The sequence below is a fragment of the Quercus robur genome, chromosome 3 (genome assembly GCF_932294415.1).
Source record: "Quercus robur chromosome 3, dhQueRobu3.1, whole genome shotgun sequence".
NCBI lineage: Eukaryota > Viridiplantae > Streptophyta > Magnoliopsida > Fagales > Fagaceae > Quercus > Quercus robur.
In genome coordinates, this window is record NC_065536.1 from 3,372,552 (window position 1) to 3,437,185 (window position 64,634).

A 64,634-nucleotide genomic window follows, 5' to 3' on the forward strand; every position below is an offset into this window, starting at 1 on the left:
GACATTGGGGAGTTGAACATACGCTACCTCATTTGCAGATCTTCTTGGAAATCTGTAAGGATTAAATGCCACTGAATTTACCTTCCATATAAGAAGCCAGACGAGAGGGTATTCCCTTCGTGTGAAGAATTTTTGACCTTCCTAAAGCCTCAAACCTCAAGTTGTGCTCAAAGTCTTCCTTATCAGCATAGCCAAAGCTTATAGTGTGACATGTTTGAAGTAAAAGCGGGGATAAAAAGATCACATCCTTCTCAGAAGCGTTATGTCTCTCCGAAACTTAAGATGGCTCGGTCGGGGCAGGGTTGGTTGAGACTCAAGATGCTTCCCATCCTCCTTCAGCCAAAATTCGAAGCAGGTGCTTGTCGCATCAAGCTTTTGGTGCGATTGAGCTGGGGTTATCCATTATCAGTACCAACCGCTCTCTTATGAGCATAGCTAATATGGCACCAGCATGTTAGGAGTCAGGGCTGACGCAAGGACTAAATATCCCTGCTTCTTCCTCTGTTCCTTCACTGATGCCCCCTTTTGCCTCCCCTTCTTCTTCTTTCCCATCACCAGATCCATCCTGGTGCTTTTCCTTCTTCCTCTTCTTCTCCTCATCCATCAAAAGAGGTCCTCCTCTCAATATGGTAGCTACTAGAGCAGAATTTAGCAAGTCTTCTTATTTTTGTTGCTTTTTTTTTTTTTTTTTTAATTCTAGTTCTTGTAATATGTTTCCTATATAGGCTTGTTTAAGCCCTTCATTGTACGCTGTACTACTTCTTTACATTAATAAAAGTTGCCATTGTTTTATTCTATGTATTCTTTCTTTCCTACAATGGTTATGCCGTGAATGGACGTACTACTGTATGACTTCTTTTCATTTTTATACTCTGAACGATGCTTAGGGCCAAAATCCCTGTTAATAAAAAGACTTTACTCTGCGCTTATTGAAACTATCCAGCATAATAATGCCGATTTGAACCAATGATACTTAGGGCAGAAACCCTTACTAAGAAAAAAAGAACAAGATGTTATTATGAGCTTATTAGAGCTGTCTGGCATAAAAATGCCGACCTGAGAAAACGATACTTAGGGCCGAAACCCTTACTAAGAAAAAAGATGTTATTATGAACTTATTGAAGCTATCTTGCACAATAAGACCGACCTGAGAAAGGGTTGTATACCCCAAACTGAACGAGATGATGGCTGAATGCTCGGTACTGTGTAGGAAGTAATCATCCGAGAATATGTAACCCAAAATGAATAGCCCCTGCGGGTCGCTGAGTAATAAGGTATTTCGCCATCTTCCTAATGACCTTCATAGCCTTAGTCTTTTCTGGTATTTGGTCCGAGGACTGAGCGACTTAGAATTCTCCTTAAGTAGCTGATTTTTCCATGGGTTTGAGTCTGAGGACCATGCAATACCTTAATTCTATCCAAAACTTGATTTTTAAGTAGTTAGTTTCCCCATAGGTTTGAGTCCGAGGACCATGCAATACCTTGGTTCTGTCCAAAACTTGATTTTTAAGTAGTTGGTTTCTCCATAGGTTTGAGTCCGAGGACCATGCAATACCTTGGTTATGTCCAAAACTTGATTTTTAAGTAGTTGGTTTCCCCATAGGTTTGAGTCCGATGACCATGCAATACCTTGGTTCTGTCAAAAACTTAATTTTTAAGTAGTTGGTTTCCCCATAGGTTTGAGTCCGAGGACCATGCAATACGTTGGTTCTGTCCAAAACTCAATTTTTAAGTAGTTGGTTTCCCCATAGGTTTGAGTCCGAGGACCATGCAATATCTTGGTTCTGTCCAAAACTCAATTTTTAAGTAGTTGGTTTCCCCATAGGTTTGAGTCCGAGGACCATGCAATACCTTGGTTCTGTCCAAAACTCAATTTTTAAGTAGTTGGTTTCCCCATAGGTTTGAATCCGAGGACCATGCAATACCTTAGTTCTGTCCAAAACTTGATTTTTAAGTAGTTGGTTTCCTCATAGGTTTGAGTCCGAGGACCATGCAATACCTTGGTTCTGTCCAAAACTTGATTTTTAAGTAGTTGGTTTCCCCATAGGTTTGAGTCCGAGGACCATGCAATACCTTGGTTCTGTCCAAAACTCAATTTTTAAGTAGTTGGTTTCCCCATAGGTTTGAATCTGAGGACCATGCAATATCTTAGTTCTGTCCAAAACTTGATTTTTAAGTAGTTGGTTTCCCCATAGGTTTGAGTCTGAGGACCATGCAATACCTTGGTTCTATCCAAAACTCAATTTTTAAGTAGTTGGTTTCCTCATAGGTTTGAGTCCGAGGACCATGCAATACCTTGGTTCTGTCCAAAACTTGATTTTTAAGTAGTTGGTTTCCTAATAGGTTTGAGTCCGAGGACCATGCAATACCTTGATTCTGTCCAAAACTTGATTTTTAAGTAGTTGGTTTCCCCATAGGTTTGAATCCGAGAACCATGCAATACCTTAGTTCTGTCCAAAACTTGATTTTTAAGTATTTGGTTTCCCCATAGGTTTGAGTCTGAGGACCATGCAATATCTTGGTTCTGTCCAAAACTCAATTTTTAAATAGTTGGTTTCCCCATAGGTTTGAGTCTGAGGACCATGCAATACCTTGATTCTGTCCAAAACTCGATTTTTAAATAGTTGGTTTCCCCATAGGTTTGAGTCCGAGGACCATGCAATACCTTGGTTCTGTCCAAAACTTGATTTTTAAGTATTTGGGGGAATTAACCCCTCGGCTATGGCGTGGGACCTTGGTTTAGGGGGATTAGCTCCTCGGCCAAGCTCCTAGAACCATCCGCGCTGCTGTCACTACGAAACGCAGCCCCTAGTGAAGAAACGTAGCCCCTAGTGGAACTTTACGCTAGAATACTACAACCGGCTGTTGGAAATGACGGGGGGATTGTCTCAACCCACCGCTTGTGCCAACACACAAGCCTTTCCCACAGACGGCGCCAATTGTAAGGACTCAATTTGTAACGACCCAAAATGATACTGGGTTCGCACGTAAAAAAGGCCCAAACAATATCATTTGTAGAGCGTGGGTTTGAAAGGCTAGGCCTTGATCACCGAACGGTGGTTAGTCGTGGTGTTCATACAGAATTAAGCCGTGTTCGCTTGAGGAGTCTTTCTCCTTGAGGCGGTCTGGGAGGCTCTGGTTCTTGGCCTTTTTTCCCAACCCCCTTTCCCGGATTGCTTGCTTCCCCTTTTATATTAGCCTGTATCTCTTATCTTATGTCCACGTGTAGGTTCGACTTTCCAGGACTGATACTTGTCCCATCAGCCCATACCCAAAGTGGTTGGGGGTGGTTGTAAAAGTTGAAGAGCATGGCTTTGTCAGGTGCAGAGCATTCAATGGCAGTAATGACAGTTTTCCCTTTGTCCTTGGTCGTTATACTATCCAGCGCCCCTTTCTTCATCAACATAGATATTTTAGGTTTTTCCCAAAACTGTTCCTATACCGCTCTTGTCTTTTCTTTCAGGGGGACCTCGGATATGCCGAGGATAAAATTATCTTCAGCTATGTCTCAAGACTACTTGGATTTTTATTACACGTCCTCGGCTATACCCCTCCTCGGCTCGGGCCTTGGGCCCCAATGTAAAAATGGGCCGGGCCACAAATTCTCGGGCCCCACAATAGTTATTTTTATATTTTATTAACTCTTTTAAAAAAATTTGTAAGGATATTATTAGGTATAAAATATAAATTGTCAATATTTTTTTTTATTATTGTGAAGCACTTTTTTTTTAAAAAAAAAAATCATTTATTCTAGACTCTTTGGTTTTTGTACTTAATAACTCACTTGGATGAATATTTATGATATGATTCCACATTTGATTTTAAAATTAAGAAATAAAACTCTTTAAGAATAAATAATTTAGGACACATGGCACAAAATTGAAACTCTAGTTTGGAATTATAATTTGAGTTTCTCTCAACTTCACCTATTATTATATATATAGATGTGAGACACGACTTAATTAAAATCATATTAATAATAACTAGTCGCTAACCCGTGCGATGTACGGGAAAGAAATTTAGTATAATATATGATTTAATCTTAGCTTATTTTACTTAAATCACATAAATTGAATTTGTAAAAAAAAAAAAAATATATATATATATATATATCATTGTAAATTAACAAAATTTGTTAATGCACCTGGAATTGAATCTATCCCCCAATATACGCTACTCTTGAGCTACAAAATAAGAATTCAATACATTAAAAAAAAAAACTTATATCCCTAAACTTATTGGTTAACGGATGTCTACTATAGCAACCTACTCGTTGATTAAACCATAAACTCCTTAATCTCACACTATCATTTGATCCTAGAGATTTGGTTAAAGTCTATAATTCATATCCCATAAATTATAGATTCTCATTTAAATAAAATAAAAATTAAAAAAACAAGGCATCAAACATATCAAATTCTATGCCCATTCACCAAAATCTGCTAATTATTTAACAAATAGACAATCCTCTTCTATAATATCCAACAACAAAACCTTAAAATAACCCAACTTAAAATTTGGAATGGTGAATACTATTAGTGGATAGCAAATATTATAAAGAGTATCCCTTTTGATTGCCTACAGTAGCAGGCTAAATGGCTATAGTAGATTTTTGTATATAGAACAATCTTATTGTTTAAACTAAACTAAATGGTAGGATTGATAAAAAAAAATTCTCCAAGAAGAGAAATAGAGTACAAAATAAATAAATAATTATGTAAATCAAGCACTCTTGTCTATCATGTGTCCAACATCAAGTTTTTGGTCTTTAGCCTTTACTTTATTTAAACACTCTTTTTTCAACATAAACCAATAACTTACCTATATCATCAATTACTTTTGCTTTGGGAAAATTGTTAAACATTCTCTAATTTTAGGTATCACAGAAAAACAATTATCAAAATAACAACCAAGAAAGCTAAGGCAAGAAGTAGCCAAAATAGATATTTTGTTAAACATTCTCTATTTTTTTTTTTTTTCTGTAAACAAAGGATGAATTTGCGGAGTACCCTTTAAAATAAATAATAATTGTGGAGTACTTACCTAGGGGTGGCAAAGTAAACCCAAACCCATTTGCCTACCCAAACCCGCCTACTCAAATTGAACCCAAACCCACCTAATTATTAGTTAGGTTCAATGGACATCAACCCAATTAGACCTAGTGATTATTGGGTTTTAACTAAAAACCCATTGAAACCCATTTAACCCAAAAACATTATAACCAAATTCAACCCAGCCCTTCCCATAAAAAAAATAAAAAAAGAGAGAAACCCAACCCTCCGACGTTTTAGGGTTTCACAAGGGTTTTCTCATTTTCCCTCATTTTCTCGACCTCCAATCAAGTTTTAGTCGGAAACCCAGCAGTTTCATTGAGAGATTTTCAGATTTGAGAAAAAAAATTGCACCAAAAAAAAAAAAATCTAACACCAAAAAACCCATTCAAAGAAGAACCAAAAACACCATAAAAAAAAAATAAAATAAAATAAAAACACACACACACACACACACACAACAACAACAACAACAACAACAACATATCGAAAACCCACAAACCCAGCAATCCAAAACTCATGAACCCAGAATTCTCGCCATCACCGATCATGGTGCCGTATTGCTGTCCACCTTGACCGAGCATAGATCATTGAAGAACGCGGTCCTCTCGATCGCTCAGCTGAAGCAATAGATCTCCGTCCCCTTCGTCCATGAGAATATTTGTCAAATGCTCCATCAGCCCAATCTCACTCCTCAACTTGCTGTTCTCTCGCAAACCACTCAAACTCGCTCCGGATCCAACACCGCATAACAAAATCGAGTCCTCCATCGACATCGACGACTACGAGGAGTCTTCGTATTCCTTGTCGTCGTATTGGTTCACGCAATCTTGACCGTTGATCTTCTCATTAGCCATAGCAAATCTCTGAGAAAAAAAAAATTCCCTGAAATTTCAGATAAAATCTCAATCGAAAATCAAACAGAGAAAGAGAAAGAGAGAGCAAAAGTGAGAGTTTTTTGGTCAGAATTGAAGTAGGGAGGCAATGGAGGAGAAAGAAAAAGAAATTTTAGATCCAAGAAATTTTTTTTCTTTATTTTTTCTTTTTTCCGGGAAAGTAAAGTGGAGCCAAGAAAGTAGGGGAGTTTTCACTTTAATGGCATTTTGGTAATTTAGATAATTAGGTAACTGGGTGAGTTGGGGTTTACCTATAATAATTGGGTTGGGTTGGGTTGGGTTGTATTTGGGTTAAAATCAATTAGTTAAATGGGTTAAATGGGTAAATGAATTTTACATACCCAACCCAATTATGCCCAGCCCAAATCCACCCAAACCCACCCATTTGACACCCCTATACCTACCATGTGTGTGTGTGTGGTGTGCTAAAAATCCTGAAGCCAAAAATTGGGTGATGATCATTTATATATTAACAATCAGCATGCATAATAGATCTTTGCTCTCACACGGATCTTTTTCTTCTCACTGTGTTTCTCTTTCTTTTCTTTTCCCTTATTCCAGCAGCACTCTCTCCTTCTAATTGCCTCACACTTATGTCTCTATTTATATAACAAAAACAACCACCTTTATTCTTAGAGACTCATGTCTTTTAATTCACTTGGGACTATAATTCATGGTGAAGGGTTTGGCTTTTCTTCACAAAGGATACTGGTGTGAATGAAGATAGAAGTAAGAGACGCGAAAGGTGGAGGCAAGGGAATGCATAATGAGAGAGAGAAGAAGGATTCGATAAACTAAAAAGGGAAAAATACTTATACACCCCCTAAACTTTAAACTAGTGGTCAAAACACCCCTAAACTTTTATTTCGGTCAATTTACTCCATAAACTTTATACAACTGTCAAATCAACACTTCTGTTAATCTTCTGTTAAAATTACAAACGGAATGCTCACATGCATCTCATGTGAAACTTTTAAATACCTTGGTAAACTGAACCTGCTGAGAGAGACGATCAAACCAAAAGAAACACCATTGTCAGCTAGCTTACCTTTGACTGCCACCATTGTTACCACTGTTATGCTTTTTTTTTTTTAATAATTTTTTTTTTCTGTTTTGCTCTTTGTCTTCCCAATCCTCCACGACCCACAAAAAAAATAATGGATAATAATATTGATGCTAAAAATAAAGAAACAAAAGGGGAAAACCCACTTCATTTCAAATCAAACCAAACCCGTAAGAAACAATGTGAAAATAAAGCATAAATCAAGATGAAATCAAAAATCAAAATGACAGTTTAGTGGACACTATTTTGCAGAGCAATATTGATGAACATATAGTAAGCACAAGATCTTTAACAAAAACCCAGTATATAGCTAGCAAGAAAAGTTAACCACCACGTCCAAAATCAACCAATCCAGACAAAAAATTTGAACAAACCAACCATCAAGGAAAAATTATAGTAAATCGCCACCAAAACCAGAATAAATGCACTTGCGTTGTCTCCTTTTCTCACAAGTCATGGAGGATTGGAAAATAGAGTGCGAAAAATAAAAAGGCTTTTTAACGGCAAGGTGGTCGGCGATGATGATTCTTCTTGTTAGATCATCTTTCTTAAGTCTTAACTGAACCCTTGTGTAAGGACTGAAATTTGGTTGGACCCAAAATAGGATTGGGTTCTAGTCCAAGCGACCCAAACAATAAATTTGTAAAGCGTGGATGAAAGAACTAGATCTATTCCAGAAGAAAAAAACGATTAAATTTGGTAATTTAAAACTGTTAGACAGAAATAGGATGAGAAAATCTGTCCTCGGAGTAACTCCAAGAATTTATATTAAATTGTCTTGTTGAACCATAAAATTACACAAGAGTTCGCAGTCTCATTCTCCAATTGCTTGATTTTTTTTTTTTTTAATACATCTTCCCATGTTATATACTACAATCTTGGTGTCATCCTTACCACACACGTGTAGGTTAGATTCGGGGGACTCCTTCCTGTCCCATCCAACACTTCCCAGAACCATCAACCAGTAGCTGTAAGGCTACTTGATCATTGTTCAGGCATTACTTCCACATTAATGCGGCCAGAGAGTTGGTTGAGAGGCATTTAATGCGGAGTTAGCAGCTTTTGAAGATATTTGTTTACCTTTCTTTTCTTACCCCTGGTCCAATGTCCAACCCTTAGTTGTGATGTAACTTCGAAGTAAGTCTGTGATGGTATGACACTCAGATCTACCTCGAACACATGTTGCCGAGAAGGCTTTTGTCCTCGGACGCTTATTGGATCTATCTCATATTGTCTCTACTCCTCTCTTCATTCTGTTCTCCTCATAATCTTATTTGGACCTCCTCGGATGGTCTAACGTCCTCGGATAGGGCCATAGGCCCAGTTAATATTGCCTTAACAATACTTCCTAATTAACTGGCCCCCACACCTTGGTTTCTCTCTCCTCTCAACTAGTTCAGCCCTTGCTAATTTGGTATTTTTGAAGTTCACGTGAGATGCATGTGAGCATTTTGTTTGTGATTTTAACAGATATTAACAGAGGTGTTAATTTAACATTCATGTAAAGTTTATGGAGTAAATTGGCCAAAATAAAAGTTTAGGGGGTGTTATGTCCACTAGCTTAAAGTTTAAGGGGTGTATGAGCATTTTTCCCAACTAAAAATAGCGAGGAAAAGTAATATTGGGTTAAAAAATTCAAATTAACAAAAAAATAATGTTGGCGTGGAAAATTGTAAAGCTTCAAAAGCTTATGTGGCAAGCCGTCATGAGATCAACAAAAAGTCAAAGATTTCGCATTTATAGTATACTAGTATTATGCCCGTACGATACACGGCTTAATCAAGAATCATGTGTAAATTAATGAAAAAAAATCATTTTAATTAAAATCAAATAGATAATAAAAATAAAATAATCTTTTACTCTATATTTTTTTAAAGGAAATAACCTTTTACTTTAAATTATATAATGAGTGCATGAATAATTTGTAAACTAAAGATAAAATAAATGATAAAATTAATTAAAATGGTAACCTTAATTCAATGGTCAAGAACAATCTTTTATGTTGGGTTATATAATGAATGCATATTATGTAAGATTAAGGTTTATATATATATATATATATATATATATAAAATAATAACTGAAAGCATATTTTAAGTGGTAAACTTAATTCAATGATCAAGAACAATTCAAATGATTAAACTTTAAAAAATGAAAGTGGAGAAATTCACATGAGAATTTAATTGTTGTCTTTGAAAGATGGGGAGGAGACACCAAAACTTGGGCGAGTTTCACCCTATAAAAGGAAAAAAAGTATATATATATATACACACACAAAAACTCCAAGATTTTTTGAATAAAAATAACTAAAAGTTAAAACTTTGGAAATAAGTTTGCATTGATAATTGAAAATAACTTTTAACACGTAATAGAAGAATAGAAGAGTCAACCAAAAAACCATACAATAGGTAAAAAAAAATCCTAATAACCGTGTATATATACACTCCACCTAAAAGGAATCCAAGTAAATATCAAATACCTAAACTTCTTGAAGTCTATGTTAATATAGAGTTTTGAAGAAACTAAATTGCAAAAAAATTTAGATAACAACAAAAAATTAAATATTACACTCGATATATATCACCATATGTTACATGCCATTATGCGTGCTATTCAAACTCATCTGTGCGCGCCTAAAATGAGGCTTTTGGGCCTGACCTCATTTGGGCTCACAACTTATTTGTAAAGTGGGTTTAGGATTTCCTACTTCGGGTTGTTCTCGGCACAGAGACTCAGTGAAACTGCCTCTCTCTCTCTCTCTCTCTCTCTGAATCATTCTTTTTCTCTACTTCTCTGTTTCTTTGAGAACCTTTCAACAACCATTTTCTTTCCCCAACTTTTTATATTTATAGCTCTAAATTAGTGGAGAGATCATGATTACTGCCATAGTTAGTGCAATTGGAGGTCCAATATCATCAGTCGTAAGTGGATGGTTAGGTGGGAGTGGAATGTGGTGAAAGTGGCCTTGGAACTTGGTTCCCACTCCAGCAGACATGCCCGGCAGTGGTGCTTCCCAAGCTGCTGCCGGGTATGCGAAGGATGGTGTGTTTGGACATTATTATTTCTTTATTGTTCGGGAATGATTTGCCGGGCAAGGACCAGGTGACAAAACTTGGGCCTGCAATTTATGTGGGTTCAGACTGGGGTTTTGGGTAGAAAGAGGCTGGGGCCATGGGCCATGCTGCTAGGTCAGAATTCAAGGCCCAAATGGATTTGGGTACCATGGTGTTGTACATCATCAATTTATGTGGAACTCTAATTCTATCATTTAAACTTTTTTTTTTTTTTATTTTAATTATGGGATGTCTAAACTTTTTTTTTTTTTTTTAAAATCCTAATTTCTATCATATGTATCAAACTTTTCCTTTACATGACAAATTTTTTTCTTCACCAAGGATGTTTATTTTTTTTTTCGATATATTAGTTCTCTCTTAAGTATAGTGGTTGTATGACACCAACCAACTAAATTAATTTTTACAAAAAAGAAATTTAATGAATTTTCTGAAATTTGGTGCAACCACTTGACACAATTACGGCTTCTAAGCCCAACTTTTATTATATAGAATATGATTTAAACTTTTTTTTTTTTTTTTTAATTATGGGACGTCTAAACTTTTTAAAAGAAAAAAAAAAATCCTAATTTTCTATCATATGTATCAAACTTTCCTTTACATGACAAATTTTTATCTTCACCAAGGATGTTTATTTTTTTTGGATATATTAGTTCTCTCTTAAGTATAGTGGTTGTATGATGCCAACCAACTAAATTAATTTTTACAAAAAAGAAATTTAATGAATTTTCTAAAATTTGGTACAGCCATTTGGCGCAACTACGGCTTCTAAGCCCACATTTTATTATATAGTATATGATATAATATAGATGAGTGAGATATGATATTTTAATAAAGTTTTACCTAAAGTAAATTAACTATTTTTTTTTTTTTTGAGAACTAAAAAAAAAAAAAAAAAAAAAAAAAATCACTTGAGAGCTATTTTAATGATTATAATAAATCACTTGAGAGGCGACATTAATTTTAGACATATAAATTCATGGCTTCATGCATATAGTGACATTTAACCAAATATGATGTGTAGTAGATAAAGTTGATTATATTAAAAAGATGTAGCTTCTGTCAAGTGCATAAGTACACTGGATACGATATGATGCATACACGTGTCTCTATTGTACTAATGCATTGGATACAATACTATACAAACATGTATCCACATCGTATTGTATTTAGTGCACCGATGCATTGGATAGAAACTTAACCTAGTTAAAATACATTGGGTGAATGAATTTTATTATATAAAAATATAAAATTGTGATATACTGTATAATCAAAATAATTCAAATAAATATAAAAATTTATTTTAAATTACTTCAAACTTTTACTAGTAAAAATGTACATTTATTTAACATTTCAAGAGACTTAATGGAGCCAAACTTCGGTTTCACTTTCTGTTTTCACTGGAATCACCCCGAATTTGTGGTAAGGAAGATTTGATATCAGCTTTTTAGGCCCACCCAAAAAAATCTGAATATTTCAAATTTTGATATCTGATTTATGGTTTTGTTATTTCTTTTCTTGATTTCATTTTCTTTCAATTATAGCACTAAAGATTATCCCTATCTTTGATTGATTTTTTTTTTTTTTCCTTTCCTTGCTATAGATCTGTAGTAACTATAGTAGGTGTATGAGTCTCTCATCTCTTTTTACCCTTGGGTCTCATTTTGTTTCAGTTTTGAGGGCTGTAAACGAGCCAAGCTTTGCCGAGTAGTGTGTGTTTGAGTTTGGCTCGTCAATAAAAATCAAATGCTCAAACTTGGCTTGAGCTTGAGATAAGCCTAAAAACAATGTTTGAACTCAAGCTTGTGAGAATGCCTAAAAGCTTGAGCTCGGCTTGATTATTTAGTCAAGCCAAGCTCGAGCTTCATATCAAGTTCAAACTCAAGCTCAAGTCAGACTTTTTAGCTTGGGATCCAAAAAAATTGCATTATCAAATGCTTATATCACCAAAAATCAAGTAAACAAATATACATACATACATATATATATATATATATATATATAAAATATAATATAATATACTCATTTTATCATGCTTCTAACAACTATGATTAGAATTTGTTCAAATTACAATTTTACATAATTAAATCCATCCATCATCATTTATTGTCTATAGCTTGAGTAATTGTTTAAAATACAATCTTTACATCCACATTTGTCATTTATACAACTATAATCTTCACAAATCAAAATAAATTAACATTCCAAAACATATATGAATAAACAAGCTATAAATTAACATTTCAAAACATGTGTAATGTCATAATAATAAGTTTATTTAATAAACATATATCAAGCTATAAACGAGGTTAAGCTCGACATATTTTGTATCAAGCCCTATTGTTCACGAGCTTGTTCACAAACAATTTTTTTTGCTTGAGTTCAGCTTGTTTATCAAACAAGTCTAAAACTAAGGCTCAAGCTTGGTTTATTTGTAAACAAACAAATATGAACAAGTTTTTTATCGAGTCGAGCTCGAGTTGTTCATGAACGGCTTGGTTCGTTTACGACCTTAGTTTTGATCAGTTTGACTGTGTTTTCTTGTTTAGTGTAAAGCTTGATGATTTTGCTTGGTTTGAAATTTGGGGTTTATGGGTTTGGCCCGAATGTGCTGTGCCTGTGATAGACACAGACACCAAAAGACAGAGTAGAGAAACGTTGGAACTAACGTTAGTTTTGATTCGTGCTCTGTTAAGTGTGTTGTTTGACGTTGGATATTTGAGGCAATGGATTTATTTTAAATCAATCTCAGCACTTAACAGGACACTCTCCATTTCACCACGAAATTTGTGGAATATACTTACACGACATCGTTTTAGAGACAGTCTTCCTTAAACCCTTCAATCTGTCTTAAACCCTAACATTCCAAATCCAATCCAATCCAAAAAAAAAATTCGCCCTTTGTTTTTCCCAATTCATTTTACAAAATCCCCTTTACAAAAATGTTAAATTCCAAACTCAGAAAATCATGTAGAAGCTCCACAATTTCTCTCCAAAACCCTAAAATTTCTTATTTTTTCTCTTCATTTTCTCACAAATCCACAGAAACCCCATCTGGGTCTTGCCAATTCTCTCATTCAGCACCAGAAAACCCTATTTCAACATCTGGGTCTTGCTCCAATTCACTTCCAAGTATCAAAAACCCTAATGGGTTCCACCAAAATCCACTCTTTTCATCACTCTCAGAATCCAAAAACCCTATTTCAGCTTCTGGGTCTCCCGGTTCTAGGCCTAACTTTTCTGGGTTTTGCCCCAATTCACTTCCAAACACCAAAAATCCTAATGGGTTTCACCAAATTCCACTCTTTTCAACACTGTCAGCTTCTGGGTCTTGCTTCAGTTCACTCCCAAGCAGCAAAAAGCGTTGTCAGTTTCACCAAAGTCCAGTCATTTGGACACAGTCTCACTATTTTAGTACTGAAGCTGTTGTGGAGCCCTCAACCACGGACGGGCTCACCGTCGAGGGGATTATGGCTAGTAATTGGACAATTCTTGATGAGAGTGAGAGTGATTGGAGGAGTCATGCTGCTGCAGTTGCTCAATCCATTCATCTAATCAAGAAGCGCTTGAAGGTATAACATGTAATGTTGTGTCTGATTTTGGTTTTAATGCATTAAAGTCTGTTCCTTTAGCTGAAAGTTAAATCATTCTTGGTCATATGCAGTAGTATGAAGTCTGATACGGTCGTGTGTTGGTATAAAGTTTGTTTTAGTTTTGTCTGATCATAAGAGGTTAATCAAGCATTAATTTGGTTTATATGTCTGTTGTGTAGCAAATTTTAGGTTTGGATAGTTATTCATTAAATTTGTTTAAGCATAGTTTTGTGTATATATTGAGATTTAAGCTATCAAATATGTGTATTTGTATTTGCTGGTTTTCAGTTGAGTCTGAATTCTGAAGTATAATTTTGCTTTACATTTCTGATTATAAGGGTTGAAACAAGTTTTGATTTTTGTTTTTATATAATATATGGCAATGTGATGTGTACTTTTTGTCGTGTATGGTGGCAGTGGAAGAAATTGGTGGTTAGGTTGGATATGTTATCGATGCAGCTGAATAAGCCAGATATTTGGGATGATCCTGTGCATGCTGGTAAGATAAGCCGTGAACATGGTTCGCTTATGGGTAAAATGAAAGAAGTGAGGGCATTTGAGCGAGAATTGTTAGAGCATATTGACATGATTAAGCTTGCTCATGAAGAGAATGATGTGGAGTTGGAATCGGTGGGCACTCACTTCTTTATCTAGGCATGTATCCATTCTAATTTTTTAATTTATAGCTTGTATACTATATTGAACAATGTGGCAAAATTTTTGAAATTTTTTTCTTCATTTAATATATGGTGTATAGTGTTGCCAAAACTTTGGTGAACATGCAATTCAGTGTGCAATGTCAATAATAACTGGAATCAGCCATTTTTATATATATATATATTGACTGTGATTGTCTTGTGTAGATGATGGAGCAAGATCCTGAGAAATTTTCTTTCTTTCCTAACATTTTATGGATGAGATAGCTTGCTTATCTTTTCAATAGATTTTCTTCCTAATTTAATGTTATGAAAGCAAGCTACATAAATATTCATTAGTTCTACAGATGTTGAATACTTATCCTAATATTCAGCCTTTTTCTTTTAAGTTATAAGGTAATACTTGGTTTTTTCTTTTCTTATTGCCTAGATACCAACTTGTATACATGTTTGCTTGCCTTCTCTTTGCAGGAATCATTGAAAGCTTTGCATAGGATGAGAAAAAATTCAAAAGAGAAAGAGCTTCAAGCTATGTTAGCTGGAGAGCAGGATCCTTGCTCTTGTTACATAGAGGTTATTTTTATATATTGTTGTAAAAGACTAACAGCCTTTAAGTTCATTGCATCTTTTCCACATTAAATGCCTTCATGTGTTTTCTGAATCTTGATAACATGAAAGTTTCCCATGTTTCATTTATATATTTCTTCCTTCTCCTTGTTCACTAGTAGCGGTGGATGTACTTATATGTATATGATATAGGTTCAAGCTGGAGCTGGGGGTACTGAGAGCATGGATTGGGCAGCAATGGTTATGCAGATGTATAAACTGTGGGCTCAGCAACGTAGATATAAAGTAACTGTGGTGGATGAAATGCCTGGTGAGATTGCCGGAATCAAGGTTCATCTTCTCACTAGTTTCTGCTTATCCTTATCTTTGATCAAACTTATTGTTTGTAATGGATTACTTGCTTATTAAAGGAAATTGGCAACACTCACTCCTAGCAACCTACCTATGCTGCTATTGAACAGTGGATAGGCATTATTATTTATACTAATAGTTTTTGGTTTTAAATGATTATGTTCTTTCAGCGGGCAACAATCAAAGTGGATGGTGAATATGCTTTTGGATATGCCAAAGCAGAGGTAGGAGTGCACAGGTTGGTACGTATCTCCCCTTTTGACAGTAACAAGCGCCGCCATACTTCATTTGCTGCTGTTGCTGTAATTCCAATCATGGGTGATGGATCTACCCGTGTACAAATCAATGAATCTGATCTCCGTATTGAGCGATTTCGTGCTGGGGGTGCTGGCGGCCAGCATGTTAATACGACTGAGAGTGCTGTGAGGATAGTTCACATCCCTACAGGAGTTACTGCCACTTGTCAAAATGAAAGGTATGAAATGTGGTGTGTAAAAGTTAAGGAAAAAAACCATTCCTTTTTGCTTTGTTGTTTGGTTAGTTTTCTCAATTCCAAAGATACATTTATGTTGAAAACGCAGATCACAACATCAAAATAAGGCTTCAGCTATGGCTGTGCTTCAGTCTCGATTGGACCAACTTGAGATGGCTCGCCAGGCTCAGATGAATGCGCTACATACACAATCTCTCACTGACATAACTTGGGGCAGCCAGATCCGTAGTTATGTGCTCCATGTATGATCTGGGACCTTTCTTGTTTGTTAGTATTACCATGGACAATCTAAGCATCATTAACTTCCTCTACTATTTTCATTGCAGCCTTACCGCATGGTGAAAGATCTCCGAACTAGCTATGAGGTCTCAGATCCTGATTCTGTCCTTGAAGGAGATCTGGATGGCTTCATCATGAGCTATTTGTCAGCCTCCTTGGATAAAGATGTAGATGACCAATAAATTCAGTTACAAGATTGTCATGGCATGATGCATATAGCAGAGCTGAATCCATGCATGCGTGAACATCTGACTAATGATACAGGCCAATGAGCTGCAACAGCATGGAATTTTGATAGTCATCAAGAGATAAGATAGTTGAGTTTAGACATGGGTTTGCAATATTGGGTAAAGGATGGAAAGAAAAATCCTTCGCATAATTATTTATTTTTGTCTCGTGATGGAATTCATTGATGCCGAGTATTTTGGTCAATAATTTCTTATGCAATGAAATAATATCCTCAAGTAAATAAACTCTATATATATATATATATATATATTTTTTTTTTTTTGCATTGTTTAGTGCTGGTTTTTGCACCCATTTAGATGATTTGCAATCAAGTATGTTCTTGTTTTCCTGCAATAACTGTAGGATTTGCTGCAGTTGGTATGCTTTGTCCTCACAAAACATTACATGATGTACAGTTCTAATATTATAGTTGTAAAACAGGCACTAATGTGGAAAGCAGGATGAGATCCCTTCTCATTTAAATCCTCTAATTCTCTCCATGCAACACGAGGTATTACTTTTGCGATGTACCCACTATCTAGAAAGTCGTAATATTACTTTTGCGATTATTTTTTTTAGCATATAACTTACCAAGGGCATTTCTTCTTCTCATTCTTTCTATTTACTACCAAAAATCAATTCTTAAAAAAAAAAAAAAATCCTTAATGAATTACAAGATTCTTAGCAAGTAAAATTAGTATTAATTAAAAACCCTTTTTAATGACCAAAAAGATATATATATATATATGTAGGGACACGATTCGCGTTGGACCACAGTAGGGTAGGGTTCGCACGTAAATGGACCCGTACAATATCATTTGTAGAGAGTGGGGTCGAAAGGCTAAGTCATGTTTACTCAGCCGTGGTTTTGTTAAGTTGTTCATGCATGATCTAGAGGTGTTCACCCCTTTAGGTCATTTTCTTTCCGGAAGCCTCCCTCTCCTTTAGGTTGCAAATTTTCCTTTTATATTAGCATGCATTCAATTTCCTTCGTCCACGTGTAGGGTCGAACTTTCCTAGCCTGACACTTGTCCCATCAGTTTAAAACCTGAGTTGTTGGGAGTGGTTGAGTAGGCTAAAGAGACACGACTCTGTGAGAGACAAAGCTCCGTCTAGGGCAGGTAGTTTGGGCAGCCTGTCCTAGATATTTTATATTTCTTACAAGATTATCCCTTTGCCGCTTTTACCCCTTTCCTTAGTGTAGCTCTGGGCTAACCGAGGGCTGTACCTTCCTCGGCGGCTTCTATGGCCCATTAGTGCTTTGTGTTTATTGGGCTGGGATTACTATCCTCCTCGGCCTGGGCCTTAAGTATCCCTGTGAATAGGTGGATCTGGCCCATCTGTTGTCGGGCCCCACAATAGCCCCTCAAAACCCTGCTATCCAACTCCTCGGTTGGAAAGGTGGGTTTTGATAGTACCGAGACTTTATTGCGGCTCATTAAGTTCGGCCCTTGATCAACGTCAGCGACTCTTCACCTCCCCAAGCAATGCGCCGGTCTACGTGATATTTCCCTTGACTTACGCGTGAGGCGTTTATTCCGTTTGGTTAGCCGTAGTGCGCTTTTAATGTCTTCTTTTTACGAGGCCTCTTAACTCTAGCGGTTAAGGATAGCTTGGAGAAACGAAACGGTTTGGCATTTGCTAGCAGATTTCTTAGAGGATCGGAACGTGTCACGTACCCTCGTCTTTTTCCCCTATATAAAGAGAGAAGACAAGAAGGTGATTCTCTCATATGCGAATCCCTTAGACTTTTCTCAGAATCCGCCTCTTCCCTCTGGTTATTCCTCATTCGATAACACGTCCCCCATAGTGATCAGCCATGAATGAATCTTTCCTTTCCCAGAAATACCCTACCTTAATGAAACTTGAGATGGCTCGGTCGGGGCAAGGGTGGTGGAGACTCAAGGTTTGTCTCCCCATTCTTTTAGCCAAAATCCGAAGCAGGGGCTCGTCACATCCTATTTCCGGTGTGACTGAGTCAAAAACCTCCCTTGTCATCTCCATCTGCTCTCTCATGAGCATACCTAATAAGGCTCCCCTTCTCCCTCTTTTGCTCCTTTTATTTTCTTTTCATTGCTTCTCTCTTCTTCTCCTCCTTCCCGCTCATGTCCTCCATCTTCTTTTTCCCTTGCTTTCTTCAGCAACAAGAGCTTGTTGAAGTGCTTCCATGTCTTCTAATTCTTCTTCCTTCTCCTTCATTATTTTTGTATAAGGATCTTCTCCTGACATGAACAGTACTGAGGCATAGATTTCAGAGATACTTTGAAGGCGAGTTCAGAAGACACCTAATGGTTTATCTATTTGTATTACGAATGTTGTTACTGTTTTAGCAGTTCATTTTTTGTATAGGCTTGCGTAAGCCCTTCCTTGTACGTTGTAATAATAATTTTTCATATCAATAAAAGTTACTGTTACTCTATTTCGTATGTCTTATTTATATATTCTAGCAAATGCGAAAGCGCTGCTCGGCATAATAGTATAGCATTTGAATCAATAATAACTAAGGACGAAGTAATCGTTGATAAAAAGATGCCACGATAATTTTAACAAAATTATTATTCAATATAACAGTCCGACCAGTAAGGAATGAGACTTATCTTAAAATTAGCAGTGATGGGTGTCAAATGTCCGATTAGGTGTGAGAAGTATTTATCCGAGGACATGTTACCCCTCGGATGAATGGCCTCCTTAGGTTGACGATCATTAGGTTGCTCTGCCATCTCCACGAGGCGTGAGCATTAACCTTTTCCATTATTTAAGCCGAAAAAAATCCCTTCATTAGGGCAGCTGATTTCCAAAGAAGCTTGAGTCCGAGGACTTTGCAAAACCTGGGCTTTGTTCAGGACTTATACGTTTTATCTTATGCACTTGATTTTTCCCCGGAGGCTTGAGTCCGAGACTTGGGTTTTATCGGTATTGGGTTTTACCTTTTAGCATGGGTCCGAGGACCATGCGAGCCTTAGGTTCTGTCCGAGACCAATGTCTGCACTAGTACTTGGTTTCCCTTTTAGCCTGAGTCCGAGGACCATGCAAGCCTTAGGTTCTGTCCAAGTCCAATGTCTGCATCAGCACTTGGTTTCCCCTATCTTTGAGCATTTCCCGAGGTGCCCAAAAGTGACTGTCCTCGGCCATGGCCGCTGCTCAGCGTCGGCCAAGGTACCTGGGCCCTTACACAAAGCGGCCCCGGGTCCACGAATCCACCTAGCCTATGAATTAAGAGATATTTCTGCAACTTCTGGTCACGTGGTACTCTCTGATGTCACGATGACCGAAGTGCGCCTTTACGAGGCTCTTTAATCTTGTGGTTGCAGTTGATGTTGGAAGTTGAGCCAAGACCACTTTGTCTGTAGTGCTCCTTGGGACGCCGCATGAGTTGACTACCATCATCTTGTCTTTTCAAATAAATAGGAGGGAGAGATGGTTGCTTTATATATAACACCCCTTCTTTCAGTTTTCTCTCACATCACGCTTCCCACATCCGGAGCTCTCCTTTCTTGGCATAACATGTTGAAAACGAGGGTTGGGAATAAAGAACTTCCTCCGCCGCAGAAGCGCCGTGTCTTCATGAAGCTTATAACAATAAGGCATGGGCACAGGAAGCACAAATTCAGGAGAGTACTCCCCCTCCGCCGAGAGGGAAAGGAATCTTCCCCTCTTTTAGTCAAAATCCGAAGCAGGTTCTGTTCATGCCAGAGTTTTGGTACGGCAGAAGAAGGGTTTTCCTCCATCAGCGCCTCCGCTTTGCGGTAGGCGTATATTTAGAGAAAGCCCCATCACCTTCAACTCCCTACACCTTTTCTTCAATGGTGTCAGGTTCAAGTTGAATCTCTTTCGCTGTTTGAGTTGTGGGCAAGTGAGAGCTTTGAAGAAGAGCAAGGTCTTGGAGCTGTAGCCAACTTCTCCTCTGACCTACTTCCTCGGCTTTTACTTATTCTCTTGTATCTTCCTTTCTTTTGGTCATGTAGTGAGCTTTGACACAGACCGGTTCTAGCTTTTCATTGTACATTGTACTGTCTTTTTGCTTTAGTAAGAAATGACGATTTCTTTATTTATTCTGAATGTTGTTCCTTTGATAAAACCACTTTGTGAGTTGGTGTACTCCATGTGTGTGTTTCTCCTCGGCAGTATTCAGAGCAAGGACTCTTGAAACCCGATTCAACTAATTCTAATCTATGGACACTAACAGACATGATAATAACTCGTAGTAAGTTAAACTTAGGAAACTAACCGAGATGTCGATTGAACGCTCTGTAATAAGCGTGGGAATATCGTCTGAGGGTGACGAACTTTGAATAATTCATCCGAGGGCACGACCAAGCGTTGCGTGACTTTGGTGGTGCTTTTGGAAACTCGTTAATCCATTCCATACTGGTCCCTTTAGTGTTAAGGGTTCAAAAGCAGACTAGAGAGTCCATGTAACACAGCTTTTCCATTTAAGTAGTTGGTTTCCCCAGAGGCTTGGGTCCGAGAACCATGCAAGGCCTTGGTTCTGTCCAAAACTTGTGTGATGCTTTTTAAGTAGTTGGTTTCCCCAGAGGCTTGGGTCCGAGGACCATGCAAGGCCTTGGTTCTGTCCAAAACTTGTCTTTGGTTTCCCCAGAGGCTTGGGTCCGAGGACCATGCAAGGCCTTGGTTCTGTCCAAAACTTGTCTTTGGTTTCCCCAGAGGCTTGGGTCCGAGGACCATGCAAGGCCTTGGTTCTGTCCAAAACTTGTGTGATACTTTTTAAGTAGTTGGTTTCCCCAGAGGCTTGGGTCCGAGGACCATGCAAGGCCTTGGTTCTGTCCAAAACTTGTCTTTGGTTTCCCCAGAGGCTTGGGTCCGAGGACCATGCAAGGCCTTGGTTCTGTCCAAAACTTGTCTTTGGTTTCCCCAGAGGCTTGGGTCCGAGGACCATGCAAGGCCTTGGTTCTGTCCAAAACTTGTGTGATGCTTTTTAAGTAGTTGGTTTCCCCAGAGGCTTGGGTCCGAGGACCATGCAAGGCCTTGGTTCTGTCCAAAACTTGTCTTTGGTTTCCCCAGAGGCTTGGGTCCGAGGACCATGCAAGGCCTTGGTTCTGTCCAAAACTTGTCTTTGGTTTCCCCAGAGGCTTGGGTCCGAGGACCATGCAAGGCCTTGGTTCTGTCCAAAACTTGTCTTTGGTGCTTTTTAAGTAGTTGGTTTCCCCAGAGGCTTGGGTCCGAGGACCATGCAAGGCCTTGGTTCTGTCCAAAACTTGTCTTTGGTTTCCCCAGAGGCTTGGGTCCGAGGACCATGCAAGGCCTTGGTTCTGTCCAAAACTTGTCTTTGGTTTCCCCAGAGGCTTGGGTCCGAGGACCATGCAAGGCCTTGGTTCTGTCCAAAACTTGTGTGATGCTTTTTAAGTAGTTGGTTTCCCCAGAGGCTTGGGTCCGAGGACCATGCAAGGCCTTGGTTCTGTCCAAAACTTGTCTTTGGTTTCCCCAGAGGCTTGGGTCCGAGGACCATGCAAGGCCTTGGTTCTGTCCAAAACTTGTCTTTGGTTTCCCCAGAGGCTTGGGTCCGAGGACCATGCAAGGCCTTGGTTCTGTCCAAAACTTGTCTTTGGTGCTTTTTAAGTAGTTGGTTTCCCCAGAGGCTTGGGTCCGAGAACCATGCAAGGCCTTGGTTCTGTCCAAAACTTGTGTGATGCTTTTTAAGTAGTTGGTTTCCCCAGAGGCTTGGGTCCGAGGACCATGCAAGGCCTTGGTTCTGTCCAAAACTTGTCTTTGGTGCTTTTTAAGTAGTTGGTTTCCCCAGAGGCTTGGGTCCGAGGACCATGCAAGGCCTTGGTTCTGTCCAAAACTTGTGTGATGCTTTTTAAGTAGTTGGTTTCCCCAGAGGCTTGGGTCCGAGGACCATGCAAGGCCTTGGTTCTGTCCAAAACTTGTGTGATTCCTTTTATTTGCTTGTTTTCTGAAGGCTTGGCTCCTCGAACAAGGTGGGGGGAGCTGGCCTGGTGTTTGAAGCCCCTAGGCTTGTCTATGTCGTCAACAACGTGGAACGTAGCCCCTAGTAAGAGCTTATGTTGGAACATCAGCAATATGTCGCCGGTGATATAGGCACCTTCATAGCCCCTTGTTCGACAGAAGCTCAACTTCACCATCACTCGAGCTAACATGCAAGCCTCCCCACAGACGGCGCCAATTGTAGGGACACGATTCGCGTTGGACCACAGTAGGGTAGGGTTCGCACGTAAATGGACCCGTACAATATCATTTGTAGAGAGTGGGGTCGAAAGGCTAAGTCATGTTTACTCAGCCGTGGTTTTGTTAAGTTGTTCATGCATGATCTAGAGGTGTTCACCCCTTTAGGTCCTTTTCTTTCCGGAAGCCTCCCTCTCCTTTAGGTTGCAAATTTTCCTTTTATATTAGCATGCATTCAATTTCCTTCGTCCACGTGTAGGGTCGAACTTTCCTAGCCTGACACTTGTCCCATCAGTTTAAAACCTGAGCTGTTGGGAGTGGTTGAGTAGGCTAAAGAGACACGACTCTGTGAGAGACAAAGCTCCGTCTAGGGCAGGTAGTTTGGGCAGCCTGTCCTAGATATTTTATATTTCTTACAAGATTATCCCTTTGCCGCTTTTACCCCTTTCCTTAGTGTAGCTCTGGGCTAACCGAGGGCTGTACCTTCCTCGGCGGCTTCTATGGCCCATTAGTGCTTTGTGTTTATTGGGCTGGGATTACTATCCTCCTCGGCCTGGGCCTTAAGTATCCCTGTGAATAGGTGGATCTGGCCCATCTGTTGTCGGGCCCCACAATATATATATATATATATATTTTTTTTTTTAAACTTGTAAGAAATACTATAAATAAATACTCCACCCCTCCTCTAGGAGAAATTCTTGTCTAGGCATATAAGATACTTTCCCCTCTTCCCTCTGGGACCATTCACCCGACCAATAACAGAAACCTAAGTGAATATACACACACATATATATATATATATATATATATATATATATATATATATAAGAGAAAAGTGTCACCCTCAGCCCACCTCAACAAAACAGTATGAGAAATTCTCAGTTTTCGTTTGCTTCTCTACAAATTTATTTTATTTTGTTCTATTAGTTTTTTCATTGAAAATAAAGCTTTAAAAACAAAAAGAATATTTTTCTTCTTTTTGCAGGCAAGTAGGAAACAGTTTGAAAAGAGAGCGAGATATGGAGTGGTGCTCATCAGTAGTAACACAAGAGGATGGGTTGGAATCTCTAATGAATGATGTTGAATCCACACACAAAACCATCAAATTTCCACTGATTTTTGCCAATCACAAATTCCAGAACTCCATCGTACTGACTTTGAACGAGCGTTTCCTCCAAACTCATTCCAACCTTGATGATCTTGAGTTTCACCTCCCAACACTGCCTCCTAGCTTTGCCACCACTGATAATCACCACTTGTCTCCTGCCACCGCACAAACGATCCCATCTACTAGTACTACCAGCATCATTCTTGCGTGAAAGAACGGTTTAATGTGATTATCAATTTGGCAAATGTTTTATCGAATTTTTTTTATAAAACATTTTACAAGTTTAACAGAAAGTTTTATGATTAACGGAAAAAATTGTCAAGATTGACCAAGGTCTTATAACCAAACAAATAATAGAAAATAATGAAAATATTTTTCAAAAAATATTTTACTTCAAAACAAATGAAGCCCTAATTGAGAATATTTTGCAATATTTAAAAAGAAAACTTTTAGTGAATTACTGAAACATGTATCCTTCCACGTCTAAAAAATAATAATTTGGAGTGAGAGACATGTACAAAGTAGCAACTATCAGTAGGGGTTACAATTCATGTTAGCGGGTCTTGTTCACGTCTTGTTGAGGTATGGGTATTCAAATACATAGCCCAACCCCAACTTAGCTCATTTAATAACCATGTCAAAAGACTCAAAACTTGTGACCTAACATAATCTATTTATTAATCGGGTTGACACAGCACTACCTATTTAACTTGTTTAATACACAATCTAAGAAAAATAAAGCAAAAAGAGAGTTTATTTATTTGTTTTGGGTAAAAGGGTTAGGAACTTTAGAGTTTCAATGCTAAATTTATCAATACAACCATTAAAATTCTTTTGATTACTCAATTATATTTATACTTCAAATGTATGTTAGAAATGAAATCTATTTATATAAATTAAATAATTTAAGGTTGATTGCAAGTTAAGCAAGTCAATATGGATTCGACTCATTTATTAATCGTGTTAAAATATGTCAACCTGCTTTGACAAGAACCCAATTATACTAAGCATTAACCTGCAAAAAATGGTATTGTATTAATGTCGTGTTAAACAATACCACCCCTAAGTGTTGGTAAGTGAAAAAATGGGGAGGTTTGAACTTGTTCAATGAAGAGTGGCTTGAATTTCTCGAATTTAAAAAAGAAAAAGAAAAAGAAATTATGTATATTACCTTCCATGAATCCTCAATAAAATAGGTAAGGCTATGTGAGAAGGCTATTTTTGAGAGTTAAGGAAAATGAACACCAAACAATTCAATACATACGAATTGATTAATTTACACGGATATCCTCACTCCCTCTCCTTTTTTTTTTCTTTGATAGAGAAATAGAAGTAGGGGAGGAAGATGAGATTTGAACTCCAAACCATAAATGTGACACTATAAAGGATAGTAAAAAAAATGTTAGAGATATTATAAGGATATTTTAGACTGTATACAAAGATTTTTATACTCTTAATATATAGAGAGGAAATGTAAGGCATACATGTTATAAGATGTAAATAATTCAAGTTTGTTGTAACAATAATGCTAGAGCATAGACAGATAACAAAATTTATACTTCTTTTTCACATCACATTTGTAGACTTTAGTCGGTTTCACATTAAACCAATCACCGCTTTTATTATATATTAATCATAACTTATCATCTCATAAAGTGAAAATAAGTTTTAAAATTTGTTACGTATCTAGAATTTTTATTATGTAATATATTATAAACTCAATTTAAAACACTAATATTACTATTTTCATATGTGAGTATTACTGTTTACTAAAAAAATTATTACAAAAAAAGTTTGACTTCAAATACATACGAAGATGTTTTTTTTTTTAATACGCTATATAACTATAGAAGGACTGTAAATATATAATTTTTGCCGTATAATTTTATTTAGAAAATATCTAAGAGGAGCTGATCTTTATCAACTTTTCTCTTATAAACACAAAAACTACCTCTGTTTCGCTAGACACAAAATCACGAAAGAGAAACACTAACAACCCCAAAACATACACACCCGGGCCGAAACATAAACACAGAAACAGGTACGAGAATTTCTCAGTTCTCTTTTTACTTTCTCTACAAATTTTAACACCCTTTTAGATTTTTCATTGAATGTCAGGTTTTAAAAACAAAAAGATCGATATTTTTTTTCCCAGGAAAGAGAGGAAATGGACTCATGTTCATCAGTGATAACTCCAGAGGATGTGTTGGAATCGCTAATGAATGATGGTACAATAGACTCGCTCAGATTGAAGATCATCAACCAGCTCAAAGCCAATGTAAATTGAAAAAAAAAAAAAAAAAAAAAAAAATCTCTTCCTTCACATTTCTCTTCTGGGTATTCTTTATTTTTTATTTTTTCAAGTTTTTCGGGTGATTTAAATTTTGGGTTTTTTTTTTTTTTTTATATATTTTTTTAAATTATTTTTTATAATTTGTAATTTGAGAGCTACTGGGGCAATGAAGGCGTTGAGTTTGATGGGTTTTGTGTTTGATTTGAGTACTAATTTGATATACATAACACTTAATGATATCAAAGGTCCATGTATATAAGCACACATACACATGATGGAGCTGTCTGTTACATATGAGTTTTGATAATAGAACCCTCCCAATATTTAGTGCAGAGACTTTGTTGTTTGTAACAAAAAGTTCCCTTGTTTATAAGTGTGTGTGCGTCTTTTTTATTAGTGAGGTTTTATATATACAGCTTATATATGTATTTATGTAAATTTTGTTGATACCAGTTAGTTCTTAGTATAAGTCCTAGCGTTGGTATCACCAATTCTAATTCTTGAACCACATTGCAATTTGTGTGGTCTGCACTCTGCAGTAAGAATTTGTGGGGATGTACTAAATTTTTGTGAATTGTCAACAGTACTGGTAGACTAAAGTGGGTTGCTTATCCAGATGTTTAGAAGAATCAAGTTTAGAAATTTATTGGTGAATTTTTTAAAATTTTAGGTTCATGGTGCTAGCTCCCGTTGAATTTCATTAGGCCAACTAGTTGTCCATGTTTATACAATTCTTTTAGTCTTAGGGACGTGTTGTGACTTGATGAGTTTGATGCCGCCTATGTGAGTGAAATTCTTGGATTTCATAAGCAAGTTCTAGCACCAAGTATTCTCTCCTTTGCTTAATTCTGTAATTAGAAAGGGAGGAATGGAAGTAGTGGAAAAAGTTAAAATCAATAGTTGTCAAAGATATCAATGCTTAAGGAAGTACTGGTTTATTTTGATTTTAATGTGAAATTTTTGTATGTCCATGCTCTTTGTTTTTGCAGGAAGAGCTTAAGAATACTACTATTAAAATGGCTGAACAGAGTAAAGTTCTTAACACCCCTGGGGCAGAGAAACAAACCAAAAGAGAGTTGTTTGATGCACTAAGGCAGGAACTTGAGTAAGTTTTAGTGTTTTTTGTCCTTTTTTCATTTGTCTTTTGAGGTAGAAATAGCCTCCCAGGTGCGCACTAAAGGCATTCACTTACTTTTTGGAAAACTCATAGCTTTTACGTGGTTGTAAAAAGGCTTTAGTCGTCTGTTGGACAGTTGTCATTATCTTAAAGTTATCTTAGTAGTATCAAATGTTAAATAGGGACTGAGTTTACAGTACCATGAAATTTCCTTAACTTTGTCAAAAATTAATAATATGACCAATCCAGTGTAACCAATTTTGATGATTGATGTGGATGGATATATGAAAATAATGAATGAAACTTGAAAGTGGGTTTAGCAATTTTGGGCAGATACCCTGTATGTGGGCTGAATCCATGTGGGTAGATACCCTATATGTACATACCTTAGGTGGTTCAAAGCTTAAATCAACTCTCTGTCAAAATTTTAGTAATGCACATGAGGATAGAGCTTTCTTTGTCCATTGCCACTTTTTTTACTCTGAACCTGGGATCTCTAAGTGGATATGTAAGAACATCTCACATTGCCAGCATTTGTGGTTTGTTACAATGTCATGGTTTAGAAGGGGTTTCCAATGTGTGACAATACTAATTTTTATGGCACTTGTGACTACTGAAGCTTCTGTAACTTATAATTTTGTATCGATTTCATACAGAGCTCCAGTGCTGGAGAAAGCTTCTAAATCAGTTTGGGAGCTAATTTTGGACAGTAATGGTCTGGGGAAGGAAATTAGTGAGATGGTTGAAAAGGTATTTTCTCGATTGAGTGGTCGGGAACCTCCATTGTTTCCCTTGCCAGACGGTGTGACTCATATTAATAAAGAAATTGAGAATGAAAAAGAAAAAGGAAAAGGAAAAGAATGGGCTAATGAAAACAAAGAAAAGGAGAATTCTCCCTCTTCATTAAAGAAAAGGAGTTTTAGTGAATTGAATGCAGGAGGTGCATGTGAAGCTGCAAGCATATCTGGTGATTCTCCAGCCATACTAGAAGATTCTAGTAAATCACCCAACCAAGTTTGAAGACACGAGTCACTATGTCATGCCAAGAGACTTGTGGCTCAATGCCGTTACTGTTTTTTTCAAGTGGAGAACCTGGGTTCAAACATCACCTCCCCCACTTGAAAGTTACAAAAAATGCCACTATGCCAGTTCCCATATCATTACTTATCAACAAGAGTAACTTTGTCAAACGAGCTATTTATAACAAATGTGGGGTGGTGCAAATCTGGTTATTTAGTCTAGATTTTGATTTGTCATCAGTTTCTTAATTCATTTTAAATGGAATAAAATTAACATTATTAGGCTATCTAATTCTTTGGTTGCAATTCTTTAGGCTATCTAGTGTTTCATATTATTAATGAGGTACTTATTTGGAATAAAATCATTTACTTATAAAAAAAAAAGAAGTGAACTTGGCAACTGATGTCTGAAACTATGTTTGCACAACCATTGTGCTGTATGATGTTAACTTGATTCATGCAGTTTATACCATAGCAAAGTATCGTGAATATTTCTATGAGGGATGGTGGTATCTGTTGCTTGAATTAGTTAGTGCAGAATTTAGATGGACTTATTTTGTAAACAGCATACTTGCACTTGGGTATATCAGATCTCATTTAGTGATTCATTTTCACTATCACAATGAAATCTCATTTATGATTTCCACTGCTGTCCTCTGGGGTGCAAAGTTGCTGCATGAAATAATATGTAATGATATGTTTTTTCTTGGTAGATTGAAACAGATTATATCTATCTATCTATCTATCTATATATATATATATATATATATATTTGAGCCTAAACTTATTGTACAGAAAGCTGCAGCAGTGTATGGCCATTGTATGGAGGTTTCTGATTCAAAGTAGACCAGGTTTCACATTATCCAATTTCAATCATGCAAGAATCTCCGTTGTGTGGTTGGAAAGTATTTCAGAATAAAATCAAGTCTGGATACAGGTTCTTATATGAGGCAGAGGTATGTTCTTTCCCATATTCATGGAACCTGTTCCCAATTCGTTTGTTTGACAGTAATCTGGTAAGTTGGAACATTCTTTGTAACAGGGCATGCTTTACAGTTAAGGGTGGTAGGTCTGTCATTGTTTGGAACAGAGGGTATCACGTTTTTTTCTTCAAGGACTTTGTTTTTTGGACACAACTATTTTTGGATACAAAAAAAAGAAAAGTTTATGTGAAGATAATAACATAAGGTTCTAACCAGCAACATAGTCATTTCAGACCCAAATATGTTCGTGAAACTATTTGAGGCAAGATTGGCAAATTGTTGGGATTTTTGCCGCGCAGCTTACTTGGAATGTCTTCAACTAAGGACTCTGTTTTCCATTTGATTTGTTGCCTTTGATCATTCTTTCTATCTCCTTGCAACCATCATGTGAGTTGATGTTTAGGTGAATCGCTTTCAATAGAGCTTCCCTGATCGCCAGACACCCTACCATCAATCTTCACTGCACCAATACACTAAAACATCCGGCACAAAATTGCATTGTTAATTTCCTGATAGGTTTTTGATGGTACTCTGAAGTCACATGATCTTATTTTGTTTTATATTATATTATATTATATTATATATATATATATATTGAAAAAAAAACTTGAAAAAAAGTACACCCCAAAAGAAAATCGACTTAGACCAACTTATATACAACTCTCAAAAGGACAACTAGCCAGAATACAAAAAAAAAGAACTCAAAAGAGTGGTCAAGACCAGGCAACTGGCATGAATGATTTTGATGCATGCTAAGCATGGGCATGTGCCTCTGTTAGGACGTGGCTGCCAATTCTCTTGATGCAAAAGACCTCAAACATACTGCCAAGAGTCCTAAAATCACTCTGCAGAGCTGCTATAGTCCAATTATCCTTCCAATAAATAGCTTAGAAGCAATATTATTTCTTGTGATCACACCAAGACTATGCTTATGCTTCTTTAGCAGTATGGCTAGAGCTTTACTCAAAGTCAAGTTCCAAAAGGGGATACATAACCAAATAACTTCAGGCAGGCTTTTCAATAACATTTTCTTTTTGGTTGCAAAAACTGAATATTTGGCACAAAAAAAGGCTTGGCAAAAGAGATTGAAAGAGTCTGCTAATATACTTGGTTCTTATGTCCTTCAACCAACTCAAAATCTATTCCCTAATACAATGACATTGTATACAATCAGATCTAGTTGTCAATTGCAAACCAAACTAGACAGCCCTAGTGAAAGTACAAGAGATGAATGAATGATCAACTGACTTTCTTTTGAGAGGCACGGACACAGCATTTTGGGCAGCATGTCCGTATTGGACACGTCACGGAGACACAAAACGGGACACAACAACACAACATTTCTTGAAACACTAGAATACAACATGTTAGGGTCACGGCAATTAATTAATTAATATTTTTTGTGTGGATATATTTTACACGTTTTTGGGTATAATTTATGTTGGATACGGCAACTACTTTATCCGTGCTTCCCAGCTGCTCATTTATATTAGATGGTGGTTGTATATTTAGTATCCACTAAACTCTGCTCCTGTCTTAGAAACGGATATGAAAAACACTAGTACACTAGGAAGCCCTTGCAAAGGGAAGCAAAATCATAGAGATGTTGTAGGTTTTATTTATAATGCGTGCTAAAAGTAATACATTCGTAACTCAAAAAAGTGAAATGAAAGTATAGTGAGTTTACATGATAAGAAGGATTTGCAAAGCACATACTTCGAAGCTAGAACTGCTTCACACAACAATATGGAAATCCAAAGTTCAAGACTACCTATTTTTCTATTGAAAAACAAAAAATCTAGTAACAAAAAAAATGTAAAACTTTTGCCACAATTCTCTGTGTGACTGACTATGATTGGTAGAGCAAAAATAGTTGGTCTATGTGAAAGTTGAAAATAATATGTATTTTGGGAGAGGGAGGGAACCTAGGGAAGAAGAATTTGCTTGTAATACTACAAGAACTCACTAAAAAAAAAATCGTACCTAGTACACAAATTACGATCACTTTTAATTGAATCCTCCAATTGCCTATTTACAAAAATCTAAAAAAAAAATAAAAGTTGGGTACAATTGCCTACTGACAAAAACCTAAAAAATAAAAGTCATACCCAATGCACACATTCTAAACAAGATGACTTCAAAATGAATCCTCCAATTGCCTTGCATTGTTAAACAAGATGTGAGACACATGGTGTTTACCTTCAATTTTCTCTTTGAACAGGTTAATTCTTAAGCTTGAATCTGTGACTTGTATTTTTTCCACTTGCCATCGCATTGGGCTCGACCATGATGTGCTTTTATTATCATCCTTCCCTAATATTATTACTCACTTTTGAATCATGCGCTTTATTATCATCCTTCCCTCATATCAATACTCGCTTTTGAATCATGTCCAGTGATTGTCCCCATCAAAATTATTAGTAGTTGTGAAATCTACCATTGTTGGATCATCTGTATCAACTTTAGGATCTGGATCAAAAACTGTATCCATTGAAGTGTTGTTCCCAGGTCGATGCATCATAAAATTCACATTAGGATCTTGAGATTGAGGTAGCCAGTTAACAGACTGTGGATAGAGAGTGCTACTTGCAGGTTGCTCTTCTGTTGGCAACGCCATCAATGAACCCAAGGAGTTCACCCTTGTGACATTCCGCACATTTTTCATACCTGTGTGTTCAGCTTCACCCAACAAACAGTTTTCGAAGTTGCTTGTTGGGTTCATTTCTTTTTGCAAGTCAGGTACTAAGTTGTTCAATGACTCCACCTCTAAGTAAGGGTCATAACCAAATTGAAATTTTTTGTCACTCAGCAATCGGCTTTGAATATCATCTAGGATTTGAGTGTCTGAATTAGGCCAAGCTGCTGACACATTATAGTTTTGACCAGATATGGCTGGATTTACTTGGGTTGGTATAGCCATAGAAAATGGCCCTTGCATTTGATCTCTCCCTAGAACGTTTGCAGGATTAATCATCCTTTGATACCACATTGCCATCCTTGGATCATCAACTCCTTGGTTGCTAATGGCTCCATCTGAATGTGGAGAGAAATCCATAACTATATCATCACAAAAGAATTGAAAAACCAAGTTAGAGTAAAATTGAAGCCTTAGAATAGTATGGAATTGGAATATGCACAACGCAATACCTGATATTGGTGAAGTTGAATTCGTTGTAAGAAGGTATTGTTGGTGGGCTTGTTCATATGCCTGAATTTGTTGAATAGATTTAAATGGCGAATGCATACTCGAGAATGGTAAAGGTAACTGCCCGTGTCTATAAAAATCCAAAGAAAATTCTTTACGCCCATTGTAGCAATCTGTATGGAAGTAAGGAGAACTAAGACTTGGGAAAGGTCTTTGGCTCAACTTTAACAAATTGGGGTCACATTGCAGGAGCTTCTCATAGTGTTTGTCAAGGGTTCCTGGAGGAAATTCAAGATAGTGCAACCTGAGGATAGCATGCCAACAGCAAAATTCATTATAACTTGAAGTCTTGAACAGAATAAGACATTTACAACTAGAAAAATAATTCATTAATTGGCAAAAAAATCATTATAACTCCTAAAACAGAATAACACATTTACAACTAGAAAAATATGTGTTCAAAGATGTGACAAAATAACAAATGAACTAAACAAATATTGTAATGTAGAAACCAAAAGCAATGTCAACTATAAAATTTCAAAAGTAGAAAACAATACAAACCTGTAAGTTTGAGCTTGATTATCAGTAAAGTCTGAACTAATCTTCCACATGGTGTGTTTGCGCGGCATTGGATTACTTTCGTCAAAGAAAGCAGGACGATTGTTAAGCTGAAAACAGTTCTAACCACATCAAATTGAGACTCAGAGGAAAATGAAACATAAAACAAAATAATGAAACTAATATTAAGAAAAAATTTAATAAAAAAAAATGAAACTAATATTAAGAAAATAACCTCAATCTCTAGAATTCCAGGCTTATCTTCCAAAATTCTAGCTCGAATTCCTATAATATCAGACCATTGTATTTCAATCTTTTTCTTCAAAGCATTCTCTAGAATTTCCCACACTAGTTTTCGCTTGGCATAATAAATCTTTACTACTAAAGCACCTTCACGTGGAGGCTGTACCTGCACATTTTTTTTTTCATTTTTTTTAGTTATGTTATTGTAAGAATAGAGTTTAAAATTTTAAATTGTGGTAAACAATTGAGATGTTACCATCCATGAGCCTATTCTTAAGAGTGATGCACCGAAATTTGAAGCCTTCAATTTCTCAGAATCGCTAATAAACTTTGCTTCTGCTGCAGCACTTGCTTTAAACTTTGCTTCTTTTGCTGCACTTGCTTGTGCAGCAGTATCATTAACTATGTTGTATATAAAGTCCAAGCTTGACTCCGAAAGTTTCAAACCCAACCATGGTAAACTCATAAGAGTTTGATTGAGATAAAGCTGATAAAAAAAATTAAAAATATAAAATAATTGATTCTACTTAAAAAAACCAATCGAAAAAACTCATTAACACGAACTCAATGATTAAAACACATCGAGAAAAATAGAAAAACACATCTGAGATAAAAACAAAACAAAACAAACCTTTTCGATGTTCTCAACTGTTGTTTTTGCTTCCTTCAGTCTCTTCTTTGCTATTTCTGAAATCTGAATCCAATAAGATGTCTCTTTCCTACTATTCACAGAAAGAACCAGTGGCCTTTCAGATCCTCCACGTCTCTCTATTAACGTAGGAATATGACCATCGTGGCCATGCACCATGACTTTTATACTTGCTTCTGCTGGGTTTTTTTGCCGCTGTTGTTCTGGTTGCACAGAGAACTACCATTCATATATATGTAGATGTTGACTCGCTGCTATGGCTGCGGGGGACTTGAGTAAAACGAAATTTGTGGGAGTGAAGTAAACCCAATACTGAAACAGAAAATTACACCTCTTTTATACGAAGATGAAACACCACTTTTATAGGAAGATGACTCATTTTTCACGGTTCCCTTTCTTTAAGAGCTGGGATAAAGGCCTAAAAGAACTTGAGACATATATGTCACTATTAAAAAAGAATTTACTATACGGTAAACAACCTTAATAATTATAGCAAAACTACTTTAATAATTTGTTATAATTATAATTATATTAATGAATGAGAGTACTTAGTTAGTGTAACCAACACTTTTCGGATCAATAAAAAATTATTTTGAGAGCAATTTTTCAAAAAGATTGGTAAATTTAGAGGTGAAAATATTAGTTTAAATAATTGTGAAGAGATATTTCATCGGCAAAATATTGTTTTAAACATTTGGATTTTTTTTTTTTTTTTTTTTTTTTATCTGTTAGCTTTTGAGAAAAGAAATTACAGTTTTTTTTTTATATAATAATTTAGAGAAAATAAATTCACATTTGACACGCTCAAACAGCAAGCTCTGAAATCCCTACGTTTTTTTTTTAATTTTTTTTAATTTTTTTTTATTTTTAATTTTTTTTTTTAAAAAAAATGAACCATAGTTTGTTTATCTAACTAAATAACTATAACCTAATTTAACGTCTGGATAAAAACTATGTTGAATTTTACCCTTCATCTAGGTATCCTATATATGTGGCCCGAAAATAGAGAAGAAAAGAGAGAGAAATTGAATCCAAAAACAAAAATGACTCTTTTAACTAATGAGTAATGACTGAATAACTAATAAGGTTATATTTAGGCAAAAGTTGTTTTATGTGTTATCACTATTATTTCTTAAAAAAAAAAAAAAAAAAGTGATGTTACAATTACTGTAAATTTTACTTATAAAAAGTGATGCTAAGGATATATATATGCCCATTAATCTCCTCTTCTCCTCATTAATCTTTTATGTTCTAAGCTAACTTAGGCATCAAAAACACCTTTGGCGACTCTTTATGGCCACTTTTCTTCGAGTTCGTGGATGAGGTCACATTATCAATCAACTGCTACATCACTCTTAATTATCGTTTTAGTTTGTATTGTGTTTACATTTTAAATATAATCTAAAATTTCAATGTTTGAAATTTATTATTTTTATTTTTATTTAACCCTAATATTGAAAATTTCTTTAAATTATTGTGATTAATATGTGAGTGTATTTTAAACCATTTAAAAGTGAACATTATTTTGTTTCTCAAAAAAAGAAAAAAGTGAACATTATTTTGTGGCTTTATTGACATTCATCATTATTTTTAACCAGCAATAAATTCATGATTCTTTGATAGATAAAGTCCCATGAAACTACTATGAATCTAAAAATCACATAAATGTCGCTTTCACTTTAATTTACACATGAGTCTAAATTATAATTATATAAGAATTTCTTGTTAGTTTCTTTAGGTTTAGGGTCCAATACTTTTGCACTTGAACTATTTTACTTTTTTTTTTCTAACTTAAAATTACATTTCCTTTCCTTGAGATCCCAAAATTGCGTTTATTTTTTCATATCTATGTGATTACCATTGTACTTAAACATGCTTACCAAACTAAAAAAAAAATGTTTTTTTAATTTTTAATTTTTATTTTTATATTGACTATATATTTAAGAAAAATATTTTTTTTAGAATTTTTACTTATAATATATATATATATATATATATATATTCATTTGAAATATTGGAGGTAACTAAAAGTAAATTTTGTCTAATTATTGAGATTTTTGATATAATCTTTTTTTATTTTTTAATATTTCATTAGTTACATTATAACAAAACCATTATTTAAAAAACCCTTGAACCATATTTTGTTTTGTTTGAATTTCCATATAAAAACCCATTTTGAATCTTTTAAAATTTTGTTTTTTGAGATTAAGGAATAATAAAGTATTTAGTTGTTACAATGGCTGGTTGAGGAGATAAGCTGGAAACCCTATAGATTTCCTTTCCAATTATCTTTGTACGCTTTGGGATTTTTATTAATAGAAAATTTTTAATTGAGATTTGAGAGTGAAAATTTGTTAACTTTTTTGTTTGAAATAATTTGAGTTTGTTAGATTTTTGAATAACTTTTTTACTATCAAGAAAGTACTTGGGGCAGTTCCATTAATTAGTGCATAAACATGTGAAATTTTCTCCCATGTTAAAATAAAGCAATTGAATAGAAAATCTTTAAACTAGCATGAGTTGTAATCTACTCATTTCAACTCTTTAACTTTTTTTTTTTTTTAGAAAAAAAAATCTCTCAAGTCGTTAGGGAAAAAGCTATCCATCACTGAGCTCATCAAATACTTTACATATATGGATGTCAATTGTCAATTATAAATTCAATGGTTAAGTTGAAATCTTTGATAATCTAAAGCTAACAGTTGCTAGCTCGTGCTTTGCACATGAATATTAACTCTTAACTCACAATTATTAATCATAAATACATATATCAACCAAGTATATAGTAACTAGAGTTATTTTTCTATTTAAACCAATAACAACTAACCACCTATAATTTATTGCGAAAATGTTGTGAACATAACATTTCTCAAAATCAGTTGATTAACAAAAGTACTTCATTATTATTATAATATATAAAAAATATTTATTATTAGGATTTTTATTTTTTTAGAATATTATCAAGATTCTAATTCTAAACAACTACTTATTTAAATAAAAAAATATATTTAGCTGTATCTTTCTTTTTTGATTTTAATTCCGGAGAAATACGTGTAATGTTAATCCAATATGGGTTCATCTTATCCAAAAAAAAAAAAAAAATATGGTTATCTTCCATTCTCAAAAAGAATAGTTTGTGTCAATGCTTTATTTTGAAGTATCAAATTAACTATTCAAGAAAATTAGTAGAACTAACATATCAAATTTGAGTTTTTTTTTTTTAATTAAAAATATTCTTCAAAATCTGTTTTAATAATGAGTGGAAGAATAGCTTATAAGGCCACCCTCTAAAGCAAGCAGCTCTACATAAAATAAAATAAAATATTTATTTCATTAGCCGCCGCAACAGCTTCACGCATGCTTGTGGGTCCATAGTCCTCGGTCACCTCAAATTGTTTAATCAGGTCCCACTGACCAAATCCATCACAAATTCCCATTTCCCAATTAGTAAAAGTTTGCATCATCAATGCTTTGGTTATAAAGAATCAAACCATTAAAGATCTTTTCTTCTTATCCACTCTTTTAAACCCAAATTTCCATACCAAATTTTGATCTACTTAGAGCAATTTCTCAAATAGTAAAAGTTTCTGCAAAAATCCATTATATTATGAGTTTAAAATAATACTACTTTTATTCTCTAAGTTTAAAGTCATATCTAAATTTGTCCCTAACCATTCACTTACAATTTACACAATTGAATATTATAATAGTATCAAGAGCTCATTCCACAAATATTAGTTAGAATCCTGCCCTTAACCCACACAAAAACAACCGAACAAAAAAAAAAAACGATATTTTTAGCCTAGTAAAGGGTGAGACCATAATAGAATGGCCGTATTGACATTGTTGTTAGTAGTCAAGAGTTTAGATTACAAATCTTAAAAGTAAATGTACCAATTTAGAAAGATCCCAAATTTAGAAGATGTAAATTATGTTTTAGCTAAAATATCAACCATTATATAGTATTTTTTTTTCTCATATTCACATCTTACATTCACCACAACTGTAAACCCATCCTGCCCCTCCAAAATGATCTACTTAGTGCAATATCCAAATTCATCATTCTCAATTAGTAACAGTTTGTGCATTATTAATCCATTATTTTAAAGTATTAACCATGAAAAAAGTTTCTCATATTCACATCTAACATTCACCAAGATGATCCATTCATGCAGTACTCTTAATATAAAAAGGTAGTTTTATCTCTTTAAACAGAAGAAATAAAAAATTGAATTGGGCACGCGCTTAGGTAAACTTTGTAAAATTATATTTGTGGGTAAAATAGTAGTATATTTTTATTATATAATTAGCCTAATGCTCCAATATGTGTTAGCACTAAATGTGGAAGAGAGGTTTCATATCAGTGGACAATTAATCAACATGAGGTTGTATAGTATGTTGGGAGCAGAACACGCATCCTGTGGTTTTTGCTACATTATGGAAATCTAAGATATGTTTATATAAGTAATGTGTTTTGTGAACTTTTTATTCTAATATAAAATATTATAAGTGCTTTCATTATGCTAGTCAATAATACCTATTATTGTCTAAATTAAATTATAAACTGATATCAATGGCACCAAAGAATTTTGAGGTAGGAAATAATATTTCCTTGGTGCAATTCACTCCTAATGATTGTTTGATAAAAATAAAATGATCATTTCTAGACTTATTTATTAGACCATAAAAGTATGGAAGACTTGGTGAAACTGCAACTTGGGTTGTGAATGAAAGAGAAAATTGACTTTTTTCTTTTTCTTTTTTCTCTTCTTTTGTTCATTTTGGAGAGGTGGGGTATGAATATTTGGATCCAATTAGTGGTTCATGATGTGATATAACACTGGACTTCAGTGATTTTGATGTCATCAAAGTTTCATTGTTTAATGCTTTTGAGTCATGAGGCTAAAAAAAATCTAGGAGACTAGCTGATCTAAGATTATGCTTTAACACATTGGGAGAGAAAAAAATAAATAAAAGCAAAAGGTCATACCGTCATTGCCAAGTGGGTATGATTAGTGGGTGAATGTTACCAACGTGGAAGTGAAAAGTGACCATTGTTATAATTGAAGCTAAGTTGACTCCAATTAGAGGTTGCTAATTCTCAAGACATTATTGTAGCATGGTGCTTTCCTATCCACATTCTTATGGGGTTTATAGAATATAGATGAGAATCACATTTGGATAAGTAGGAAACATAATCTGCTTGACAAGAGGGAAAAAAAAATAAGGGATAATTTGCAATGTGAGTGTTTTATAAATAAAAAAAAAAATTCCTTAGACAAACTAAGGATGTGCAGTTACCCCCACTGAGATTGATTTTTCTTGAGTTAATAGGTTGGGCTAGTTATATATATATATATATATATATATATATATATATACTAAAGTTTGGATTGAATTGAATTTGGGTTGACAATTTTTTACTCCAAATAACCTGACTTGGCTTACACTATTAATAATTTTAAAGAAATTTTTCTTTGAATTTTGCATTGATAGGACTTATTTTATTTATATTAGTTTGATTTATTTTGGTTTTTTTTTTTTTTTTCACAACAATGATATGGTATTTTAAAACTTAGTTTTGATGATATTGAGATATTAGGCTAACTATAGAATATAATATTAATTCATTATTGAATTATGGAATGAAATAGTTAAATACAAAATAATAGTTTCTTAGGCTTAACAAAATTAATGACCACAACCTATCAACCCTCTAGGTTGGGTTGAGCTAGGTTGAGGATTTCTCGCTTGAAGAAGTTAAGTTGGGTTGAAAAATATTCCAATCCAATCCAACATACCTCATGCACACTCCTAAAACAAATTGATTGTGTGCATAGATGTATTAGGGTAATGGAAAACAAACTTAAAGTACCAATTTTAACAAAGTTTTCATCCAAATCAATTTAAAGAGAATTTTCTCTAACATATTATGTGACAATTAAAACAATCTTCTACATGAAGTTTTAATCACGTAACATTTTTAATGGTGTCAAGATCAATTTAGATGACTTTCACATGATCAAAAGCACATCATATCATATATAAGTATATATATATATATATATATATATGTGTGTGTGTGTGTGTGTATTAAAAGTTGGGTCTTAAAAGTTGTGGTTCAAGTCTTTAAAAATGAATTTCACATACATATACACTTAGATTAGACTAGAGTAGATTTCTAATTGTGAAATTTTAGGAAGGTTGGGGTTGGTAGTTGAACAATTAGGTAAGAGAAGAATTGAAAAATGGTTTTCATATCTTAAGTTGCAACTTAGTACTATATAATAAAAGTTGGGTCCCAATAGTTGTAGTTGCACTAGGTGGTTATGTTCTCTTTGTAACAAGTGGCTCTATTCTTATTAATTATTAATAGATTTGGCACAACTCATGAACACAACACGAATATTGTAGAATTTTTTGAGATTTAGTATTTAGTGTAAATGGGTTTGTGTCAAAGCGGTCGACATGCTTTAACACGATCAATAAATTGGTTAGTTCCTTGACTTGCTTAACTCGCAATCTTCCCAAAATGATCCGATTCATATAAATTAAATTTATTTTATCTAAAATAAATTTGACTTCTAAATTTAATTAATTAATAAAGAATTCTAATGTCCTAACACTTTTTACCCAAAACAAAGAACAAAAGAAATTTTCTCTTTTAGATTTAGTTTTCTTAAATTGTGCATTAAACATGTTGAAATAGGTTTTGTCGTGTCAACCTACTTAATAAATGGGCTATATTAGGGTTGAGGGGGTTTGACACAATTATTAAATGGGTTTGACTAGGGTTGTACTATGCATTCAAATACTTTTTTTGTTTTTTTTTTTGTTTTTTTTTGAGAATCTGCATTCAAATACTTATACCTTGACACAACACAAATATGACCCGTTAATACGAATTGCCACTTGCTTACCACAAATTAAAATTTAATAATCAAAATATTTAGTGACTTATTAATATTAATGGTTAAGATGGTTTACTATAGGTAGAAATTTATTTCCTACATTTCAAGAAACTTAAAATTTTACTTCAATTAAAATTATAGTATTAAAAAAAGTTTACAGTAATTAATTTTTTTTTTAAAATATTTATTATAGTTATTTTGATTAAACATTATAAGTTTGTGTTCTCACTAGTTAAAACTTACACATTACATACTTGTGCCAAGTGGTTCAATATATGTTATATACTTTTTTTTTTTTGAGAAACAATATATGTATATATTAAATATTGTAAAATTAATACATTTTTGTCATGTGGATCATTAATTAGTAAGATAATTTTTTTAGGTGAAACTTTCGGGTAACTCATTGATGAAGAAGATAGTTAATGAAATTTTTTATTAATTTGTGCATTGCACATGCATTCTACTAGTATGGATAATTATATGAACGTGATTTGAAGAAAATTATTCTAAACTGTTTTACAACTCGTTTCATCGTTTGAGACGAGGGAAAAGAATTGAATTGAAAGAAAATGAATAAAAATAATAATTTTAGAATAATCAATTTGTTCCCTTGTTTGGGAGTTTTAATGGAGGGAATAGAAATTGCATTCCTCTTTTCATTCATTTGTTTGAGAGTTTAGATAAGAGAGAATTTAATGGGTAGCACCATAAAAGGGAACACTCGTTCCTATTTATTCTCTCAAAATTTCAAATTTTCATTCTCACAAAATTGGCAGAAATTGGAGTGAATGAAATTAGAGTTAAATGGTTTTTTTTTACTAAAACTCCAAAAATACTCATATATATTTAACCCTTAATTTTAAAATATTGGTCTAACAGTAATATTATCATAAAATGATTACATTTCTTTCCATCTATATTACTCCTAAACAAGGTTACTTACCTTCTATTCCTTTATTTTAAAACATCTAAATAAGATTACTTAAATACATTCTAATGAAGCAGAATTTCACCTCGTCAGTATGTTCCTCGTCAGTACGATGGACAACCTGGAGCTTGTCAATATGTACCTCGTCATTACGATGGACAACCTGGAGTTCATCAGTATGTTCCTCGTCAGTACTATGGACGATCTGGAGATCCTGTACCAAAGTAAGCACTAAGCAGATAATGACATCGGTTTGGGGCCTACCAAGGACCCTCCGATACTTAAATTAGCTTAAATTCTTTAGAAATCTGTAATTTGTAGAGTAATTTGTGTGTGTATTCAACCTACCTCACTTACTTGTCTCTCCTAGCTTTATATAGCATTTATGTGAGTAAATGCTCAGTCTATTGGCCTCTCTAACGTTGTACCACAGCTAGAGGATTTATGGCCTAATAACGACCATTTATCCTCAGTCCTTTAACATCTATAACGGCCATTAAATGCGCATAATTGGATGATTGTTACAGCTCCATGCTCATTTATCATTTGGACATTAAATGTTGTCTGGAACTAATATGTTTATGCTCGTCCATACTTTTACTTGTCATTAACGTGGACAGTTTGCAATAGGGACGAGTGTTTTATCGCTATCTATTAGTTATGGTTGAGCTGGAGGCTTAAATGCTCATTTAATATCCATTTAACTTCCCCATTCAATGTTCTGTAACAGCTGTGTAATGATCAGCTTGAGGTAGTTGTAATAGCTGTGAGCTGATGGTTGGAAAGGTTCTACGTCCGTTACACTTGCCATTTAAGTGAGGAATTTATATCTGAGCATTAATGTGTGTAACAGTCGTCAGTTTTACTGACGACCTATTTTACTGACGGTTTGCAATCTTACAGATGACCAAATTCACTAAAGGTTTGCTGATCAAATGTTACTCTTCAGTTGCCCCCTTATTCCTTAGTCGTCACTTCGTAGAGACAAGTAGAGGAATAATTCTGGCAATTTTGATTGCTCTTCCTCTTCTCAAAATTTTCGTCCCATCACATTTAATATGAGGCAACTTTCTCGTCAAGTGATTGATACGTGCAAAGTTTTTTTGAGCTTTTCGTGTGCCTTAATTTTTGTTTTCCTTTTTAGAAAAACTGCTCATTGGTTTTTAACCATGCGAATTTAATCATATGACTTACTCTCGCTTTGAGAATTTGAGCATCATTATGATTGTGTTCGTCGGTTTTTAACCATGCGAATTTAATCATATGACTTACTCTTGCTTTGAGAATTTTATCGTCATTATGATTGTGTTTATCGGTTTTTAACCATGCGAAGTTAATCATATGACTTACTCTTACTTTGAGAATTTGATCGTCATTATGGTTGTACTTATCCAAATTGAACCTTATGTGACGATTTTACTCTTATCGAGATTTTTATCATGTACTTGGTTTTACTCATTGGACTTTCAATGACGGGCTTTCTTTTCAAAATTTTTTTCTTGTATGATAAATAATACTTTTAGATCTTTCAAGAGAACGACATTTATTTATGTGGGGAAAAATGCCCCCTTATTCATTCCTGCTTAGAAAATAGTTTGATGAAAGAAAATTGAAAACGTCATATAACTAGCAATAATACCTCTTGAAGTGCTCTACAATCCATGGACGAGGTAACTGTTTGCCGGTGAGTGATTCAAGATAACAAGTTCCTCTTCTGGAATACTTGTCAATCTTGTATGAGCCTGTGTACTTTCATTGTCATTCTTTTGACTAGGGGAACGATCCTTCTTCTCCTTCTTTTTATGTTGGAGCTCGTCGATTTCTTCCATCCTCTGCTTACCATTTACTCCATTTGCTGTTAATGCATCATTTCTGTTCATGTACTTCTGGGCTTTGAACAGGAGGTCTGTCATTGTAGTTGGCGGTTCCCTAGAGAGAAGACGAGGTCAGGATTGTTCAGCTCTGCTTGGAAGGTCATCATTATCACCTAATCATTTGCCTTATCAATTTCTAACACTGCATCATTTCTGTTCATGTACTTCTGGGTTTTGAACAGGAGGTCTGTCATTGTAGTTGGCGGTTCCCTAGAGAGAAGACGAGGTCAGGATTGTTCAGCCCTGCTTGGAAGGTCATCATTATCACCTAATCATTTGCCTTATCAATTTCTAACACTGCTTTGTTAAAGCGTTTTACATACTCTTTCAGGGTTTCCCTTTCCTATTGCTTCACAGTTAGCAGGTATGAGGTGGATCTCTTATGGCGTCAACCCCCAAAGAAATGGTGGACAAAAGAGTCGCTTAGCTACTCAAAGTTCATGATAGATACCCTAGGCAGCTTGCTAAACCACACCCTTGCCACTCCTCTAAGGATTACTGGGAATGATCTGCAAATTATCTCATCTGGGGTCTGCTGGAGGTTTAATATCATCTTGAATGCCCCTATGTGATCTAGGGGATCCTTAGTGCCATCGTAAACCTCTAGTTGTGGGAGACGAAATTTGGGAGGTAAGGGGTACTCCAAAACGCTAGCAGTGAAGGGTGAGTCTGTCCTCTTAATCATGCCATCAAGATTTATCACTATCTTTCCCTTCATAGCGTTCTTGATTTCGTCTAACTCCTTCCTCATGTTTTTCATCATCTAAGCATTGCCATGAGTTGACTGTACGGTGTGCTTATAAGTTTCTCTTCTATTATTTCCTGGACTATGGACTTCATTGTCATTGTCATTACGATTACGCCATGACTGTGATGTATTTGTGCCCTTTGAATGCACTCTCTGCTTCAAGTCTTCATTTTGTTTCTTCAATTCTTGCACATTGGCTGTTAGTGCTTGGATTTGTTGAGCCATCACCACCGGGTTCGGCAGTGCAGTTGTGGTAGAGTCCATCGGTTCTAAGGAACTTAGTCAGTAAAGAATTCAATGGCTTATTGATTGATAGCCTATCGTTTCCCACAGACGGCGGCAAATTGATGAAGCAAAATTTCACCTCGTTAGTATGTTCCCCATCAGTACGCTGGACAACCTGGAGCTTGTCAGTATGTTCCTCGTCAGTACTATGGACGACTTGGAGATCCTGTACCAAAGTAAGCACTAAGCAGATAATGACACTGGTTTGGGGCCTACCAAGGACCCTCCGATACTTAAATTAACTTAAACTCTTTAGAATCTGTAATCTGTAGAGTAATTTATATGTGTGTTCAACCTGCCTCACTTACTTGTCTCTCTTGGCTTTATATAGCCTTTATGTGAGTAAATGCTCGATTTACTGGCCTCTTTAACGTTGTACCACAATTGGAGGATTTATGGCCTAATAGTGACCATTTATCCTTAGTCCTTTAACGTCTGTAATGGCCATTAAATGCACATAATTGGACGACAGTAACGGCTCTATGCTCATTTATCATTTGGACATTAAATGTTGTCTAGAACTAATACGTTTACTCTCGTCCATACTTTTACTTGTCATTAATATGAATGGTTTGCAATATGGACTAGCGTTTTATTGCTATCCATTAGTTATGGTTGAGCTGGAGGTTTAAATGCTCATTTAATAGCCATTTAACTTCCCCATTCAATGTTCTGTAACAACTGTGTAATGATCAGCTTGAGGTAGTTGTAATAGCTGTGAACTGATAGCTAGAAAGGTTGTACGTACGTTACACTTGCATCATTTAAGTGAGAAATTTATCTTTGAGCATTAATGTGTGTAATGGTCGTCAATGTTACTAACGACCTATTTTACTGAGTCAAAATCTTTTATCCCACTCTTCCTGCTCCACTATATACTCCACAAATAAAAATATGCCACATGTTCATCTATTTTATTAAATGCTAAATTTATGTCTTCTATTATTTCAATTACCTAAATATGATGAGTTATTTATTTATTTATTTTAGGAAATTGAAATAATAGAAGGCATAAATTTAGCATTTAATAAAATAGATAGACATGTGGCATGTTTTTATTTGTGGAGTATATAGTGGAGCAGGAAGAGTGAGACAGAAGATTTAGACTCCATTTTCATTCCTTTATAATTATTCAATTTCATTCATTTATAAACTCTCAAATGCTCAAAAAAAAAAAAAAAAAAAAAAAAAAAAAAAAAAAAGAAAAGAAAGAGGCTTAAGGAAAATTGCCTCCCATCAGCTAGTATTAAAATTGGAAGATAGTTTTGGCCTTTTCTCCCCAAAATTTTATTTTGAAGAAAATTAAAAGATTATTCTAAATTTCATAAATCTACACGCTAAAATCTAAAAAAAATTCTATCTTTGATATTAATAAAGTAAGCCTTGAAAAAGATTTCCAGTCACAACAACCGACGACTCTTTTTTTTTTTTTTTTTGACCGTAACAACAACAACCACAGCCGACGACTCTTGGATATTTTGCTCTCAAAAGGTGAATTGTACTCTAGCTAAGTCACTTACTCCCCAAGTAAGTTGCCAGACATCCTCTAGAGATATAGGAAATAATTAGGCAAAATTAAATTAACAATTGACAATTTTGATCCATTGTCATTTCAGTCTGTTAACTTTTTGTTTGTTATTCTTCTAAAAAGATATATTTGTTGTCATTGTTAGTCTTTGTCTATTATTCTGTTAACTCACTCTAAAACGTCATGATATTAACTCTTCTCCCATTCTTTATTCTAAAAAAAAAAAAAAAAAAAAAAAAAAAAAAAAAAAAAAAGCTATACCTTCTTAATGAAAAAGAAAATTCTTTCTTTAAAATCAAAATATTACCTCTTCTCTCTCATCTCACTTTCTCTGCTATTAAGAATGGAGCCTAGAATGTCACATGTAAGGTTGGTGGTGGTGGGTCTATTGTGGTGACGGACGCAATCGATGGTGGGGGATTGGATGAGAGACTTTTACATTGGAGGACGTTTTGAAAAAGAAGAAGCTTTTGGAGTTGGGAGGACAAAATGATAAAAAAATGAGCTTGATCAAAATTGTTGTGCCTGTGTGTATATATATATATTATTTTGGTTTCTTACAAAATGTTTTTTTTTTCCTGTGTTTTATCAACGAGTGCTGAGAGTTTTTTTTTTTTTTTTTGGAGGAGAGAGTGTTGAGAGTTGGTTAATGTAGACTTTATCTATTTATGATTTTGATTACATAATCACTTTTAATCATAAAAAATGATTATATAACTATTAAATATATGATATAACTATGTAATTAAAAGTATACATGAATATTTATTGGAGTTTAATTTAGCCTTCCACCTTACTGTAGGCATATGCATTTTATAAATATGGTAGTTGAATTGATACATCTCCATATACAAAATGCTTGAGAGTTTACAGAAGAAAAGTTCGAACTACGGAGTTAGCAATATATTGTAATTATTTCTAAAAAAATAAATTTTTTCATATACTCCCTTAAAACGAAGATATTTCACATTTTTAACATTAAAAAAAAAATCTTTTTAGAGATTATTTTATTAATTTAATATATATAAAAGACAATTGATCAAAGTTTATAAATATTTTGAAATTATTATGAATATTTATTGTGACCCACACTTAATTGGTATTTATTGTGTCATGTCCTAAGTGTTATTAATGGTTCATTTTACAAGTTGATCAACCGACTCTTAAGTAGATAATTTGCTTTATCAAAATGTGGATTGTAGCCTAGCAACGTCACAAAATGAAATGTCACTTTCTCAACTATATATGTTTAATATAGATCAAGATCTTCTAGCAAATATAGGAATTGAATTAAAATAATCATTTCTCTCATCAGCCGCCGCCTCTAAACCCAAGTTTAATGTAATCAAAGGGTATACAAAATAAAATAATTAATACTGCTTCTACACTTTTGGAAGTCGACACATATATACATGGATATGGTAGTTAAGCTTTATCACAATCAATCAATCATGGGTTTTGCATTTTTCTTAAGTTGCAAGCCTAAGAAAAGAATGTCAAATCTTCACCTAATCCTACATATCAAAGCGTGTGCAATCAACTTTCTATCCTTATTAGGATTTTCTTTCTTTTTTTTTTCAAAGGCTTTCATAAATCATATACTATATAATAAAAATTAGGCTTAGACTTCATGATTGTGCCAAATGACTTTACCATATTGTAAATTTTTTTTTTAGATTTTTAGATTTAAAAATATATATATAATTTTTAAGTTGATAAAAATTTTAATTTGATTACAATCCCAATTATTTATCTTATCCATGTAATCTTTATTTTTAATGTGTAGTGTATCATAAAAAAAGCAGCGTGGATAAGATAAAGAATGGATACTTTTTAAAATTTTTTACGTGTACTATTAGTATTTTATTACGTGTACTATTAGTAAAAAAACAGCAATCTTAATTTGATTAGGATAGTGTACTATTAGTATTTTATTTAAATTTAAAATTATAGATATTTTAGAATTTCACATAGGATAGGTGTTTCTTTAATTCCAAACCATCTAATAATTTCTACTATAATTTAACTTCAATATAATTTAAAATTCTATGTCTAATAGAACTCTCCCAAGTCCTAACTTCTAAGTTTTTTGGATAAACATGCATCCTAAGTGATGAGTTTTACATTTTTTTAACGTTAATTGTGATAAATTTTTTAATACATATCTTTTTCCTAATAATTCTATTTCTTTTATAATTCCTAAATTAATTAGAAATCTAACATCTTCACAATTGAAAATTCTCTATATATACAGTTTTTTTTAGTGTATTTTTATATATTTATATATGGACAAACTTCTTCATTTACAGCTTCTTTCTTTCTCTTTTTTTTTTTAATTTAAATTTTTGGAGATAGAAACACTACTTATTTTTCTAATAAATTTTTTCTCTCCCCATTATTAATAATAAGCTTGTATCTCTTTTTTTGTTTGCAGTAGAATACTTAAATAAAACCACACTATTACAGGTATGTTTCTATTCTTTGTTTTTGTTTCTATGGTTTTACTTATGAGTCATAAATGCAATTTTAAATCCATGAAATCAATTATATGAATCTCTATAAATATTTCACCTTTATGGTTTGTCAAGCATCAATTATTATTTGAGTTTGTATTGTTTGTAGTAGAATGTTTTATCAAAACCACCATCCACACTATTAAAGGTATGTTTCTTCTCTTTGTTTGTTTGTTTGTTTGTTTGTGTTTTTTTTTCTATGGTTTTGTTTATAAGTCATAAAGTCAATTTTAAATCCATGAAATTCATATATAAACCTATATAAATATTTCACATTTATGATTTGTCCGGCCTTAGTTATTATCTGAGTTGGTTTTGTTTGTAGTAGAATGCTTTATCAAAGCCACCATCCATATTATTACAGGTATATTTCTCTTCTTTTTTATTTCTGTGTGTGTGTTTTTTTAATTTATGGTTTTGCTTATGAATCATTAAAAGGTAATTTCAAATCCATCAAATCTACTATATAAACCTTTATAAATATTTTACCTTCATGATTTGTCCGAATCAATTATTATTTGAGTTAAACTTAAAGGTATGGAGATATATCCTTCTATCGCTATAATATTCTTCCTTTTTATCCTACAAAAATATGTTTAGTTTCTTTTGTTTGGTTTTGCATTTATGAATTATTTGAACTCTTTTTTTTTTTTTTTTTTTTCTCTCTCTCTCTCATAGGCTTTATCTATTTATTATTTAAGAATTATCAAATTTTGTATTTCATACTACAACAAGGGTTCCATCTTTTTTATTTCTAGGTTGTATTTGAGTTATGCTTATATGTACATTACCGTATTAGATTAAATTAATTTTCTTGAATAGTAAAATTTTTATGTTACTATTTCTCATTTTTATTTTTGTTGTTAGTAATATTATATGTGTGTGCTACAAAAATGTCATTATAAGACAATTGATAAGTTAGAAGAGAATTATGTTTATTTTTTTTGGCAAATGAAATACCTTTGGTTAAGTTTCCATAGGTTTTTAATTATTAAATTTAATAATTTTTCATATAAATATATTGTATTATTGCTTTATACTTTTAAGAACAATAATTTAAATGCAATTTATATAATCTAGATTTAAGTGATTATTAATTTATTATTTTTCAATAAAATTATATTAAAAGTTTATAACTAAAACTGTGCAACGCACTGGCATAATGCTAGTGATATATATAATATACCACTCGTGAAATCCATCCCATGAATCTCAATCACCTATCATTTGAGATTTTATTTTTTTTAAAGGGTCATGCTATCCTTCACAAATTTTAACATATTAGCATCAACTTAATTGGAATTTTTCATGCACAAAGTTAAAAGGATTTTTATTTTTTTCTAAGGCTTTTATAAATGATACTATATAATATACCACTCGTGCAATCCATCCCATGTATCTCAACCACATATCATTTGAGATTAAAAAAAAAAAAGAAAAAGGTTCATGCTACCCTCATAAATTTTAACATATATTACAGCATCAAAGTTAATTTCAAAATGTGGCTAATGGATTTTTTTTTTTTTCTTTGCTGAGTGTGGCTAATGGTTACTTATAGATTAGGTATACAAATCTTGTTATAAAGCACTATTTTTGTAATTTACACATGGGATCTATATGATATATATATATATATATATACCTATACTATATATAAGAGAATTCTCCTCATTCAACTGGACTTTTATATGGTTCAAAAATATTCTTATTAATGAACTATAATTTTATTTAGGAATAGGGTAATAAATGTCAAATAACAAATTTCATTTTGAATTCAAAAAGAGAACTCCTAAAATTTAGGATTTCTTTTTCCCTTCACATTCAAAAAAAGATTACAGTTACAGCTTATATCTAAAGTTTATCATTTTTATTTGTTTGAAAAATTAAAAAATATATTTCTAAATTATAATAGATGCAAATTATTAACTTTTATATAAAAAATAAAATAAAAGAGCCTCTGAACACGTGCGTAAGCGCGTGTTGAAAAGCTAGTATGTATATATGGTACTTGGTCTTTTTAATTTGTATATACAGATGAATTTACAAAAAAAAAAAAAAAAAAAAAAATGAAGGATTAAGGAAATGCGGTTTAAGGGAAGGAAGAAGATTTATCTCTCTTTTTGTAATGATGTAATCCATAAACTCATTCTTATCATGCTTGGTAAATTGATTTTTGGTCCCTAAAATTTTAAAAATGAACAAGTTGATTCTTTCATCTAATTATTTATTAGTATTACTAGACTAATAAGGCTCCTTTTTATTTCTTATTTTAGGTTTAGTGAAATAATGTTTAAAAGTGAGATAGAGATAATGTCTTAATTTTAAGGATTTTGATAAAAGTTTGAAAGCCTAAAAGTTAGAAACTCTTTTAAAAATAGTAAATTACTCTTTTAACCAGTTTATGTTTTTAAATTTAAAATTATTCAACTAAAAAATAGGGGTACTTTAGAGAGTTTAAGAATTTTTGTGAGAATATTTTAGTACGTAAAATATTGAAAATCAAATAAAGAATTCTCTTATTAATGGTGTATATATATAAATATATATATATATATATATATATGATTAACGGACACTAAGGCATCTCTTTTTTAAAATATAAATTGAATCAATCACATATTTAAGAGATTAAATTCAAACCAACCCCCAGAACTAAGGAACAAAAATTGAACAATCCCATGGAGGGAAATTGTTACATCAAATGATAAATGATAAATGATAAATTATAAATTATCATTTTGTTTTTAATTCAAAATTGAATCTATCCCAAATTTCAAAAAGTCTAAAATTATAAAGTATCCTTTTGTTTTTAATTCTCAAATGATAATAAAGACAAATATATTTATATATATATATATATATAAATATTATAGTACAAGATTTTACCTGGATTGTTTCTTTTTTATATTATGATGTGGATCATGTTACTTTGTCAAAAGTCTCAACTCTCACGTGGGATTTGGAGCATGCATTGGTAGGCTGCTAAAGCTGCTATAGTGGATAATGGTAGTTAGGCGCCTACTATTTCAGAAAGTAAAAGGAAAAAGAAGTGTTACACATTGCTACTCTCATTTCACACTTTGCATTCATTTCATTGGAAAGAAAAAAAAAATAGAGAAATAAATTATCCACTTTTGAGTACTAATTGCACGTCACCAAATCATCATTCTCTTAATTAAAGCAAACACAAGCTTAGATACTTTGATGGTGATGGCTACAAGTAAGAAAAAAAAGGTCTTTGAATTGGACTTGCAATGACCGACATTCTCTTTCAATTTCTTGGTGGAAATATGACCCAACATGGACCCCTAATCTCTCAATCTCATTCTTCTATTGGGTGGTTCTTAATAAGTCTTTAAGGGTGTGCAATTGGATTGTCATTGTGGCATTTTGAATTATTCAAGTTCTTAATTACATGAAAACTCACGTGGTTTTTCTCCTATAAATATTGTAAGGTAAGCCAAAGATGATATCTTTGTAGGGTCAATGAAATTTGGAAGTTAATCACTTAGTAATTTCTCTATTCTCTATTGATTATCCTTAAATATTGGTCATTCGTGAAACATAAGTAGGGTTTCTCTCTCTCTCTCTCTCTCTCACATCTTGAAGGTTCATGCATTAAATCTTAATGGGCTCCATTATAATTGGTCATTCTAGTACACCACAAAGTCTAAAAAAGATCTTGTTAGGGGCTTTTTCTTACTCTTCAAATCTTTAGTCATGGTAGGAATTCAAAAAGAGTCGCTTTTAGTAGACTAATCATTTTTTCTTTTTTTTTTGAGAATGCTTAGTAGACTAATCTTGGTCTTTGATTGGTGACGATTAATGATTCTTTCATGATTAATATTGAATCGTATCAAAGAAAGGCCATAATTAATCATGTCACTCAATTCTTTTTATGCAATCAATCCACACGCGTGGTAGCATGATATATTCAAAATGTGCTACTTTCATGTCAAGCATGGAAATTCCTGTTCATCTTTGCATGATTGGTTTTCAATGTCATTATATCATTGATTTTTGTTCGTGTGTGACATGTTCAAATTCATTTTGAGGTCAGTTTGAATGAACAAAAAGCTTTAGACTGTATGAAAATCCATTTTAACATGCTAGAATTTGAGTTTTGCTCAAAACAGAGAGTACCAAATCACATTTCTTCTTGCACTTTAATTCGAATGAACAAATCTTCTATTTATATTATCAATTTATCATTCAGGAATTCGAAAAGAGTCTCTTTTAGTAATTTAAGGTTTTCAATTTAGTATTTTCATTTAGATTCATCGAATCTTTTCGTTAGTTTTAGTACTTTTCACTTTCTAAATGGCATCATTTTGGTGGAAGTCAACGATATGGATTGGATAAATGATTAATGGAAATTACAGAACTGAAAAAACAAAAAAATTAAAGTAATTAATTGAAAATAGATCAAAATAAGAGGTTACAATCTATAATTTAAACCAATCATTAACTAATACTAGAAGTTTTTTTTTTTTTTTTTTTTGAGTATGATTACTAAAAGGTATTGAACTCTAATATTTTCTAATTCTAATCTTTTCAAATTATGTTCTAATTTTTATACAAAACAAATTAACGCATTTTGTGGAAATACTTTTATAAAGAATTATTAGTTTCTTTCAATATTCCAAGTGGTACTCATTTAACACGTTTTGGGCATGCCCCATTATTATTATTATTTGTAAGCTGCACAAACATCCAATGTCTGCTCCATTATTTTCAACTTTTATGTTTGATTCCACACACTTCATGTGTGCTCTTTTCCAAAATGGTCCCAGTGAAAGAGGGGAGGAGAATTCGAAGTAGTGGCCTCCCCTTCACAAGGGCCTATTGTCACACGCTCTTCATTTCACAATAAGGTAGAGAATAACAAATTTGGACACTTTGATAATACTACCGCCATAAACTCTTGCGTCCAAGTCCATTTAAGAAGGATAGTACTAATCTAGTATTATAACATAGAAAACCTAATTATAAGAAAATTCTTGCAGAAATACAACCTCAAATGTCTGCACATCAACATAACTAACCTTTAATAGGTCGATTGGAACATTAAGGATATGTTTGGTAACTGTTTTTTTTCCTTAGTTTTCTGTTTTCTAATGCAAAAAACTTGTTTGGTAACTGTTTTTAGGCAAAAAATAAAAAATTATTTTCAATTTTCATATTGTGAAGGAAACTGAAAACTGGTCTGGAGCTATTTTTCTTTTTCAGTTTTCCCTCACCTAAGAAAACACGCTAAAACACGCCTGAAAAATAGCCAATTAATGAACCAACCAATTAATAAAATTCAACTTTTTCAAAAACAACTACCAAACAAATTTTCTGAATTTTGTTTTTAAAAAACGTGTTTTTCAAAACAACTAACCAAACATGTTTTTCATTTTGAAAACAGAAAAAAAAAAAAAAAATTTTGTTTTTTTCTTTTTCCTTTGAAAACAAGAAAACGAAAATAGAAAACAAAAACAGTTACCAAACATGTCCTAAGATTGTGGTTTAGGAAATTAATTAGGAAATTAACATTTTGCTCAAATCAAGAAGCTCCAACATTGCACTTGCCAAATCACTAGCATGCCCCCTTCCCAACTGCCATAAAAAATAGCATATTTGAAGATCAAAACCATTTCATTATTTAGAGAGAGAGGGAGTATACTGTTGCTAACTAATTTTTTTTTTTTTTTAAATGGAATTTGATTGTTATCATAATACACCATTCATGTGCTAACAAACAAGTAAAAACCTAATCTTACTGTCCTATAAAAGGAAGCCAGAAAACAAAATAAAACAAAATTACTTAGATTTGAGACTAATTAAGCCAACCAGCCATATATTTACCTTGTCAACCTCATCAATCTAAACAAGAGGGTTACATGTTCCACATTTTTTAGCCACTGCATCATTTTTCCTAGCATAGCATGTGATGCCCTTGAAAATAAGTTTAGGAGTTCATATACAAGAAGCATAATTTCACTGTACACATATTTTTGTGTTAGTGTAAGTAAATGTTTAATTACGTTGATTTCATCAACATCAGATACGGGCAATTGAACCAAAAAAGCTTATGATTCAAGGTACGGGCAATTGAACCACCTATGCTCGTTTTGCCCACCATTGGTGGGCTAGAGAGACATATTATTTTTCTCATAAAAAAATATCAATAAGGACTTTTACAAAGAATTTTTAGTTTCTTCCAATATCCCAATAGTGGTACTTATAATTGAACACATCTTTGTAAAAAACTATCAATTTGATACTTGTTTTATATAACAACTTTAGCTTCAATTGATTTTTTTTTTTTTTTAATACTAATACTACTATAACAATGTCAAAATCATGAAATACTAACCACGTTATTTGCATATTAAATACCTTTCGTGCAAAATGCGGTCACATTTCTATGATGATTTTTCATATGTGGAGTATTTTAAATATAAATAAAAAGTTTTTAAAACTTGGAAATTTTAAATGGTGTCTTTTCAATTGAATGTCTCAATTCAATTTAAAATAACTTCTTTTCAAACATCGCTCAAATTCACGGTTCACAAAAATAGTGCCTAGTCAAGGGTTGACTAGAAACATTTTGGGGCCAGAAGCAAATATAAAATATATTTTTACTTAATATTTTATAAGAGAGACATGAATTTTAAAAAATCCAACCTTTTTATATAATTTAATACAATCATTATTTTATTTTCATATATTTATAGAACATATTTTAAAATTTTTAATTCTAAAAATATTGAAAAATTTAGTATCAAAATAAATTTCATATTTTAGATGGTTAGTTTCTTTTGGCAATGTTGGACTTCAATGATTGAACAATGTATTTCAATAATGATCCGGTTTTGAAGATATCGATATATTTTTTTTGATAGAGAGAGAAAAGAAGAGTAAAATTTATGGATGATTAAAAATTTTTAAACTCTTAAACTACCATAAACATAGTGAAACGTATTCATAAAATGTTGAACATTTGAAAAAATTATAATATTTGAAAAATAATTTATATTTATTAAATTTTTGGTCCTTAATTTTAAAATTTTACATGATAAGACAGGAGAATCATATAATTTCACATAAGACAGATAGACAAGACAAACTACAAGTTAATAGAATATTTTTTCCCCCTAAGTGAGAGACCTTAATTTTTTATATTATTATTATTTTTTTTTTGGTATACTATAAGAAAAATAGAAATAATATATTCTATTTTAGGGGGCAACCTTCCATTTTTGGGTACTAGGCCATTGCCTAAATAATCTAATGAATGAGCCGCCCTTGTTCTTATGTATTCCACACTTTTCAATCCACGTATCATTGTTTGAGCAAACAAAAGGAAATAGAGGAAAGAAGAGGATCATTAGAAGGTGCCATAACAATTGAGATGCAAACAAATATTTATGAGAGCATTGTTATTACTTTCAGTCATAGGAATTTCCTAAGTGCAGAAAATAGAATTATTACAAGTTTACAACTATAACTACAATACAGGTTATAAAGTGAGATTATATTGTAGAGAAGCCATGATTCATTGGTGGGACACATACACACACACAAGCCACCAAGATTCTCTTTCCAAAAAGAGTGAACACAAGAAGAAAGTAAACCAACCCACTTTCTAACAGGTTTCAGCGAAGGACCCAAGGATCCAAATGTGAGTGATATTAAGAAGATCTATATGAAAGAAAGGAAATTGTCAAGTGCCACTCATGGCTTATAATTATTACTCATGCAAAGCAGTTTAGTCTAATGGTACAAAGATTTGGATTTTTAGCACGTGCCATAGAAGATAGAACCATTGCAAGTCTCTCTGCTTTTCTTTTTTTAAATGATAAAAGTACTTGATTGCAAATGAAACCCCAATCTCTCTCACATGGACCTACTTGGCCATTGCTTCATGCTTTTTCTCTTTCAATCCAATTGTGACAGGGATATTTTTTGAGAGAGAGAGAGAGAGAGAGATTACATGATAAAGGACAAAAGCACAAAAACTGAAAATGTTGATGGACATTATTATTATATATTTGTAGTCTTTGTATGATGATTAGCCCATAAGAATCAAATAACACGCATGGAAGTGGAAAATGAAGGCCCTGAACAATGATGAATTCTAATGGTCTATTCAGTTGGGAGAGATAGAAAAGTGAGAGGATAGAAAATATTTAGTTTTCCCTCATATGTGTTTGGTTTAAAGGATGGATATATAAGTAAATGGATGAAAAACTATTTTATTTAGTTGAGAAGAAAAATGAGAGGATTAAAAATGCAATTTGTACAAAAATAAATTTACTCTCATGCCTTTATTAGATAAAAATAAAATAAAAGTAATAAATTAGAGGGAACAAAAAAATGATGAACCAAAAAAAGGAAACCAAAACAAATAAAAAAAAAAATGATTTTGAATGAATGAAAAGTACCTGAAAAGGACAACAACCTAAGAAGAAAAGTAGAAAATCAAAGGAAATAAAAAATAAAATAAAAACTAAAACCAATGGGTAAGAGAAAAGACACACACAAAAAATAATAATAATAATAATAAAACATTGCATAGGGGCTTTCACATGGTTTGATCTAAGCACGGGGGCTTTTTGGTCTGAATTTTTTGTGATGGTCTTCTCTTCAGTTTTATCCTCAATTCAAGAATAAAACATTTTAGTGAGCCTAGGGAGAAAATACCTAGGCCCCACCAATCCCATCCTTCCCTTCTCTCCAACCAAATACTCATAAAATCAATTATCTCTCCACTTTTTTTCCCCATTTTTCATCCATCCTAAAATCTCCCCAATCAAAACGAACCCTAAGTTATAGGAGAGGGAGAGTGATATATAAATAGTAAATGCAAAAATAAACACACAAATCTAGCCAAATCTTCATTCAAAATATTAGAGAGCTTCTCAATAATTCTTTTGCTATAGTAATTAAGATATATATATATATATATATATATTGTTATTAATGAGTTCCACGCATGATCACTTTGCAAAGAATGTATTAGAGCACTACCATCAGGTATGTCAAATGCCAAATATTTGGCATTTGACACACCAAACACCACTATTTAAGCCTCATGAGGTGTGTCAAATGTGTCAAAATTTTGACACATGCTACAGTACCGTGATAAGTTTGGCACGATACGGAACATTATAGCGCATCTGTTTATTATTTTTTTATTCCTTCTCTCTCATCTCTCCATCAGTCTGTTCCTCTATTTTTTTTTTCTCAAACCCCAATCCTCTCTTCTCTCACAACCTCTCATCTTTTCTTCTCTCACCCTCACTGCTCTTCCACACTGACGTTGACGATCACTTCCACGCCGATCTCTCTCTAGCAATTTTTTTTTTTTTTTTTTTGGCTGTGGTTTGATGGGTGGGTTTAGACGGTGATGTGTGGGTTCATATTGTGTTAGTTAGGTTCGATGACGGTGACGACGAGATCGAAGCCAAAGTCGGACTCTTTGAGGAGGCCGAAGTTGCCAGTGGTTTTGAGGCTGAGGAATTGAGGGGAGCAAGTGGTGTGGAGGTAGCAAAGAGTGTCGGGGAAGAGAGAGAGGATGTGGGGCTGGGAGCTGAGGGAAGTGGCTTGGGATGGAGAGGATGTGGTGGTTGTGTGGTGGTGGCTGTTGGTTGTTGGCAACTGTGTGTGGTGGCTGTTGATTGTGTTTGATGAGATGTAAATATTATTTTAATATGTTGTAAATATTATTATAATGTATAGAATTGAAGAATAAAACATCTGATAAATGAGATATTATAAAATGTTATAGTAAAATGAAAAAGTAGGCTTTTGATGTATCAAAATTGTATTTTTTTTTATAGAACAGCTAATGGTAATGCTCTTAGGGCACTATAATTAGGTGTGTCAAATGCTAAATTTTTAGTATTTGACACACCAAATACCCAAAAAAAAAAAAAAAAAAAAAAAAGAAGGTTCATGAGGTGTTTCAAATAATAAAGTTTTAGCATTTTTAGCAAAACTGCTACAGTTCAATTGTATTGTAGCATGTTTTATAATTAAATAACAATTGTACTCTAGCGTGAGATGTTTCAAATTAAATAATAATTTGCACTAGTAGAATTGTAATGTAAAATTGCTCCGATACACTTTTTTTTTTTTTTTTGCTACAGTACAATAGTTGGGTTTTTTTAATTTATTTTAATGTGATGTAATGATAAAATAGAAGATCTAATGTATAGCGTATTGTAAAATAATGTGTAAAAATTGATAAACTAAGTTTTGGTAAAATGGCATTTGGCATAGCAGCTTGATGCTAGTGCTCTAAGGAAAAAAAAAAAGCATATGTTTTGAGAAGCTACCTATATATAGAAAAGACCCTTTAGCTGGGCTCTTAACTTTTCTGATTTCGTTCTCAGCCCTTCACCATAATGGGCCAGGCTAACCCAAAACCTTCAGAATTTGAAGGAGAAAAAGGCACATCCGGCATGAGAAGCACCAATTAAAGAGGGATGAGCTAAAATTTACATCCGCAACACTTATGCTAATCCAAATGACACAGTAGCTCATTTGTGTTGGGGATTTCCAGGACTTAAAGACAAAAATTCTGGACAAAAGACAACAAGTACCAACAAATTTGGTCAGTGCATAGTAGAAAGTTCTTGAGCAATCATTGTTACGCAAAGAAATGTTCAGAGTGGATTAACTTGGAACAAAGAACCTCAATGAAAGAGGTCCCCCCACCAAAATAGGACTAGATAACCTGGGCTAAAGGGGTTGTATACCCCCCTAGTTCAACAATTAGGGGCAGAATAAGAGGTAATTTACTCAAGGAAATCTGGCACACTATCAAATAAGAGGTAATACATATTATTTTTATTCTTTGAAATACACCTACTTTAATCTCCAATTATAATTTTTATGTTCTGCCTTCTTATTCGGCTATGGGAGTGACTATCGGGACACGAAGCAATAGTTGACAGTAAGAACAAAACCTGTAGCAGCTCCAATTTCAAATGGTAGACCAATAATTGTCGTTTTTTTCTTCCTGATAAAAGTCTGTTCAGACTGACAAGTATAGTACTCTGCAAGACAGAGACCATTGTTTCCCTCGAAGCTTGTACTGGGAAAAGTATCGAACTGACCTCCTTTAGGGATTTCCCCCACACAAATGATTATAGGATACATCGAAAGTTGACACAAAGCTAAGATTTACCATTGAACGGGGTATCTCTCCTGATAGTTTGTTGTGAGACAAATCAAGTTTCTCCAAGTCTCTAATCCCTGATAAATTATTTGGAATAGGGCCTGATAGGTTATTCTCTTTCAGGTTCAAAACATGGAGCCGTTTCAAATTCCAAAAATCTGGCCAGATTGGGCCTTGGAGATTGTTGTAACTCAGGTCTAAAGTTGGTCGAAAGCTTGAAATCTGTCTATAAGTTAAGGTTGGTCCACCTTGTTGAGCAAGGTGAAGTTGAAAGCTTGAGTCAGGCTCTTGATATTCCCACTTATGAGGCTTTGTAGTTCAGTCAAGCTCTTTGGTATCTCACCTTGGAGAGAGTTAATAGACAAATCCAAGTAAAAGAGAGATTCAAACTTTCCGAACCATGATGGTACACTTCCAACCAAATGATTCCATGATAAATCCAAAAGCCGCAACTTGTGGCAACTACTCAACCATTGTGGGATTGAACCTCTAAGTTTACAATTTCCAAGAATTAGGCTCTCGAGGTTTTTGAATAGTAGATTCTCATCATTAGGCATTTGTTCATCATGAAAGTTCATTGAAAGGGCCAGCATACTTAAGTTCCTGCAATATTGTAGAATCTTGAGAGCTGATATTATATTACTAAGGCTAGTGTTTGACAGTGAGAGATGTGTTAGAGCCTTCAAAATTCTGTCAAGTTTTATCAGGAGGTAATGGATCACAAAATGAACAGAAATCCAGAGGACCCACTAGTCTCCATTCAATGATTTAAAGTAATAGTTATTTTCTTTGAATTTGATTTCAGAAAAGTTGGGAAAGCCGCAAAAATAAAAATTCATGCATGCCATGAACATTAGATTTATGCCAAATAATATACATGAAAGAAAACAGTTAGACTAAAAGAGTAAACGTCCCTCCCATTTGATTAAAATGTTAAGAGATAGCTAACGAAAGGAATCATTATGTAATTAAAACAACAGCAGGTATTTAACCACAGCAGGGCCTGGTGGCCGGCCCTAGGCCTAGGCCATTTAGGCCATGGCCTAAGGCCCCCTAACAAGGCCTTAAATTAAAATGGGCCCAGTAATTTTTTTTTTTTTTTTTTTTCAATTAAAAAAAGAGTGTAACTTGCACATTTTTTTTATCATATAGGTCTTATAAATTGATATGTCAGGTCACAATAAGTAATTCAATATTCATTTATTATTTTCTTGAAATGTCATATTAGTTTGTAAGTTTTTTATATTAAAATTTGTAGTACTTTGGCATCTTCTTCACAAAAAAAAAAAAAAAAATTATGAATTAATAAAAATACAACACAATCACCAATTCACCATTAAGTGAATGAAAAATGCTAAATCTAATACCAATTTTATGACAAAAAACTTACCAACTAATTAAAAAATATAATAAATGAATGTTTTGAATAACTTTTCTTTATTGATGACTCGCTAGTTTGTAAACCTGCATAGTAAGTATCACTAGCTCATTTTGGATGAATTAGTATTATTAATTAGCAAGAATTAATAATAGATTTGAAATAAAAAAGATTATAATATAAAAAATAAAATAAATATCATTTAAGTGATATTTAGATATAAAAAGGTCCCTTAAAATTTTCGTCTTAGGTCTTAAACTTTCTTGGGCTGGCACCATAGTAGAAAGAGTCACAAAGTGCAGTTTAACAGGTAAACATAAAAAAATACATGGGACTTGCAAAACTTTTTAGATGTTCTAGCTGTAGGGGTTTGGCAAAGCCTTTTTGCAATGAATTCCAAATATTGAGCCCAAAAAAAAGAGTATTCCATATAAGATAAAAACAGATTCAGGTTAGAACACAACTTTCTACAATCATTTTTTTTTTTTTTTTTATAAAGTTCAACACTACTAAATTCAAAATGCATTATATTTTTTATTTATACCCGGTTCCAAAAGATTCCTAACTTTTTTGATACTTGTGAATTCGAAGGTTAATCAGCTAGGAGGTCAGTTGGCATTGCATCAGCTTCTACAGATGTTTAAGTAGTTTGTTCATGATTGCTATCCTCTACTGGTTCAGCTCCAGTCTCACTTTCAACCAATTTTTGACTTGATTCATTAGTACATCCCACTAGAGTTTCCTCAAGTTCAACAACTCGAGCTTCAGCAATTGCAAGTTCATTTGACACCACTTGTCTAAGAAGTTGGAGAGTTATCTAGTAGTTCACAGCAGAAAGTTGTAAGCTTCAGACAATCTATATACATTTAAGCAAACCCGTAGGATTTTAAGTTGTGTCCAACATCCCATGCAATGGCTCCCCACACAAAAGCAACACAAAAGGAAAGGGGTATGAATACATGGTTTTTAAATCATGTATTCATAACATCTTGTTATAGGCAATCATCTCTTAATGGTAATGTCACTATTATAAAGTTTCCCCACTTTGTAATCAAAATATAAAAGTGGATAGTTGAACAAACTTTGTGATAAATCATTTCTAAGTGCTTCTGGAGATTCTAAAGTTCTACTTCTTCGTAGTAATTTTCTATCAAAACAAGAAGAGCTGTATCAGTCATTTAGCCTGGAAATAAATTTAGATATTCTCTTTTAGTGTGGAAAAAAGGCATGAAGTAACCTATTGCAACAAAAATATTATTGCAATAACCTATTGCAACAACAAATTTATTGCAGTAGCAACAAAATAATTTGCTGCAATATGTTTCCAATGATTAGTGTGGAAATATTTTATTGTAACAAAACAATTTGTTGCAGTAACCTATTGCAACAAAATAATTTATTGCAATAAGTTTCCCGGTTTACTCCTGCCATATCTATTACAACAAACAAATTGTTGCAATAAGTTATGGCAACAATAGATGAGCATGAAAACTTTGAAATCTCAAAAGCATTTTAAGGATTATTATTCATTAAAAAGTTTATAACAACTAAATTGAATAGGTCAACAAACCTATAATGTCCCCAAAGAAAAGCAATCAACCAATCTAGATAGTTACAAGTTAAATTAAATTCACTTAAACTAGCTTGTATCAATTGTAGCTTTGTAAGCTCTTCTTCTATAACTTGCAAAACATGAGGTGGGATCTAAGACCGTTCAAACCTCGCCCTAAATTTTGCTATAGCATAGTAACAGAGTGATGCCAAGTGAAAATGATGAAATAAACAATTACAAAATGGACCAACATAGCACTTCTATTTTTCCATTAAAATATTACAAAAATGCTTAGTTGGATCAGTATAGCTCTTGACTCAAATAATAACAGTTAAAATCATTTGATTAGAACAAAATACTTCCTTAATTTTCTACAAATACTTCCCACAGAACAAACCAGAAAGTGTTTTTTTGACATTTATCTCCCACCTTGATTCCTACATCAAGACAAGCCAGGAAAATTAGAAGGTGGGCCAAGGTTCAAACAGAGCAAAGTAAATTGATAATCTCTAAAGACGCAACAATGTCGCTACAACTAAGAACTAAGATTCACACATGTATGTATAAACATATGATAGTGGTGCAAATTATTTGCTTTTTGGGTGGAGTCATTTCTTGAATTGCCTTCACAGTGAATTGAAGTTCTTGAATCGCCATGCTTTCAAGTTGCTTATTAAACATGTGCTAGTTCTGTGCAACTTTATTCATTCCAAAAAATCCTTCTACCATGTCTATTACAAGTTTCTCGATTCACTCCCTCCATATCTATTACAACAAAAAAATTGTTGCAATAAGTTATAGCAACAATATATTTCGTTCCAATAAATATTTTAAATAATAATAAAAATATTTTATCGCAACAAATTTATTGCAACTAAATACTATTGTAACAAAATTTTTGTTGCAATAACATATTGCTACATAGCTTATTGCAATAGTGGGCAACGAAATTTTCGCGTTGCAATATGACATTTTTCTTGTAGTGATATTATTTATCGAGTGCTACCTCTATGCAACTCTCTTCGCTCCATCAATTGCTTTTTTAATGAAATCAAGCAATTCAATCATTTCCAATCTAAATAATTGCATGAGCAAATAACACAGAGTTACAAAAGCAATTTGAATGAAGCAATCTACTCTTCAAGATAAAAATATAATGTGTTGATTTCTACCTCATTGTCCACTTGTTCATCGCTCAAAACCGCATCTCTTGTTTCATCCCTTCTTGTTTGTAGCAACATCAAGCAAACGGATCCATTCATTGACTTGGGGGAAATGGCCTCTTAATTTTTTAAAAGAATATCAAAAGTATATCTAGGTACTAATTTTAAGAACTTTAATTTTTTTAACTCATTTCATTAAAAGAAAAGACTTCGGATTGAATGATTATTAGGATCTATCTTAAGCAATACAGATCTTGCAACTGCATAAGCGATCTAAGCACTTTCTTTCATAACATCTCCAAGTTGACCTGTGAGAATGAGGTCCCCTTTCCTCTCTACTTCCTCAATTGCATTAGTCTCTACATACAGGATAGACCCCCCCATGGCAGTCCAAGCAAGACTCATAACTACTCCAACTGGAGTCTGATTATAGAAGCGCTCAGGAGGAAAAATAGGTCCTCCAACAAAATCAGCTAGGTTTGATGTGTCAATCACAACTTTCTCAATAGTCTTAGTTGCTTCACTTTCCTAGATCGTCTTAGTATCTACCAGATCTTGGGAAGAGATTGCAAAAGGTTTGCAATGATTGAACAAAGTGAATCAAAGATGAATTTACCTTCAAAGGTATTTAACCACAGTAGAAAGAGTCATAAAGTGCAGTTTAACAGGTAAACATAAAAAAATATGTGGGACTTGTAAAACCTCTCATAGTTACTATCAAATTGTTTGGTCCTTCGTATTGAACATTTTCACATTATTCATTACAAAAGTAAAGGTATCCTTAAAACATTCCAGGTCTGCTAGCAGTAGGGGATTACAAAGCCTTCTTATAATGAAACCAGATATTGACCCTAGAAAAGAAAGAATTCCATATATTATAAAAACAAATTCAGGTTAGAACATAACTTTCTACAAACATTTTTTTTTATAAAGTTCAACCCTACTAAATTCAAAATGCAATATATATTTTATTCTTACCTAGTTCCAAAATATCCCTACTTTCTTCTATACCTTTGAATCCGAAGGTTGATCAGTTGGGAGGTCAATTGGCATTACATCAGCTTCTACAAA

At 33.6% G+C, this 64,634-nt stretch overlaps 3 protein-coding genes across 6 annotated transcripts; 2 read left to right on the forward strand and 1 right to left on the reverse strand.

The window, feature by feature from the left end:
- Positions 1–12,790: 12,790 nt before the first annotated feature.
- LOC126716727 (peptide chain release factor PrfB2, chloroplastic) lies at positions 12,791–16,498 on the forward strand. Its single transcript, XM_050417675.1, has 7 exons — positions 12,791–13,653; positions 14,092–14,304; positions 14,802–14,903; positions 15,090–15,227; positions 15,419–15,723; positions 15,830–15,983; positions 16,068–16,498. The coding sequence occupies exons 1-7, from the start codon at positions 13,024–13,026 to the stop codon at positions 16,200–16,202; spliced, it is 1,677 nt and encodes a 558-aa protein (XP_050273632.1). The 5' UTR covers positions 12,791–13,023; the 3' UTR covers positions 16,203–16,498.
- Positions 16,499–25,388: 8,890 nt separating this feature from the next.
- LOC126716728 (uncharacterized) lies at positions 25,389–29,235 on the forward strand. 3 transcript variants are annotated; one of them, XR_007652245.1, is made up of 6 exons: positions 25,389–25,541; positions 25,656–25,778; positions 26,783–26,898; positions 27,567–27,660; positions 28,725–28,885; positions 28,972–29,235. XR_007652245.1 is itself a non-coding variant. In XM_050417677.1 (5 exons), the coding sequence occupies exons 2-5, from the start codon at positions 25,668–25,670 to the stop codon at positions 28,773–28,775; spliced, it is 372 nt and encodes a 123-aa protein (XP_050273634.1). In that variant the 5' UTR covers positions 25,389–25,541; positions 25,656–25,667; the 3' UTR covers positions 28,776–29,235. The 3 variants fall into 3 exon arrangements, 2 of the variants coding, with proteins under 2 accessions (XP_050273634.1, XP_050273633.1); XM_050417677.1 differs by having other exon boundaries at positions 28,725–29,235; XM_050417676.1 differs by lacking the exons at positions 28,725–28,885; positions 28,972–29,235 and having other exon boundaries at positions 27,567–28,216.
- A 1,491-nt stretch (positions 29,236–30,726) lies between these two features.
- On the reverse strand, positions 30,727–33,911 carry LOC126716730 (uncharacterized). 2 transcript variants are annotated; one of them, XM_050417679.1, is made up of 6 exons: positions 33,490–33,911; positions 33,115–33,345; positions 32,851–33,024; positions 32,619–32,725; positions 32,060–32,361; positions 30,727–31,945 (listed from the first exon to the last, which is right to left on the reverse strand). In XM_050417679.1, the coding sequence occupies exons 1-6, from the start codon at positions 33,664–33,666 to the stop codon at positions 31,299–31,301; spliced, it is 1,638 nt and encodes a 545-aa protein (XP_050273636.1). In that variant the 5' UTR covers positions 33,667–33,911; the 3' UTR covers positions 30,727–31,298. The 2 variants fall into 2 exon arrangements, with proteins under 2 accessions (XP_050273636.1, XP_050273635.1); XM_050417678.1 differs by having other exon boundaries at positions 30,727–31,969; positions 33,490–33,909.
- Between the last annotated feature and the right edge of the window lie 30,723 nt (positions 33,912–64,634).

Coding starts and splice junctions, on each gene's coding strand:
- LOC126716727 (XM_050417675.1), top strand. CDS start 13,024: ATGTTAAATTCCAAACTCAGAAAATCATGTAGAAGCTCCACAATTTCT. Junction 13,654..14,091: donor TAATCAAGAAGCGCTTGAAG/GTATAACATGTA, acceptor GTATGGTGGCAG/TGGAAGAAATTGGTGGTTAG. Junction 14,904..15,089: donor CTTGCTCTTGTTACATAGAG/GTTATTTTTATA, acceptor TATATGATATAG/GTTCAAGCTGGAGCTGGGGG.
- LOC126716728 (XM_050417676.1), top strand. CDS start 25,668: ATGGACTCATGTTCATCAGTGATAACTCCAGAGGATGTGTTGGAATCG. Junction 25,779..26,782: donor TCAACCAGCTCAAAGCCAAT/GTAAATTGAAAA, acceptor TTGTTTTTGCAG/GAAGAGCTTAAGAATACTAC. Junction 26,899..27,566: donor GCACTAAGGCAGGAACTTGA/GTAAGTTTTAGT, acceptor GATTTCATACAG/AGCTCCAGTGCTGGAGAAAG.
- LOC126716730 (XM_050417678.1), bottom strand. CDS start 33,666: ATGGTGCATGGCCACGATGGTCATATTCCTACGTTAATAGAGAGACGT. Junction 33,025..33,114: donor TAAGAATAGGCTCATGGATG/GTAACATCTCAA, acceptor AAAAATGTGCAG/GTACAGCCTCCACGTGAAGG. Junction 32,362..32,618: donor AATCAAGCTCAAACTTACAG/GTTTGTATTGTT, acceptor TGCTATCCTCAG/GTTGCACTATCTTGAATTTC.